Genomic DNA, 72,089 nt, shown 5'->3' with positions numbered 1-72,089 from the left:
TCTCAGGGAGATATCTGTCCACTGACTGGTGTCTCTCGGCCCCTCTCTCAGGGAGATATCTGTCCACTGACCGGGGTCTCTCGGCCCCTCTCTCTCTCGGGGAGATATCTGTCTGCTGACCAGTGTCTCTCGGCCCCTCTCTCTCTCAGGGAGATATCTGTCCACTGACCGGTGTCGCTCGGCCCCTCTCTCTCTCGGGGCGAGATCTGTCCACTGATTGGAGTCTCTCAGTCCCTCTTTCAGCAAGATATCTGTAAATTCACTCGTGTCACTCAGTCCCTCTCTCCCATCGCCCCCTGTACCCACTCTCAGAGAGAGAGAGAGAGAGAGAGCCCCCGTCGCCCCCTGTACCCACTCTGTGTGTGAGAGAGAGAGAGAGAGAGCCCCCATCGCCGCCTCTACACTGTCCCGTCAATCACGCCCAAGGCAGGTACAGCAAGGGTTAAATCTAGAGCGAAGCTCCCTCTACACTGTCCCGTCAAACACTCCCAGGGCAGGCGCAGCAAGGGTTAAAGGCAGAGTGAAGTCAATCACGCCCGGGGCAGGCGCTGCAAGGGTTAAAGGCAGAGGGAAGTCGATCGCGCCCGGGGGGCAGGCGTTGCAAGGGTTAAAGGCAGACGGAAGTCAATGGCACCCGGGGGGCAGGCGCTGCAAGGGTTAAAGGCAGAGTGAGGCTCCCTCGACGCTGTCCCGGCGCTGCAAGGGTTAAATCTAGAGGCAAGCAACTCCGTGCAGCTGAAGGCAGTTAACAAGGGCGAGTGCAGTCATCTGATGAAGCTGCTTCTCCTGCAGTCGGGCTCAGCAAGTCTGGCTTGCAGGGCCTATAAAGAGAGGCTCGCCAGTGCGTTTTGCAGGGAGTGCGGGTTCGGACAGAGTGCCGGCAGGAGTGCCGGCAGTTGGGGGAGTTAGGGGAGGCGAGGGCGAGGGGCTTCGGCGGCACAGCGGGCCTGCGAGAGGCTCCGGAGACCAGGTGAGACTGACTTTACTGGTGGGATTGAATGAATTGAATTGAAGCGGATTCCAGGGGTGGGCCGTGCCGGGAGAGCCCAGCCCCGTGACGTGCTCCTCTCGCTCTGTGTGGGAATTCGGGGATGAGGTCCTGTGGCAAGAATTGAGGGAGCTAGGTAGAAGATTAAAGAGCAGCACCTCCAAGGTTGTCATCTCTGCATTACCCCTGGTGTGCTGTCTCTCTGTAGCGATTGATGTGAGTTTTCCAGTGAATTCAGGGGTTGCAGTAAGTTGGGTCGATTCCCATTGTGCGCTGCCACCCGCTGGCTCTTTGGTACCTAGCGACTGTGGTCAAAGTGCAGTCGAGTGCTGTCGAGCGCAGTATGTGTAAGACTTCGCAATAATTGACAGTTCCGAAGATTCCTTTTTTGGATTAAAGTATCACTGGGCGATGTGCTTTTAAATTTCCAGGGATCGAATGGCAGTCGCCACGTGGCCGAGACAAAAAGGCTTGGAATGTAGCTTCCTGTGTCTGGAAGTAAGGTTCAATGAAGACAAAGGACAATGCTTTGTTTACAAAGCAACTGAATGCTATTAGCATTTGTTTAGATACACCTAAAACTGCAGAAGAGACTTTTGCACCTTGAATGGGAAGCGTTCACATTGCAATGGGTTTCCAATCACCCAGTGCTGGACAATAGAACAGCTGTATCTCCCTTTTTGTTTCAGCACAGGGAGCTCTGCAAATCGCATTCACTCAATCTAAGCACTTTGAGTTAGCCTATCGCAGCTTTCGACCCTTTTGGGTGGGGAATTTTTTCACGCAGCCCTTGCGAGGCAGAACGGCAGCGGGGGCTCGCCAGATATCAAGATAGGGCTGAGAAGCCAGCTCGCTCTCTTGACTTCCTGGGACCATAGGTGAGCTCTCTCTCTCTCTCTCTCTCTCTCTCTCAACATGTGAGCAGAGTTTCTGACTTCACACAAGGCAACCTAGCAGGAGTAAAGGGGGGATGGTGATTTAAGGGAATTGCTAAGATTGTTTAAATAACATTGTAGCCATTGTATCCCTCCTTTTTGCCGTGTGTACCCCCTTGTTATATAGTTTTACCATTTTACTGTGTTCGTGTGGGCTAGTTTGATAGTGTGATGGTAGTTTCTTTCAGTTAATGAAGCTTGATTTTTGGCTCTCGTCCATACCGCTTGTTCCGTTTTCATATCATTAATTATAAGTTCCTCCGCTCGGAACTAAAGGAGGGGTCGCGATTCCAAACCGCTGTTTTCAAAGTGGTTTTATTGGAATTGGTCTGATATGCAGGCAAAGGCTGCAAGAGCAGGACAATTACTTTAAACCGGTTTAAAGAAGCCCCCGAAATCCTTACGTCAGTGCGGTCGAGTAAACTGCAGACCTACGGCGGCACGTGCTCCGGGAAGTTGTCTGGTTCCCGTGCCCGAGTCCTGGATATTCTTTGTCTGTAAGGACTTGAGAATGTTATCGATGATTAGTGTACACTGTATGTTGCAGGAAATGTTGAGTTTGTCACTTTTTTTTCTCTGTAAGCAAACTTACACGGCTGGCCGTGAAGTGCTCGCTCTCTGTCTGGCCGGTTAACTAGTAGCTGTCTTTTGAGGCACTCTCTCCAGGGCTAATTGAAAGAGAATGCCTTCCAGTTTGCTCAATGTATCTTCGCAGTAAGCTGTGTTTGCACGTGTTTGCTCATTGACGTGCCAAATGTACTGTGTCGCTCGGGCGTGCCTCGATTTGTGTACGCATATCAGTGATGCGCTTGTATACTAATGTGTGCTTCCGTTTCTGTGTTGTCTTTTTCAGCTTTACGACGAGAGTCTTTCGGTCGAGCTTGACGAGAAAAGTCGAGCCTTGCGATTGTGATGAGAAGATATCGAGTCGCCGGCTATCTGTCTGTGGTCTACGTTAACGACTCGGATGTGAATGTCAAAGGTCCGATCGGTAAGTTCGCGGATGATGCCGAAATCGGCAGGGTGGTGTGGTGATTGTTCCTATGTTTAATAAGAAGTCTTGTGATTGGTGAATGTGGTGGTTGTTCTCTGTGTTAGTAAGAAGTCTGGTAATTGGTTGTTTGTTTCCACCTTGAGATATATGCTGTCAACTCATTGGTAGTTCATGTCAGGTGATTTGTGGTGGCCGTCTTCAATTCGGTTCTCTCCAGTCATGCTCGGAGCCTGGGTGTTGAAAGATGTGCTACTGGATTTGTTCAAGTTAATCGAGCCTAGATTAGAAAGGCCAATCTCTTCTTTATTTCGGGCGGTCGACAGCGAGGAGGGTAGCCTCGGTGTGCAGGATGAGATAGACGGGTCGTTCAGACGGGCGGAACGGTGGCAGATCGGCGGTGTGCACCGAAGGAGTTATTTGACAACTTGCCAAACAAATCTCTTCCGCTGAGAAGAAAGGGGTGTCCGAGAAAAGACAGCCATCCATGGCTAAGTCCAGAAATGAAGGCTAGTATTCGACTCAAAACAAGGGCATGTAAGTGTCTTGATTTCTTTGTGGGTTCAATAGCGACTCATTTCTGAAAGAGATGTCTTTTTAATCTAAAGTCTATTCGACTCTTTGGAACAGCCTTTACAGAACACACCGTGCTGTGATGCATCGAGAATGAAACTGAAAGTGAAACACTCTGCCTCACATGACCTCTGCCGGTCAGGCATAAGTCATCGATACCTGCAATCGTCATGCTATTGAGGCATCGTCGTCGAACAGGCAAATAACATCACTATTTGCTGATATCATTACAATAAGGTCGCCAAATCTAGTGGGAGGATCGAGGATTGGGAAGCCTTTAAAAGACAGCAAAAAAGAACTAAAAGATTGATTAAGAAAGGGAAGATAGATGATGAAAGTAAATTAGGCCAAAAGATCAAAACAGACAGTCCAAGTTTCTACAGTTATATCAAAAGACAAAAGGTGGCTCGAGTCAATGTTGGTCCGTTAGAGGATGAGACCGGGAAATTAATGGTGGGAAACATGGAGATGGCAAAAACACTGAACGATGATTTTGTCTCGGTCCTTACAGTAGAGGACACTAAGAAGATCCCAACACTGGACAAACAGGGGGCTCTAGGGGGGGAGGAACTCAATACGATGAAGATCACTGAGGAAGTGGTACTCGGTCAAATAATGGGACTCGAGGCAGATAAATCCCCAGGACCTGACGGCTTGCGTCCTAGGGTCTTGAGGGAAGTGGCGGTAGGCATTGCGGATGCGTTGGTCGTAAATGTCCCAAACTCACTGGACTGAGCAAAGGTGCCGGCAGATTGGAAAACTGCTAATGTGACACCCTTTATTTAAAAAGGGTCGTAGGCAGAAGGCTGGTAACTGTAGACCTGTTAGCCTGACATCTGCGGTCGGTCAAATGTTAGAGTCCATTATTAAGGAGACAGTAACGGGACGTTTGGATCCACGTCATTTAATAGGACAAACTCGGCACGGTTTCACGGAGGGGAAGTCGTGTTTGACAAATTTGCTGGAGGTTTTTGGAGGAAGTAACGTACAGGGTGGAGAGAGGGGAACCGGTGGACGTCGTGTCTTTAGACTTCCGAAAGGGCATTTGACGAGGTGCCGCGCCAAAGATTCTCGCTCCGGATGAAAAAAATCACGGGATTGGGGGTCATCTTCTGGCGCGGGTGGAGGATCGGCTATCTAAGAGAAGGCAGAGAGTGGGGATAAAGGCTGGGGACCCTCCTCTCTCTCTCTCTCTGCCCGACGCTACCTCTCCTGTGACTCCCTCACCTTTGGAGGCTGTAGGCTGGGGATCTGTGTCCTTAGACTGGTCCCTGGCCTTTGGCTTTTCCCTTTCTGTTAAGGGCTCTCCTGCGGCTGGGTGCATTTAAATTGACACTCGGGTGACCGTGGGAGTTTCTGCGGTGGTATGCCGGAAGACCTCTGTCGTGATCGCTAGCATGTCGTTCTATAGTGGACACTAGGTGGAGCCATAGAGCTGTATGTATAAGACTACGCTACCCAGCTGTATATTATATTAAGACTACGTTACCCATGAGGCTAGGCAACCCACAAGGCAACAGTCAAGATGGCAGCCTGCACACAGGAGCACACGTGCTGCATCTCTACAGATACTGTACCCGGAGAACGTGGACCGAATAAATGACTAGCTAGAAGCTAGCTGTGTTCATAATAAGAATGTCTCGTTATTAATGAGCATAAGAACCTCCTTAGGGCTCCGGCCACTGGGGACGTGTCCCAAGTAATTGGCGGGAGGGCCTCGCCGGTGACGCGAGCCGCCGCCCCCGCCTTTGCGGTCTGCGAGTCTGCCGCGGCCGCAGGCTGACGCTCTCTAGTTTGAACATGGTCGGCCTTTGCTGGCCATTCCCCTTTCTCGGGTTTAAACAGTTGACGCCGGACAATGTAACCGGCGGCCTGTTTTCCAGTCTCGTCCGCTGCCCCGAACAGGCCTTCTGCGGGCTCCCCGTTCTCTCTCTTTACCAGGACGGCCTTGAGGACGGAATCCTGGGCTCGGACCTGCTTTAGGTGCGGGGCCCAAGCCACCCCCTGTGTGCCTCCCTTGTCCCGGATTGCGGCTACCGCACCTGCTCTGCAGGGATCCCGGAACTCTCCTTTCCCTAGCCCTCTGCTCGGCCACCTCGTCGGTCCTTGGGCCGCCCTCCCGCGTGGTAGGGAGGGATCCTAAACCTATGGCCAACGGTTTGGACCTTTCCCCGGCCTGCTCGCTCCCTGTGACTCCCGCCAGGCTGAACGGGACCTCCTCAGACCTGGGTGAATCGGTCGGGTCTTCCGAACGGACCGCCGCGCCGGAAGCTCCGATGTCCGCCGAATATCTCCCCTGCACCGTCTCCGCTCCCGTCTTAACACGGGGGCATGCCCCCCCTCGTCGTATTCGAGGGGACGTGAGTCGACGGGCTGCGCTGGCTCTAGTCGTAGGTCTGGGTTGTACGGGGCAGATGGGGTTAAAGCACCCGTGGCTGTGGCTACCTTCCCCGGGTCAGCCGACCAAACTCGAAGCGCAGCTACGGACGAATCGACTGTGGGGGGAAGAGGTCGGTGTTTCTGTCTTTGGGCCGGGAGCTGGGGAGTTTAACCCGCACTATCCTTCCAAGGATTTCGACGGTCCCTTCTCCGATGCCCTCTTTTCCCACGCCCGAAGCAGTGACGCCTCGTGTCCGAAGGGTGATCCCCTTCCTGGTGCCGTTCCTGCTTACGCCGGCTGGGTTTTAACTCCTGAACCTTTCCTTTTGTTTGCGGTTCTTCTGCCCCTCTACCGTCGCCGTATGCCGGGGTCAGTTGTCTGACCGCTGCCTCCTCGGTGACTCGGGGGGCCCTTTGGGTCGAACCGCAGCTCGGCCTCGGCTCTGAACCGTGGCGAGCTGTCTGCCGCCGGACTCCGGAGGCGGCGAGCCGGCTCACCGGCTCGTCCTGGTTCGTGTTAACCCGGTCGAGATCCCCATTACGGGCGCTCCTGTACGCAGGCCGCAACCTGTCTGCGAAAGCCTGCGGGGTCTCCCCTGCTAACTGGGTAGTCTTCTCCACCCGGGAGAATGGACTACCGTCGTTCATGCCCATCGCCTCCAGGAGGCTGAAGGGGATGAATGATGGCGGTCCTTCCTAAGGAGGCTGAAGGGATGTAACCTGTCGCCCCTGATCCTCTCTAACTTTTACCGCTGCGCAATAGAGAGCATCCTGACGAACCGTCTCACGGTGTGGTACGGCAGCTGTAGCTACCGTGACCGGAAAGCCCCGCAGCGGGTAGTCAAAACTGCCCGACGCATTACCGGCACCCGGCTGCCGACCGCAGAGCGCATATACCAGAAACACTGTTTACGGAGGTCGCGGTCCGTCGTCAAAGACCCTGCCTGTGGTGGATGTGCCTTTAAGAGCAATTATGGTGTATGTGCCTTTAAGAGCCCCAGGTGTGCGTAATGCCGGTAATTGCCACTTGGCTATATAAGCCTGTGTATTGTGTATATTCTTTAGAAACCACCCCCCCAGACTTGCTTAGTAAATACCTATGAACCAACTCCTGTCTTCAGTGTCTTTATCTACACACGGACACTACAGTGGCGACGAAGTGGAAACGGACTTACCTGCAATTCGGCAGCACCTCAAGGACATCGATTCCTCCAGCGTCCAGAAGACTCAAGGAAGTAAGAGAAACTGTGGTTTCACCAGCTGGCCAAGCTGGTGACAGGTACTGCGCTAATCCTCCCTGGGCGTCAGGCTGGAGCTCCAGCGGCGGGCTCTACAGCTGAGACAGGCAGCGAAATCGGAGGCAAGCAATAACGGACTGGGAGGGTGCACTCGAGAGACGGCCAGCGCGGCAAGCAGGTCAGCGTTTAGACCTCCGTCGGGAACGAGTCTCCAACAGTGAATAAACGGAAACCACAGTAAAACAGCGTTGTTATCGGTAGCAGCGGCGGGAAAGCGCGGGAAGCGCCATATCGTTGCTACAGAGAGAAAACAAAAGCGCGGGAAGCGCCATATCTTTTCTGAAATGCCTAAATCTGGTAATATTGAGGCTTTTGATGGCGAAATAGAAGATTGGACCACATACGTGGAAAGAGTAGAGGTTTATTGCACTGCAAATGGAATAACAGATGAAAAAAAAGCTTCAGTACTTCTGAACTTAATTGGCGCGAAGACATACGGGCTGTTACGAAATTTAATCACTCCAGCCAAACCAAAGGACAAGACTTTTAAAGAAATTGTTGATACCCTGCAGGAGCATTTAAACCCAACACCGCTGCTGATAGTGGAACGATTCAAGTTCTTCAAGAGAAATCAACACAAGAATGAAAGTAACGCTGATTACCTAAACGAATTAAGAAAGCTATCAAAGTACTGCCAATTCGGAGCAGGACGTTCGGATTATCTTCGAGACAAATTTGTTTGCGGTCTCTTAAGTGAAGGAACACAAAAAAGACTGCTTTCTGAAAAAGATTTAACATTGGACAAAGCTTTCAGTATGGCTGTATCATACGAAGCAGCAGCAAAAGGAGCTGCAGAGATACAACAAGAGACACAGGACTTCGGCACCCATAAAATGACACAGGAGTTCGGGAGATGTTATCGCTGCGGCAGATCCACCCATAACCAGAGGGACTGCTGGTTCAAGGGCAAAGCATGCAGGCAATGTGGTAAGATTGGACACATTGCACGGGTATGCCAATCTGGACAAAATAAATCCACTGACAGAAAACAAAAAATCAATAAAGAAAAGTACAGGAAGGTACAAATGATGACGGACTAACCAAACTCCCGCCATGATGTTCTACAATAGAAACCTAAGATGCCAGCTGGATTTGGTCAAGCCCAACATCCGAAGGGACGTGGAGAACCGGCAGTTTCAGGGCATGAATGAAAGGCCAACTAGGGCCTTCCAGATAGGCCAACCGGTTTTGGCCCGGGACTACTGTACCGAGAAATGGCAGCCTGGAACTATCTGCACACGATGAGGACCACTGATGTATACCGTGGACATCGGAGACAGCATAATAAGGCGCCATGCTGACCAAATCATCAAGTCATCCGAAAAGGGACAACCTACACCACCACTCTATACATCTAACGATGAAGTAGAGATACCCATATCTACCTCCGATCCGGTGATACTGGAGCCCGATGAACCCGACCCTGGCCTTCAAGCCGACTCAGCCTTGCCAGAAGAACCTACTACGCCACCAGAAACTACTACACCCCTGAGGCGTTATCCGGACCGAGTCAGGAAGCCTCCTGAGAGACTAACTTATAATTAATTAATACAGCAATGTATATTATTTTGCATATAACATGTAATAAATATTTACTTAAAATATGATGTACTAGTTAGCTAGAAGGGGAGGAATTGTGGTGTATGTGCCTTTAAGAGCCCGAGGTGTGCGTAATGCCGGTAATTGCCACTTGGCTATATAAGCCTGTGTATTGTGTATATCCTTTAGAAACCCCCCCCCCCACCCCCAGACTTGCTTAGTAAATACCTATGAACCAACTCCTGTCTTCAGTGTCTTTATCTACACATGGACACTACGCTGCCCACCCCAGCCACGGTCTGTTCGCCCTCCTGCCGTCTGGGAGACGCTACGGATGCATTCGCACCCGTACGACCAGATTTAGGAACGGCTTCTTTCCCGGGGCTGTCGTCCTAATGAACTCCACAAATAAACTCTAAAGCCTGCACATCTGCCGATGCGCTTTATCACGGCTATGTTGACGTTAATGTATTGCAAGCCAAGTGAATGTCGAACGTTGAAATGTCTTAATCTAAATGTCCACTCTCGGGAGCCGCGAGCCTACATTTCGTTGTACTGCACTCGTGCGCTAACGATGACGATAAAAGTTGATTTGATTTGATTTCCAACGGGTTTCAGTGGATTTAGGAGAAATCATTAAAGGGTCCTGTATCCACTACCATTTGGACTGATTGGGTGATTGGGCAGAAACATGGCCAATGCACTATAACGTGGATAAATGTGAGGTTATCCACATTGGTGGCAAAAACAGGAAGGCAGATTATTATTTGAATGGCAATAGATTGGGAGAAGGGGAAGTGCAAAGAGACCTGGGTGTTCTTGTGCACCAGTTGCTGAAGGTAAGCATGCAGGTGCAGCAGGCGGTTAAGAAGGCAAATGGTATGTTGGCCTTCGTAGCAAGAGGGTTCGTGTACAGGAACAAGGATGTCTTGCTACAGTTGTGCAGGGCCTTGGTGAGACCGCACCTTGAGTATTGTGTGCAGCTTTGGTCACCTTACCTGAGGAAGAACGTTCTTGCCATGGAGGGAGTGCAGCGAAGATTCACCAGGCTGATACCTGGGATGGCAGGAATGACGTATGAGGTGAGATTGTGTCGATTGGGCTTATACTCACTGGAGTTTAGAAGATTGAGAGTGGCTCTCATCGAAACCTATAAAATTCTGTCAGGCCTGGACCGACTAGATGCAGGAAGGATGCTTATGATGGCCAGGGAGTCCAGAGCCAGGAGTCATAGTCTAAGGATAAGGGGTAAGCCATTTAGGACTGAAATGAGGAGGAATTTCTTCACCCAGAGAGTGGTGAACCTGTGGAATTCTCTGCCACAGAGGGCGGTGGAGGCCAGTTCATTAAGTGTATTCAAGAAAGAGTTGGATATATTTCTTGAGGCTAAAGGGATCAAGGGACATGGGGAGAAGGCAGGGACAGGGTACTGAATTTGGATGATCAGCCACGATCTCATTGAATGGCGGAGCAGACTCGAGGGGCCGAACGGCCTACTCCTGCTCCTGTCTTCTATGCTTCTATGCATCTATACTACCTCCCATGAATAGCGACAGTTCGAAGCAGCATTTCAGCCACAGCGACAAACCCGTCAGCGTCTCGCTGTTCCTCGTCTCCTGGAGTGAGAAGGTGGCGAAAAGCAACGGCATTCTGGCCGCCTGTTCCACCCGCTGTCGCCAATCACCCGCTGCAGCCTCAGACGCTTGGAGTTCTGTGAACAGTTCTGGTCTGTATATTATAAAAATTACATATAGGAACTGGACAAGGTGCAAGGTCGATTTATTAGTATGATACCAGAAGTGAGAGTTTCTAACTATCAAGAAAAGCTCATCAGGTTGGAGCAAAGAGAACACCGAGGGGTGAACTCATCGAGCTCTTTACGACAATGAAAGTGTTTGATAGGGAGCGACTGTAGGGCCAGAAATATAAAATAGTCCCTTATTAATACCAAATGGAATGCAGGAGCGACTTCTTAACCCAGAGAGTGGTTAGATTGTGGAAGTGGATAACACAGGGATCAGTTGGGGCGAATACCAAAGATGCATTTAAGTTTATACTAGATAAGCACATGAGTAAGAATGAATGGAAGGATGTATTCAATTCAATTCAATTCAATTCAAATCGCTTTATTGGCATGACAAGTTACATCTTATGTTGCCAAAGCATCGGAAAACATTCATGTTTGTTCACAAAAATACAGATCTATCCGTACAGCGTATAAACATATGAGTGTATAAATATACTTTCATATAATTTATATATACTCTTACCTTTAGTGGTTGTCCCTCTGTTTATGGCAAGCTGTAACATAGTGTGCCGCTAGTGTTATGCAATCTCTCTCTTCCCCTAGTAGGTATGGGAGTTTTTGGTCGTCATTCAAATGTCTGAATTCCGGGCATATTTTTGTAAATTTTGGGTAGAAATTCTCCCTTATGCCCTGATATTTTCTACAAGCTGTGAGGAAGTGCATCTCTGTCTCCACCATTTCCTGACTGCAGTGAGAGCATATCCTGTCCTCCCTTGGTAGCCGGGTCTGCCTGTGTCTACCTTTTTCGATCGCCAGGCTATGTTCACTAAGTCTGCACATAGTCAAGATTTTTCTCAGTTTGCTGTCCTTTACCATGGTCAGGTAATCAGCCATGTTGTATTGTCTGTTTAGGGCCAAGTAGCAATTGAGTTTGCTTTGGGTTTTTGTTGTTTCTGCCCAATATGTCAGATATTTTTCCTTTTGCTTAGCGACGATTGTGTTGGGTCGAATACTTTGTGTTACGCTGTCACTGTCCTGGGGCTGGTTATTGTTAGTAGTGTTAGTAGTTACTTCACTGAGTCCCAGGACTAGTTGACTGAGGGTATTCTTCTTTATGGTCATCTCTTGGCATTTCAGGGCGTCGTAGTGATAGCATTGGGGGTTGCTCATTTCTAGGTGTTTCCAAAATTTGGTGGCTCTTTTTTGGATAGTGATTATTAATGGATATTGGCCTAGTTCTGCCCTGCATGCATTGTTTACTGTTTTCCTTTGAGTCTGGAGGATACTTTTACAGAATTCTGCATGTAGGATCTCAATTGGGTGTTAAAGAGGGGTGGGAGGAGGCTCGTGTAGAGCATAAACTCCAGCACAGACCATATGGGGGTCACATTCAGTTAGTCTGCTGTAAATATTATGTACTGCTTCGTACTATTTAGACCACACGTCACACAAACATGGCCGATACATTGTACATCACACAATCATGGGTGACCCAACGCAAGGCATACAAACATGGCCGACCTGATGTCAATCAAACACGGTCGAAAATTTCAGGAAATCATGGCCGCCGCATCACACAGCACACAATCGTGGTCGACACACAGTAAGTCAGACAAACATGGCCGACCTGACTTCACACAAATATAGCCCTTATGCTCATTAATAAGTAGACATTCTTATTATGAACACAGCTAGCTTTTGCTAGACACTTTCATTGAGCACATGTGGACTAGGTACAGTATCTGTAGAGGCATCCATCTTGACTGCTGCCTTGTGGGTAGCCTAGTGCCTCATGGGTAATGTAGTCTTAATATACATACAGCTGGGTAGTGTAGTCTTATACATACAGCTATATACAGCTCTATGGCTCCACCTAGTGTCCACTATAGAATGACATGTTATTGATCATTACAATAGCCACCCGCCTTTGCCCTTTGTCCTGAAGTGGGTAGTGCCACAGTACTTGTGCACGTCTCAGTGACCGCGACTGATAGTTTCTGATGTCTTTGGCTCCATCCCCACGCTCAGCTCGTGCCGCCTGTGACCCCGAACTTGGCTTCAAATCCCATTGGGGATGTCCTGAGCTTGGAAAAAGGTACTAACTAAATAACAATGAGTTATTTATTTTAGTATAAACATTTCATTTGGAAAATTGCGATATTGGAGAAACAGTGTTGATGATACCGATCGACTGCAACAGGACATAGAAAGGCTAGCAGAATGGGAAGACGTGTAGCAGATGGAAGTTAATACAGAGAAGTGTGAGGTGATGCATTTTCGCAGAAGGAATCGGGAGAGGCAATATATACTTAATGGTCAGTTTCAAAGAGTGTGCAGGGACAGAGGGACATGTGCCTAGGTCCCTGATGGTGGCAGGACATATTGAGAGAGTAGTTAACAAAGCACATGGGATCTTGGGCTTCATAAACAGAGTAATTGATTTCACAAGTAGCGAAGTTATGCTGAACCTTTTATAAAGCTCTGGTTAGTCCACAACATCCAGTTCTGGTCACCACAATTTAGGAAAGATGTGAAGGCCATTGAGAGGGCGCAGAGCAGATTGACGAGATTGGTTCCGGGGATGGGTGATCTGAGCTACAAGGACAGGTTGGAGCAGCTGGAGTTCCTTTCTTTATAGCAAAGGACGTTGTGGGTTGATTAGATTGAGGTTTACAAGATTATGCCAGGTTTGGATAGGCTAGACGTGGAAAGGCTGTACCCACTAGTTGATGGTTTAAGGGCTAGGGTACACAGATTTCAGATTCTGTGCATGAGATAGTGAGGAAAAACATATTTACCCAGCGAGTGGTGAGGACCTGGAACTCGCTGCCCACAGAAGTGGTGGAAGCGGAGACAATCACTATTGTCAAAGGGAGATTGGAAAGGCACCCGAGGGGAATAATCTTACAGGGCTACGGGGATAGAGCGGGGGAATGGGACTGACTGGGTATCTTTACAGAGAGCCGATATGGACTCGAAGGGCCGAATGGCCTCCTTCTGTGCCGCATTGACTCTATAAACCAGTGGCACTCACAGAGGGTGGTGCCTCATCATCCATCTGGCTCCAAGTGAGAGATGAGTGCAGGAGTGACGCGACACCCTGGAAGTCCATTTCAACACTGACAGCAGAAAGTGTCCTTTCTTATTTGATCAACTTAACAATTCGAGTAAATGGATATTTTACCACCTTAAGCAACTCTTTTCTGAATTTAGTCTGAGCCAGCGCATAAATACATGTGTTTGTACAGGAGCTAAGCAGTTGAAACATTTCACCAGTGTGATCAGCGATAAAGAAAGGGTCGTTGTAATCTCTAGGGTCGTAATGCTTCAATATGATCCGGGAAACCAGGAAAAACGTAACATAAGGCATCCGCAACACGATGAAACTGCCAGAAATGGTGAAGAGTAAAATGATGGATTTTCTTCGGCTCTGGGTCTCTAGATCACTGTCATTACCACTCGAGCACTGCCCCCGAAGGGCCCGACGGATTGCATTGGCCAGCAAAACATGCCTTATGGTCAGAGCATTGAAGAATCAAATCAGAAAATACGGCAGCAGTGGGCAGAGGATTGTGTCGAGCCAGTCAAACGCCAGCCAGCCAGGTTGCTCGTGGTAGCTGGGTTTGATGTCGGCTCCCCACTCTGTGTCATCAATTATAGAGACTGGCTGAAAGGCGAAGTACAAGAGGAGGTTTTTTAAACAGAACACAACGCACAAGGTGCATATAACCACCGCCGCCGCTTTCTCAGTGCAATAATTAGGTTTCAGCTTCTGCCAACAAATGGCCACAAATCGATCAAAAGTGAAAGCGACCGTGAACCAGACAGAGCAGTCAATGGACACATAGTTGATAACCTCGTTCAAGGAACGCACGGCCGTGTAGTGCAGGAATGAAAATGGGAAATAGTAACAAAGAATATAACCGACCATTACATTAGAAACGATAACCAGCAGATCCGCTGTGGTCATGGCCAATAGGTAGAGAGTGACACCTTTAGAAAGACCGCAGTTGCCTCTGAAGAGAATGACGATCGTCAGTAAATTCGCTGTAGAGGAAAGAGAAAGATGGCAAAAATCAGGAGCAAGGTTACACTTTAATAGGATAGATAACAAAATGCCGCAATGAATTGAGAACTCGATTAGTAACAGGGCAGCGTGGTTGAAGGAGTAATACTCCATCTGTGAAGCAGTAACTAATGTTTGCAAATGGGGATCAGTTTAAGATGTTGATATTTGTGCATCACCTGGTACAGGATGTGACAGAATCGACAGCGTGGGCAGAGTGGAGCAGGTTGTGGCATGATGGGGTTAATGGGACAGGGCGGTGTGAATGGAGCAGGATGTGGAGAATGGGACAGGATGGGGGGTAGGGACAGGGTGAGGAGAATGGGACAGGGCGGTGTGAATGGAGCAGGATGGGGAGAATGGGACAGGATGGGGGCTAGGGACAGGGTGAGGAGAATGGGACAGGATGTGGAGAATGGGATCGGATGAGGAGAATGGGAATAGATGGGGTGAATGGGTCAGTATGGGATAGGTTGAGCACGACGAAACACTGACACATGCTGAGAAATATTCAATGGTAAATCTGAGCCTTTATATCTCGATTTAACATTTACAGTAAGAAATTAGGTTAATTATGAATGAATCTGAGAATGTCAATAATACGTGCTTGTTGCTAACAGTTTGTCAATCAGGTCATTAGGACTCAGTAAATACAAGATTGAAGGTGGAGTCAGTCGGCTCATTTCACACACGGGGCCATTAGAACATGGAGTGTGTAAGGGTAAGCATGTATAGATTATTCAACAGAAATAGCTAATTGACATTATGCAGAATGATATAACACAGAAGCTTTTAAACACACTAGTGAGAGACACAGAGCGATGCCAGGCAGGCTATTTATCACAGCAGGGTGTGTGTGAAGACCCCAGTGTAGATAAGAGGGTGCACTTCCTTCCATGCTGCCCGTGATGCCTCTCTCTCTGCAAAGAGATGATTGGACAAGAACTCATGGGTTTCGGAACAGTAAATAAGTGAATCTAAAGTTCATAGAGTCATAGAGTTATACAGCACGGATAGAGGCCCATCGTGTCCGCGCCAGCCATCAAGCCCTGTCTAATCTAATCCCATAGTCCAGCATTTGGTCCGTAGCCTTGTATGCTATGGCATTTCAAGTGCTCATCCAAATGCTTCTTGAATGTTGTGAGGGTTCCAGCCTCCACAACCCTTTCAGGCAGTGAGTTCCAGATTCCAACCACCCTCTGGGTGAAAGTTCTTTCTCAAATCCCCTCTAAACCTCCCGCCCTTTACCTTGAATCTATGCCCCCTAGTTATTGACCCTTGTACTAAGGGAAAAAGCTTCTTAGTGTCCATCCTATCTGTGCCCCTCATAATTTTGTACACCTCAATCATGTCCCCCCTCAGCCTCCTCTGCTCCAAGGAAAACAAACCCAATCTGCTCAGTCTATCTTCATAGCTGAAGCGCTCCAGCCCTGGTAACATCCTGGTGAATCTCCTCTGCACCCTCTCCAAAGCTATGACATCCTTCCTGTACTGTGGCGACCAGAACTGCACACAGTATTCCAGCTGTGGGCTAACCAGTGTTTTATACAGCTCCATCATAACCTCCCTGCTCTTATATTCTATGCCTCGGCTAATGAAGGCAAGTATCACATATGCCTTTTTTACCACCTTATCCACCTGTTCCGCCGCCTTCAGGGATCTGTGTACTTGCACACCCAGATCCCTCTGACCCTCCGTCTTGCCTCGGGTCTTACCATTCATTGTATATTCCCTTGCCTTGTTAGTCCCCCCAAAGTGCATCACCTCGCACTTTTCCGGGTTAAATTCCATTTGCCACTGTTCCGCCCATCTGACCAACCCATCTATATCGTCCTGCAGACTGAGACTACCCTCCTCGCTATTTACCACCCTACCAATTTTTGTATCATCCGCGAACTTACTGATCATACCTTTTACATTCATATCCAAGTCATTAATGCAGACCACAAACAGCAAGGGACCCAGCACCGATCCCTGTGGTACCCCACTGGCCACAGGCTTCCAGTCACAAAAACAACCTTCGACCATCACCCTCTGGATACAAAACTGGCTTAGTGGCAGAAGGCAATGTGCCAAGGCACCCTGGATTCCATGGGCTCTTACCTTCTTGACCAGTCTCCTGTGCGGGACTTTATCGAAGGCCTTACTGAAATCCATGTATACCACATCCACTGCGTTACCCTCATCAACACATATTTGAACAGACAGCATAATTTAACAAAGCTTAGGTAACTTTCCTCCAGTCATACACAGATAAAAACCTTGAGCAATGCGCTGCCTTTATCAACTCGAAGCACTTTTGGAAGTTCACGTATTGAAAGCTCACGGCAGTCTGCTTCCCTGGCCAAACTGGTACTAGCCTTCAAACCAAAGAGACTTTTAACTCTTGGCACGTTGACTGATCTCACTGAATGACTGAGTCCAGCCTGTCTCTTGGTGGCCAACAACACTCTGTGTGCGAGGAAGTCCCAGCCCAGCAAAGACTGAGGTACCGCTCTCGGAGGGGGGCGACTAAATGCTCCGTCAGTCAGGAGTGGAGGCTGATGGGAAATATTTCACTATTCAAGAGGGGACGGTCAGTAAAAAGGCCGAGGGAAGAAGCCTGGGGATGGGAGTGAGAGATGGCCAATCATGTGGATGGATCAAGTGAGGAGGAGAGGCCTATCATCAACCATTTTTTGATAGAATCTTGGGTCTCTACAGCAACAAACATGATTTGGACCATTTAAGGGGGCAGTCACTCTGTGCAGTGAGCGACCATTCATTGTTTCAGTTAACTGATCCTGTGAGACAAGCAAAGCCATGGCAACTCATAAGGAGGGATTGGTTAGGAAAATAGGGGCAGGAGTAGCTTCTCAGCCCCTCGCGGCTGTTCCACAATTCAATTGGGTCATGGCGGATTTGTACCTCATTGTCGGTCCATGATGACATGGTGAAGCTGGGAGAGTTTGAATCAGCACAACAATCCTGCTGAAGTGTCACTGGGAAGCAACGGTCTATTATTTGGCGTTCAGATTCCTCCTTTCTTCTGTTGAAGGAGTTAACTCCACAAGCGTACCATTCACTGTCCGGTACCTCGCCCACGTAAACGCCGTCTACGGAGGTCACGGACCATCGTCAAAGACCCTACCCACCCCAGCCACAGTCTGTTCGCCCTCCTGCCATCTGGGAGACGCTACAGATGCATTCGCAACCGAACGACCAGATTTAGGAACAGCTTCTTTCCCAGGGCTGTCATCCTACTGAACTCCACAAATAACCTCTAAAGCCTGCACATCTGTCAATGTACTTTATTATGGTTATGTTGATGTTAATGTATTACAAGCCAAATGTATGTTGAATGTTTAAATGTCTTAATCTAAATGTACACTCTCGGGAGCCGCAAGCCTACATTTCGTTGTACTGCACTCGTGCACTAACAATGACAATACAGTGAGCATTGAGGACCCTATAGCTTCAGTATATATTCTACATTCACAACTTTACTGCCCTGTTGTAGTGCCCAAGAATAGCGATCATCGAACAGATCAGCAATCGGAGCTACCACCTTGAATTCTGCGGGGTCCTGAATCAGGAGGAATATATTCAGAATAAAATGATTTCCTCGGAGCTCAGAACATAATCTAGATGCAAAAAGGACATCATAAACCATAAATATGATCAATGGAGCCACTCTCCTTATTAGAATAATAAAAGGAATCATGAACTGCACCAGAGGAGAAAAGAACCCACGTTACAATATCAGGCAGACAAAAAGAACAACCCGGCAGTCAAACAGAAAACAACACATCTGGTTTGAAATCTCACCAGGAAGTCCAAAGAACGCAAGGACGTGATAGTAGCTGAAGACTATCTGCAGGATGACTGGTATTTCCATTTTCTGGGAGCAGGGAGCAATGACAAGTGGGCAGTCCCGTTTGTGGCAGTGACACGGACAATATTCACCCAGAGCCGCCGTTATTTGTACCAAAAAGGGAATCTCCCGGGATGCAGCTAATGTGCTGTGGGAGTGGAATTTGTTACAGTCCTTTAAACAAACAAATTAAGGTCAAGCGTGTCTAAACCTGTCGTGTTTTACGCAACTTATTTCAATAAACTAAACCGCTTGAATTGTGGAATATTACATTAGTTCCAGGGGTGAGTGTCGGCCTGTTTGCTGCATCGCCTGCTGCACATGTGCCCTGTGACTGCTGTAACTCCGGTCTACAGGAAGTTCTGCAGTAACTGGACCAAAGTTATTGGCCCGCGGCTCCAACCCCTGCCCCCCACTTCACCGAGAACGACAAGAGCAGCAATGTCGTGGTCGCACATTTATCTCCAACTCACCAACCGTCCTGACCTGAACATGCACACGGTCGTCCCGTCACCCTCACTGATGCACCAACAACGATGAGTCAGCCTACAGAGAGGAGGTCCAGCATCTCGTGAAGTGGTGCGCCGATAACAACCTGGCCCTTAACATCAAGAAAACCAAAGGAATCATTGTGGACTTCAGGAAGTCTAAAGGCGGAAGTCACACCCCCATCCACATCCATGGGGCTGTGGTGGAAAGGGTGGACAGCTTTAAGTTCCTCGGAGTCCACATCACGGAAGACCTCTCCTGGTCCCTCAATACCTCCTCTCTTGTGAAGAAGGCCCAGCAGCGCCTATATTTCCTAAGGAGGCTGAAGGGATGTAACCTGTCACCCCTGATCCTCTCTAACTGTTACCGCTGCACAATAGAGAGCATCCTGACGAATTGTATCACAGTGTGGTATGGCAGCTGTAGCTACTATGACCGGAAAGCCCTGCAGCGGGTAGTCAAAACTGCCCAACGCATTACCGGCACCCGGCTACCGAGCACATATACCAGAAACGCTGTTTACGGAGGTCACGGACCATCATCAAAGACCCTACCCACCCCAGCCACAGTCTGTTCGCCCCCCTGTCATCTGGGAGACGCTACAGATGCATTCGCACCCGTACGACCAGATTTCGGAACAGCTTCTTTCCCAGGGCTGTCATCCTACTGAACTCCACAAATAAACTCTAATGCCTGCACATCTGTCAATGCACTTTATTATGTTTATGTTAATGTATTACAAGCCAAATGAATGTTGAATGTTTAAATGCCTTAACCTAAATGTACACTCTCGGGAGCCGCAAGCCTACATTTTGTTGTACTGCACTTGTGCACTAACAATGACAATAAAGATGATTATGATTATGATTATGAATTCCCGACCTTGTGGGATCCTGTGAGCACCATCCGTACAGGAACGGCAATGGTCCGAGGCCAATGGTCAACAGCCCATTCCCAGGAAACTAGGGATCGGCGTCAGCCACATCCACAGAACTATGAGAACAGTACCGACATTAACAAGCTGACTGGATTTTCGATCTGTTTAGAAAATAAACGGTGCTCATTATTACATGGAACCTCGAAAGGACATTGAGCTTCCTCACTCTATTGCCCTCTTAATCATGTGAACTCGAGCAGCAAGGAGTTGACCTATTTATTAGATTCTTTATTGAGGTAAATAATATTGAAGTAGCACAGATTACAAATGATGAAACTCACAGCTGATTTAAAATCCATTAATATCCTTTTTAGGGACAAACACAAGATGTGAGTAGATTCTTGGATGGATGAAAGGGAACAGGGTAATGATGTTAGCTGCAGACTGTAACTTGGCACTGGAACTGTGGAAAGACATAGATTAACAAAGTAAAGAATTGTCTTTATACAGTAGCTATTTATTAGGTGAATTAATATAGACTTGTGCTTAAGGCATAGACAGGATGAGCCGAATTAGCACCTTCTAAGAACATAAGAAATAGGAGCAGGAGTAGGCCAATCGGCCCCTCGAGCCTGCTCCGCCATTCAATAAGATCACGGCTGATCTGATCCTAAACGCCAATCTACTATCACAGAAACATCTCCTGAATCTAACAGAATTAGACACACGAAATAGGAGCAGGATCAGGCTACACGGCCCCTGGGCCTGCTCTGCTACCCACAGGTCCATGACCGATCCGAACCTAGACTCATGTCCAAATTCCTGCCCGCTCCCCGTAACCCTTAATTCCCTTTACTTCTAGGAAACTGTCTATTTCTGTTTTAAATTTTTGTAATGATGTAGATTCTACAGCTTTTTGGGGCAGCATCTTCCATGGACCTACCACCCTCTGAGTGAAGTAGTTCCTCCTCATCTCAGTTTTGAAAGAGCAGCCCCTTATTCTAAGACTATGCCCCCTAGTTCTAGTTTCACCCATCATCGGGATCATCCTCCCCGCATCCACCCAATCCAACCCCTTCACAATCTTATATGTTTCAATAAGATCGCCTCTCATCCTTCTGAACTCCAATGAGTAGAGTCCCAATCTACTCAACCTCTCCTCATATGTCCATCCCCTCATCCCCGGGATTAACCGAGTGAACCTTCTTTGTACTGACTCGAGAGCAAGTATGTCTTTTCTTAAGTATGGACACCAAAACTGTACGCAGTATTCCAGGTGCAGTCTCACCAAGACCTTGTACAACTGAAGCAATACCTCCCTGTTTTTATATTCTATCCCCCTAGCAATGAAAGCCAACATTCCATTGGCCTTCTTAATCACTTGCTGCACCTGCATACTAACCTTTTGAGTTTCGTGCACCAGGACCCCCAGATCCCTTTGTACTTCAGCACTTTCCAGTTTCTTGCCATTAAGATAATAACTTGCTCTGTGTGGTATCATTCTATGATTCTGTGATATATAATAAATGTATAATTGTGAAACATGTGAGAGAGCATAGGAAAGGCCAACACTTGGCATTGATGGGTTCTGCTATGGAAACTTTCTTTTCATGGGTGGATTAAAGGGAGGTTATAACCTTTAAGATACAACAGGAGAGGAATGAGCAACATAAATGGCACTGACAAACCATTCTATGAAGTGTATAAACAGTAGAAAATTAGCCACAATGGGAGTACGACTGCTAAGAGATGGAGGAGCAATGGTCGGGGAGATTGCGGGTCTGGATAAGCTGGTAATGTGGCGGAGTTTACCAAGAGGAGGTGGATATTGGGATTGTAGAATCGCCATACTGTTCAATACACCTCCAACAACTGCTCATCCTCCAGCACTCACCTGATCTTCTGTGGAATTTCATGAGGATATACCCTCAGTCCCTGCTCTTTCGAATCTGTACACTGCCACATGGTGACATGATGTGTGGACACGATCAACTCCCAGTGGATTGTCTATGACACCGTTTAGCTCCATTAAAGGCCCAATATAAATGTAGGTTGTTGTTGTTGTTGTTTTGCCTGCCCCATTACCACTGCGCCACGGCTGTGCTCCCAGACTGCGAGTAACGTTCAATCGCAGACGACCCAGAATTTCCTCCCATTGACAAAGGCATAGACCCATCCCATCCCATCATTTTCTGGGTCTGGAGGAACCCTCCATAATCAGCCCCGGACTCACTTCTTTCCCGCGGCTACTGGCTCAGTTTTAATCTGACTGTACACAACCTCAGCATGCTGTTCAACTGAGATCTGTGCCTCAGCCATCAGACCCCCTCTGCCGCCTTCACCACCACTAGACTGTACTTCCCCAGTCTCCTATTTCCTGGAACCCAGTCCTCCACTTTCCATGAAATATATGGGCAAATGTTCCGCTTCGTACCCCGCTCGCCAATGGCCCCTGTCCTTGATAATTTATATAAATGAAATAGTTGTGTTTTTGAATTATTTTTACAGGACAATACAGAACTGATAATGTATTAAATACTGTGGTGTATGTGCCTTTAAGAGCCCCTGTGTACTGTAATGCAGGTAGTGGCCACTCGGGTATATAAGCCTGTATAGTGTCTTGTATCTGTTAGTTCACCTCCAGACTTTGTCCAGTAAACACCTGTTAAACCAACTCCTGCATTCCGTGTCTCCATTAACACACGGATACAACAAATACTGTTAAAGTTCATGAGCATTTTAAAATTGGTTTGACCTGTACACGTGTAGGTAATCAAGAACAGTCAGCATGGTGTTGTGAAGGGAAGGCCGTGTCTGACTTACTTGATTGAATTCTTTCATGAGGTAACATGGAAGGTCGATGAGGGCAGTGCGTTTGATGTAATCTACATGGATTTAAGCAAGGCTTTTGTCGAGGTCCCACATTGCAGGCTCATCAAAAATGTAAATAGAGAGTTTCAAATTGGATCCATAATTGGCTCAGTGTCAGGAAGCAAAGGGTATTAGAAACATAGAAACAAAGAAGTTAGGAGCAGGAGTAGGCCATTCGGCCCCTCGAGCCCAATCCGCCATTTAATGAGATCATGGCTGATCATCCAAATTCAGTACCCTGTCCCTGCCTTCTCCCCATATCCCTTTAGCCTTAAGAACTATATCTAGCTCCTTCTTGAATATATTTAATGAATTGGCCTCAACTGCCTTCTGTGGTAGAGAATTCCACAGGTTCACCACTCTCTGGGTGAAGAAATTCCTCCTCATCTCAGTCCTAAATGGCTTACCCCTTATCCTTAGTGTGTGACCCCTGGTGCTGGACTCCCCCGCCATCGTCAACATCCTTCCTTCATCTAGTGTGTCTTGTCCTGTTAGAATGTTATAGGTTTCAATAAGATGTCCTCTCATTCTTCTGAACTCCAGCGAATATAAGCCTAATCGACTCAATCTCTCTTCATACCTAATTCCTGCCATCCTAGGTATCCGTCTGGTGAATCTTCGCTGCAACCACTCCATGGCAAGAACATCCTTCCTCGGATAAGGTGACCAAAACTGCACACAATACTCGAGGGGTGGTCTCACCAAGGCCCTGTACAACTGCAACAAGACATCCTTGTTCCTGTACTCGAATCCTCTCACTACGAAGGCCAACATACCATCTGCCTTCTTAACCGCCTGCTGCACTTGCATGCTTACCATCAGCAACTGGTGCACAAGGGCGCCCAGGTCTCGTTGCACTTCCCCTTTTCGCAATCTATTGCCATTCAGATATTAATCTGTCTTCCTGTTTTTGCCAACAAAGTGGATAGCCTCACATTTATCCACATTGTACTGCATCTGCCTTGCATCTGCCCAGTCGCCCAACCTGTCCAAATCATAATGGAGTTCCTCGGCATCCTCCTCACCACATACACACCCACCCAGCTGTGTGTCATCTGCACATTTGGAGATATTACATCTAGTTCCCTCGTCTAGATCAATAATATATATTGTGAATATCTGGGGTCCTAGCACTGATCCCTGCGGTACCCCACTAGTCACTGCCTGCCACTCAGAAAAAGACACTTTTATTCCAATTATTTGCTTCCTATCTGCCAACCAGTAACCTATCCAAGTCAGTACCTTACCCCCAATCCCATGTGCTTTAACTTTACAGTCCAATCTCTTATGCGGGATCTTATCGAATGCCTTCTGAAAGTCCAAATACACCACATCTACTGGTTCTCCCTTATCTATTCTACCAGTTACATCATCAAAAAATTCCAGTAGATTAGTCAAGCATGCTTTACCTTTTGTAAATCCATGTTGATTTTGTCCGATCTTGTCACTGTTTTCCAAGTGCTCTGCTATTACATCTTTTATAATGTCTCTAGCATTTACCCCAATACCAAGGTGAGGCTTACCGGTCTATAATTGCCCCTTTTCTCTTGACCACCTTTTTTGAATAGTGGGGTAACATTAGCTACCCTCCAATCCATGGGTACTATTCTAGAGTCTATCGAATTTTGGAAGATGGCCAGCAATGCATCTACCATTTCTGGGCCAATTCCTTAAGTACCCTAGGATGTAGATTATCAGGCCCTGGGGATTTATCGGCCTTCAATCCCGTGAATTTCCCTAACACCATTTCCCTACAAATAATGATTTCATTCAATTCCTCCCTCTAATTAGACCCGATGTTCCCCGAAATCTCTGGAAGGTTATTTGTGTCCTCCTTTGTGAAGGCAGATCCAAAGTATGTATTTAATTGGCCTGCCATTTCTTTGTTCCCCTTTATAAAGTCTCCTGATTCTGACTGCAAGGGACCTACGCTTGACTTCACCAATCTTTTACCCTCCACATATATATAGAAGCTTTTACAGTCAGTTTTTCTGTTCCCTGCAAGCTTAGTCTCATATTTTATTTCCCCCCTCTTAATTAATCCCATTGTCCTCCTTTGCTGAATCTCTAACTCATCCCAATCCTCGATTCTGCTGCTTTTTCTGTCCAATTTATATGCCCTCTACTTGGATGTTATGCTATCCCTAATTTCCCTTGTTAGCCACGGTTGAGTCACATTTTTGTTTTATTTTCATGCCAAACAGGGATGAAGAAATTCTGTGGTTTATCCATGCGATCTTTAAATGATTGCCATTGCCAATCGACCGTCAACCCTTTATGTAACGTTACCCAATCCATCCTAGCCAACTTGGGCCTCATACCATCGTACATTCCTTTATTTAAATTCAGGACCCTAGCCTCTGATTCAACTACTTCACTCTCCATCTTAATGACGAATTATTTCATGTTATGATCTCTCCGACCCAAGGGGCTTCGCACAAAAACATTGCTAATTAATCCTTTCTCATTACATAATACCCAGTCTAAGATGGCCTGATCTCCAGTTGGTTCCTCGACATATTGGTCCCGGGAGCCATCTATACTCTAGAAATTCCTCCTCCACAGTATTGTTACTTATTTGGTTAGCCCAATCTATATGTACATTAAAGTCACCCATGATAACTGCTTTGCCCTTATTGTACATCTCTAATTTCCCATTTAATGCCATCCCCAAACTCAGCATTACTGTTTGGAGGTCTGTATGCATCTCCCACTAGCGTTTTCTGCCCCTTGGTACTTCTCAGCTCTACCCATACAGATTCCACATCATCAGAGCTAACATCCTTCCTTACTATTGTGTTATACTGCTCTTTAACCAGCAATGCTACCCCACCTACTTTAGATTTTTGCCTGTCCTTCCTGAATATTGAATAACCCTAGATGTTGCATTTCCAGCCTGTGTAACCCTGGAGCCATGTCTCCGTAATTCCAATTACATCATATCCGTTTACATCTATTTGCGCAGCTAAATCATCCACCTTATTAGGAACGCTCCTCGCATTAAGACACACCTTCAGGCTTGATTTTATAACACTCTTAATCCTTTTAGAATTATTATTTACTGTAGCCCTGTTTGATTTACACCCTTGATTTCTCTGCCTTCCACTTTTGCTTTGCTCCTTGCTGCATTTTGTTTCTATCCTTGCTTCACTTCCTTCTGTCTCCCTGCAGATGTTCCCACACACCTGCTCTCTTAGTTTAAACCCTCCCCAACGGCACTAGCAAACACTCCCCCTATAACATTGGTCCCATTACCGCCCAGGTGCAAACTTTCCAGTTTGTACTGGTCCCAAGTCCCCCAGAACCGGTTCCAATGTCCCAGGAAATTGAATCACTCCCCCTTGCTCCATTCCTCTAGCCACGTATTCATCTGAAATATCCTTCTATTCCTGCTCTGACTAGCTCATGGCACTAGTAGCAATCCTGAGATTACTACCTTTGAGGTTCTATTTTTTAATTTACCTCCTTACTCACTATTTTCAGCTTTAATAACTCATCCCGTTTGTTACCTATTTCTTTGGTACCTATATGCACCACGACAACTGGCCGTTCACCCTCCCCCTCCAGAATGCCCTGCAGCCGCCCCAAGACATCATTGACCATTGCACCAGGGAGGCAACATAACATGCTGGAGTCTCCTTGGTGGCCGCAGACAATCCTATCTATTACACTTAAAATAGTTCCCCTATCACTATCGCTCTCCCAGTGGTATATCTGTTTGAGAGGGGGATGGCCACAGGGGTCCCCTGCACTACCCACCTGCACCTACTACTCTGACTGGTGGTCACGCATTCCGTTTCTTGCCTGTGAAAACTTTACCTGCAGTGTGTCCAAATCCCTAAACCAGCTATCCATGATGTCCTCAGCATTGCGAAATCTCCAGTATGTATCCAACGGCAGCTCCACCGCCGCAATGCGGTCTGTCCGTAGCTGCAGCTGGATACACTTCCCGCACACATGGTCGTCAGGAACACAGGAAGTGTCCCTGACTTCCCACATAGCGCAGGAAGAGCATGCCACGGCACCGAGCTGTCCTGCCATGAATTACCCTTTAATTAATTCAAATTAATTTAAATCAATTCAATACCACTAATTACACTACAATTAAATGATATACTCATAGTTGAGGGAAGCTTTTGTGACTGGAAGTCTGTTTCCAGTGGTGCTCCAAAGGGCTCACTACATGGTCCCATTCTTTTGTATTATATATTAATATTTGTAGGGAAATGGTGTTCGGGAAATTGATGGGATTGAAGGCCGATAAATCCCCAGAGCCTGATAATCTACCTCCTAGGGTACTTAAGGAAGTGCCCCTAGAAATAGTAGATGCATTGCTGATCATCTTCCAACATTCGATGGAATCTGGAAAAGTACCCATGGATTGCGGGGTAGCTAATGTTACCCCACTATTCAAAAAAGGTGGTAGAGACAAAACAGGGAATTACAGACCGGTAAGCCTGACATCGGTAGTGGGGAAAATGCTAGAGTCCATTATAAAAGATATAATAGCAGAGCACTTGGAAAACAGTGACAGGATCGGACAAAGTCAACATGGATTTACAAAAGGTAAATCGTGCTTGACTAATCTACTGGAGTTTTTGGAGGATATAACTCGTAAAATAGGTAAGGGAGAACCAGTGGATGTGGTGTATTTGGACTTTCAGAAGGCTTTCGATAAGGTCCCGCATAAGAGATTAGCGTGCAAAATTAATGCACATGGGATTGGGGGCAAGGTATTGACTTGGATAGAGAACTGGTTGGCAGATAGAAAGCAAAGAGTTGGAATAAATGGGTCATTTTCCGAGTGGCAGGCAGTGACTAGTGGGTTACCGCAGGGATCAGTCCTTGGACCCCAGCTATTCACAATATATATTAATGATCTATACAAGGGAACTAGATGTAATATCTCCAAATTTGCAGACGGCACAAAGCTGGGTGGGCTTGTGTGCTGTGAGGAGGATGCTGAGAAAATATAGGGTGATTTGGACAGGTTGGGTGATTGAGCAGAAGCATAGCAGATGCAATATAACGTGGATAAATATGAGGTTATCCACTTTGGTTTCAAAAACAGGAAAGCAGATTATTATCTGAATGGCAATAGATTGGGAGAAGGGGAAGTGCAACGAGACCTGGGTGTCCTTGTGCACCAGTCGCTGAAGGTAAGCATGCAGGTGCAGCAGGCGGTTAAGAAGGCAAATGGTATGTTGGCCTTTGTAGCGAGAGGGTTTGAGTACAGGAACAAGGATGCCTTGCTGCAGTTGTACAGGGCCTTAGTGAGGCCACATCTTGAGTATTGTGTGCAGTTTTGGCCGCCCTATCTGAGGAAGGATACTCTTTCCATGGAAGGAGTTCAGTGAAGATTCACCAGGCTGATACCTGGGATGGCAGGAATGATGTATGAGGAGAGATTGTGTCGATTGGGTTTGTACTCACTGGAGTTTAGAAGATTGAGAGGGGATCTCATTGAAACTTATAAAATACTGGCAGGACTGGACAGACTAGATGCAGGGAGGATGTTCCCGATGGTCGGGGAATCCAGAACCAAGTGTCACAGTCTAAGGATAAGGGGTAGGCCTTTTAGGACAGAAATGAGGAGGAATTTCTTCACCCAGAGAGTGGTGAACCTGTGGAATTCTCTACCACAGAAGGCAGTAGAGGCCAATTCATTAAATATATTCAAGAAGGAGTTGGATATATTTCTTGAGGCTAAAGAGATCAAGGGGTATGGGGAGAAATCAGGGACCGGGTACTGAACTTGGATGATCAGCCATGATTGCATTGAATGGCGGAGCAGGCTAGAGGGGACGAATGGCCTACTCCTGCTCCTATTTTCTATGTTTGTATATAGAGTTAAATGCAGATGGGATAATAAAGAAATTTGCAGATGATACAATAATTGGCCGTCTGGTTGACAGTGAGGAGGAAGGCTTTAGACTGCAGGGAGATATCGATGAACTGGTCAGTTGGGCAGAAAAGTGGCAAATGGAATTCAATCCGGAAAAGTGTGAGGTAATGCATTTGGGGAGGGGCAACGAGGCAAGGGAATTCACAATTAATGGGAGGATACTGAGACGTGAAGAGGAACAGGCGGACCTTGGAATGTATGTCCACAGATCCTTAAAGGTACGTTGATATGTCAATAAAGTAGTTAAAAAGTTGTACAGAATATTTCCTTCATTAGCGGAGGCATAGAATATAAGAGCAGGCATGTTATGCTAAAACTGCATACAACAATGTTTAGGCCACAGCTTGAATACTACGTGCAGTTCTGGTCACCATATTACAGGAAGGATGTGGTTGCACTGGAGAGGGTGCAGAGGAGATTTACGAGGGTCTTGCCAGGAATGGAAAAACTTAGCTATGTGGAAGGATTGGATAGGCTTGGGTATTTTTCCTCGGAACAGTGAAGGCTGAGGAAAAATTTAATTGAGGTGTATAAAATTATGAGGGGCCTAGTGAGAGTAGTTAGGAAGGATCTATTTCCCTTAGCAGAGGTAAGAAGTCACACAACACCAGGTTATAGTCCAACAGTTTTATTTGAAATCACAAGCTTTCAGAGCGCTGCTCCTTCGTCAGGTGAAGTGGAGATATGCATAAAGACACAACTTATATAGTCAGAGAATAATGTCAGATGTTTACAGGTAATCTTTCTAACTGCCATTTATCACACCTCGGCAGAGAGAAAATCACAGCAATCAAGGTGTGAATGGTGTCCAAACAGGTTAGTCAGGAAAACATTACATCAAAGAAACCCCGCTGTTCCCCCCCCGCTGTTTCCCCCCCCGCTGTTTCCCCCCCCCGCTGTTTTCCCCCCCGCACCATTAAAACCCCCAACCCCCCTAAATAACCCTGCCTACTAAACCTTCATGAAGCTCCCCCACCTTGAAACTCTCCTGCCCCCACCTGCTGTATAATCCACCCGTACGCCACTCCTGTACAATAACTCCCCCCTGTATAATTCACCCATCTCCCTGTATACTCCCCCCTGTATCTCTCTCCCTCTGTGGAACTCCTTCCCTCCTCCCCCTTGTTGAAGCTCCACAGCCCCCCCTGTATAAGAACCCCATATATCTCCATCCCTGCATAACCCCCCCGCCCCGCCCTGTCGATCTCCCTCCCCACTGCTGGTGAAACTCTATTTTGCCCCTTGTGTGACTAACTTACCTGGTGTGGATCCAAATTATGACCCAAAATGGCTGCCCTATCAGCACCATGCACAAAATGGCTGCCCCCCTGCACAGAGCCCAAAATGGCTGCCCCTCACAACAAGCCCAAAATGGCTGCCCCTCACACCAAGCCCAAAATGGCTGTCGCCGCTCACGCACCAAACGTTTGTTTCTTCCTAACTCCAGCCCTGTCAACTGCCCTTTTTCTTGCCCCTGTTAATTCCTCCCCTCCACTGTCTAATTCCCCACCCCTCCCCATGTCCTCCAGCCTGTATATAATACCCCCGTGAAACTCTCCTCCCCCCGCCACTGTATAATAGCCCTGGTGAAGCTGCCCTCTGTGGAAGCCCCCACCCCCGCTCTATACTGTAGCCCTGCGAATCTTCCACCCCTGCCCTGGTATACCCCACCCCGTTAAACCCACCCCCGTATAGTACCTCTGCATACTACAGCCCCTCGTGAAGCTCCCCCGCCCCGCTATGAAATGCCCCTTTTAATCCCCCTGTGAATTCCACCCCATTTAATTCCACTCTGCTTATCTCCTGCACCCACGTATAACTTCCCCCGTCAACGCCCCTGTATAATCGCCCCGCCACTCCCACTGTATAATCCACCCGTACGCCACTCCTGTACAGTAATTCCCCCCTGTATAATTCACCCATCTCCCTGTACACTCCCCCCTGTATCTCTCTCCCTCTGTGAAACTCCTTCCCTCCTCCCCTTGGTGAAACTCCACAGCGCCCCCCCTGTATAAGACACCCATATATCTCCATCCCTGTATAATCCCCCCGCCCCACCCGGTCAATCTCCCTCCCCACTGCTGGTGAAACTTTATTTTGCCCCTCGTGTGGCTCACTTACCTGGTGTGGATCCAACTCATGACACTCTTTAATTTAGTTTAATTCATGTCCAGACAAACACAAACTCTGTAACACTCCACACCACCCCGCACCGAGCACAAAATGGCTGCCGCCGCTCACTGTATAATGAGTGTCTGGAACCTAATTGGAGAGAGATTGAGAAGCCTGGGGATACAGGATGGTGAGTGAGATGGGTGACATTAGAGATCAGAGGGTCAGACATGGAGACATGCAGAGGTTGACTGACATTCCCAACCTTTACGCACAGTACGATCCCAGCTCCAGCCGTATTCCTCACTGCAGGAAGATGTTCCCCCCGCCCCCCTCCAACCCCCATCAGTGTACTGGGAAACAAAACCTGAGCTGGGTGTCCCTGAACCCTGAACAGAGAAAAGAGACAAACATTGGTTGACATAGGAGGCCATTCAGCCCATCGAGCCTGTCCCAACAATATGGATTGTGGCTGATCTGCACCTCGACTCCATTTACCCACAGGACAGAGGCAGAGACATAGAGGGAAATAACACTGGTGTAGGTTTTGACTTGGCGCTATAGAACAAACCGGGTGATTGTGAATCAGCCTCCCATTTCACAGCTCTCCCTATTTTAACATTGATGGATATAAACCTCAGGAGAGAGGTGTCCATACTTAAGAAAGGACATACTTGCTCTCGAGTCAGTACAAAGAAGGTTCACTCGGTTAATCCCGGGGATGAGGGGATGGACATATGAGGAGAGGTTGAGTAGATTGGGACTCTACTCATTGGAGTTCAGAAGAATGAGAGGCGATCTTATTGAAACATATAAGATTGTGAAGGGGTTGGATTGGGTGGATGCGGGGAGGATGTTCTTGATGATGGGTGAAACTAGAACTAGAGGGCATAGTCTTAGAATAAGGGGCTGCTCTTTCAAAACTGAGATGAGGAGGAATTACTTCACTCAGAGGGTGGTAGGTCCATGGAATATGCTGCCCCAAAAAGCTGTAGAAGCTACATCATTACATAAATTTAAAACAGAAATAGACAGTTTCCTAGAAGAAAAGGGAATAAAGGGTTACAGGGAGCGGGCAGGAATTTGGACATGAGTCTAGGTTCGGATCGGTCATGGCCCTGTGGGTAGCGGAGCGGGCCCAGGGGCCGTGTAGCCTGATCCTGCTCCTATTTCATGTGTCTAATTCTGTTAGATTCAGGAGATGGTTCTGTGATAGTGGATTGGCGGTTACGATCAGATCAGCCATGATATTATTGAATGGCGGAGCAGGCTCGAGGGGCCGATTGGCTGGCTCTGGCTGATACAGGGATACCCTGGCTGCCCTGTACCTGTCCTGGGAGTGTTTGATGGAACAGTGTAGAGGGAGCTTTACTCTGTATCTAACCCCGTGCTGTAGCTGCCCTGGGAGTGTTTGATGGGACAGTGTAGAGGGAGCTTTACTCTGTATCTAACCCGTGCTGCACCTGCCCTGGGAGTGTTTAATGGGACAGTGTAGAGGGATCTTTACTCTGTATCTAACCCGTGCTGTACCTGCCCTGGGAGTGTTTGATGGGACAGTGTAGAGGGATCTTTACTCTGTATCTAACCCGTGCGGTACCTGCCTTGGGAGTGTTTGATGGGACAGTGTAGAGGGAGCTTTACTCTGTATCTAACCCATGCTGTACCTGCCCTGGGAGTGTTTGATGGGACAGTGTAGAGGGAGCTTTACTCTGTATCTAACCCCGTGCTGTAGCTGCCCTGGGAGTGTTTGATGGGACAGTGTAGAGGGAGCTTTACTCTGTATCTAACCCGTGCTGTACCTGCCCTGGGAGTGTTTGATGGGACAGTGTAGAGGGATCTTTACTCTGTATCTAACCCGTGCTGTACCTGCCCTGGGAGTGTTTGATGGGACAGTGTAGAGGGATCTTTACTTTGTATCTAACCCGTGCGGTACCTGCGTTGGGAGTGTTTGATGGGACAGTATAGAGGGAGCTTTACTCTGTATCTAACCCATGCTGTACCTGCCCTGGGAGTGTTTGATGGGACAGTGTAGAGGGAGCTTTACTCTGTATCTAACCCCATGCTGTACCTGCCCTGGGAGTGTTTGATGGGACAGTGTCGAGGGAGCTTTACTCTGTATCTTACCCGTACTGTACCTGCCCTGGGAGTGTTTGATGGGACAGTGTAGAGGGAGCTTTACTCTGTATCTAACCCGTGCGGTACCTGCCTTGGGAGTGTTTGATGGGACAGTGTCGAGGGAGCATTACTCTATATCTAACCCGTGCGGTACCTGCCTTGGGAGTGTTTGATGGGACAGTGTAGAAGGAGCATTACTCTATATCTAACCCGTGCTGTACCTGCCCTGGGAGTGTTTGATGGGACAGCGTAGAGGGAGCTTTACTCTGTACCTAACCAGTGCAGTACCTGCCCTGGGAGTGTTTGATGGGACAGTGTAGAGGGATCTTCACTCTGTATCTAACCCGTGTTGTTCCTGCCCTGTGAGTTTTCGATGGGCTGGTTTAAAGAGAGCTTTACTCTATCGATTCTGCTGCAAACCTTGACAGATTGGAAGTCCGGGGATTCAGCGCATACACAGCGCAGACGGAAACACGGAACTTGCGGGGCCTCTACCAAGGCCTAATTCGTCGTTACGGAGACCATGATTTCAGGGCCATTATCTTTGTTTGATGTAATCCTTCACTCCTGTGTATAAGACAGTGAGTCTCACGGCCTAAAATTCATTCAAATCTCAGTAAGAATGCCCAGAACAGACTTTAATTGTCTTTTATTTGCTTCATTTTTCTAAGGTGAACCCAGATGTCTGCAGACCAACATTCGTCCACATGTTAATCACTCCACTGCATTTAAATCAAATCACGGTAACACTTTTATTTAATCTACCGCAGTTCAGTATTGAAATATACCAGGAGATCCAGGCACGTTCTGATAAAGCAGATTAACAATGAGTTTCGTAGGGAAATTTAACAAACAACAGGCCGCTTTTAATATGATAAGGCAGGATCTGTCCAAAGTGGACTGGGAACAGCTACTTGACAACCCTCTGTCTCAGTCCCAAACTAATCCCACTGCCCTGCTCTCTCCTGTTAGCCCTTTATCAATCACCAACCTAATCCCACTGCCTCGCTCTCTCCCCATAGCCCTGTATCAGTCTCCAACATAATCCCACTGCCGCGCTCTCTCCCCATAGCCCTGTATCAGTCCCCAACCTAATGCCACTGCCCTGCTCTCTTCTGTTAGCCCTCCATCAATCCCAAACTATTCCTAATGCCTCGCGCTCTCCCCAAAGCCCTGTATCAATCCCAAACTAATCCCACTGCCCCGCTCTCTCCCCATAGCCCTGCATCAATCCCAAACTTTTCCCAATGCCTCGCTCTCTCCCGATTAGCCCTGTATCAATCCCAAACTAATTCCACTGCCCCGCTCTCTCCCCTTCGAGAGGGGAAATCAGCCAGGGTTCCTGCTGCTGATCACTGCCCAGTGACCCCTGGGTTAGAGAGAGAGGAAATCAGCCAGGGTTCCTGCTCCTGATCTCTGCCCAGCGACCCCTGGGTTAGAGAGAGAGAGGGGAAATCAGCCAGGGTTCCTGCTCCTGATCACTGCCCAGTGACCCCTGGGTTAGAGAGAGAGGAAATCAGCCAGGGTTCCTGCTCCTGATCACTGCCCAGTGAGACCTGGGTTAGAGAGAGAGGGGAAATCAGCCAGGGTTCCTGCTCCTGATCAGTGCCCAGTGACCCCTGTGTTAGAGAGAGAGGGGAAATCAGCCAGGGTTCCTGCTCCGGATCACTGTCCAGTGACCCCTGTGTTAGAGAGAGAGGGGAAATCAGCCAGGGTTCCTGCTCCGGATCACTGTCCAGGGACCCCCTGGGTTAAAGAGAGAGGGAAATCAGCCAGGGTTATTTTAATCATGTTGCGAGGAAGGGAAATAGTTTGTCCCCCCGTTTGTACCTCAGAGTCTGAGAGACGGAGGGAACGGCAACAGAAAAAGAGGAAACAACATCTCCAAAAACTGACCCCAACTCATCGCCAAGGCTGGGGATAGATAACATCGCCGCCTTCTTAGGAAGTTTAACCACTTTATTCACTTTCTGATTGGAGCTCCGTTTGGAATTAGACTTTATTCTGTCGTATGTTTAACGACAGCATTGAAGGGGGAAGGAGAAACTTGGAGCAACTTCTTCTGTCAAAGCTGCAGTGAGACTTGAAAGAATTTAAAGATTTTTAATGAACCTTTCGCCAAAACTGAGCGTGAAAAACACTTTTTCCCCCTAAGTTTCGAACATGATTGTGGAAGAGGCTGAAGCAGAAGCCAATCTTCCCCTCACCTAAACAATTTCAACCAAACACTTTTAAAGAGCTCTGAACTGGTTAAAATGTTTTAAAATTGAAATATCTCAAGATTTGATTTTGAGTGATTGACTGAAGTGAGCAGCTTTACACAAACATGCAACCATGGTGTTGAGGAGGGGGAAGGTAGGGGAGGATTTGTCGGAGTTACATATTACTTTTTAATGACTTTTAAAAAATACACGATTAAGACATTTAGGAAGAGAACCACGAAAGGGGAAAAACACAAACCATTTTATAATGTCTGTCGTTCGATAGTCCTAACAAGTCGCAGGAATAACGTAAATATAGATTTCCTCTTAAACATTTAGTGGAGTGTTAATTGAAGCAAGAGTTATGTAATGTATAAAAATTGCAGGAAGCTACTTTAGAAGAAACCACTCTTTGTTTATTGAGAGAGACACAGAAAATACTTTGATTAAAGTGATAACGTGCAATTCGATTTGGTTTGAATGTTTGAAATAGGAGATTAAAAATTGTGAGTATAATGAAGTTTGTTTCCTGCTTTTAATTGCGAAGTACCTCAAATAATTCAACACTCCTTGTGACAAGAGCAGGGATTAATATTGTGGAGAATATTTGAGAGAAGAACATTAGAAGCAAAATTGGTAAATTATAAATCTTTACGTCAACATATCAGTAAACATTTGCAAGTCAGTCTGACTGGTTTTGCTGTCCAGGAAGAAAAACAAATGTTTATTTCTGTTAAGTCATAGCTTTGCCTGCTTTTTGTTTATAATTCAGTGACACAAATTGTGTGTATATTTGTAAATTGTAAAATAACAGCAATAAATCACATTTCTGTGACATTCTTTATGTCTTAAACGATTCAATTTTTGGCTCGGAATCTAGCAGTTTCTTTACCTGAAAGATTTGAATGTTTAAAGTTGATCTCAGCTTATGGGATCAAAGACTGTTTGCGACATTCCTGCATTGTGGAACAGTATGATGTCTTTGCAGAGGCATTGCTGAATGGAGCTTTTTCTGATCTGTTGCATCCTGTGTTGATCAGAAACAGGTAAAGGTTGATGTGCCTCAATGAATCCGAGACTACACGATAACGGAGCAAAGCAAGGCTTTTATTAACTCAGAAAGTAATACACATTGGAGAAGTGTCTCTCATCCAGAGATCTGCTGTACTGCTGTGAGACACGCTGGGGCTTGCTTAAGTAGGGGCCAAGTATGGGCGGAGCCCTACACACAATACAATACAGGTAAGGAAATGAAACTGAAACTAAACTAAACACAGGGAATACAGTGCCTGATGAATGGCACATTTCATCACAAAGGTGTTCATAGTAAACAGCCCAAGACAATGAAATGATTAAACAATGTCTGGCCAATGACAGAGACTTCAAGCACAGGACATGTGGAATATACAAAACCCCATAGCCCTGTATCAATCCCAAACTAATCCCACTGCCCCACTCTCTCCCCATAGTCCTGTATCAATCCCAAACTAATCACAATTCCCCGCGCTCTCCCCATAGCCCTGTATCAATCCCAAACTAATCACACTGCCCTGCTCAATCCCCATAGCCCTGTATCAATCCCAAACTAATCGCACTGCCCCGCTCTCAAACCATAGCCCTGTATCAATCCCAAACTAATCCCCCTTACCCGCTCTTTCCCCATAGCCCTGTTTCAATCCCAATCTAATTACACTGCCCCGCTCAATCCCCATAGCCCTGTATCAATCCCAAACTAATCACACTGCCCCGCTCTCAACCCATAGCACTGTATCAATCCCGAAACTAATCTCACTGCCCCGCTCTCTCCCCATAGCTCTGCATCAATCTCAAACTAATCCCACTGCCCCAATCTCCTCCCGATAGCCCTGTATCTAACCCAAACTAATCACACTGCCTCGCTCTCTCCCGATAGCCCTGTATCAATCCCAAACTAATCCCACTGCCCCGCTCTCTCCCCGTTGTCCTGCATCAGTCCCAAACTAATCCCACTGCCCCGCTGTCACCCCAAAGCCCTGTATCAATCCCCAAACTAATCCCACTGCCGAGCTCACTCCCCATAGCCCTGTATCAATCCCAAACTAGTCCCCCTGCCCCGCTCTCTCACCATAGCCCTGTATCAATCCCAAACTAATCCCACTGCCATGCTCTCTCCGCATAGTCCTGTATCAATCCCAAACTAGTCCCACTGCCCCGCTCTCTCCCCATAGCCCTGCATCAATCCCAAACTAATTCCAGTGCCCCGCTCTCTCCTCATATTCCTGCATCAATCCTAAACTAATCTCACTGCCCCACTCTCACCCCATAGCACTGCATCAATACCAAACTAATCCCAATGCCCCCTTCTCTCCCCATAGCCCTGTATCAATCCCGAACTAATCACACTGCCCCACTCTCTCTCCCCATAACCCTGTATCAATCTCAAACTATTCCCAATGCCTCGCTCTCTCCCGATAGACCTGCATCAATCTCAAACTAATCCCACTGCCCTGATCTCTCCTGATAGCCCTGTATCAATACCAAACTATTCCCAATGCCTCTCTCACTCCCGATAGCCCTGTATCAATCTCAAACTAATCCCACTGCCCCTATCTCTCCTGATAGCCCTGTATCAATCCCAAACTAATCTTACTGCCCCGCTCCCTCCCCATAGGTCTGTCTTAATCCCAAACTAATCCCACTGCCCTGCTCCCACCCCATAGGTCTGTCTGAATCCCAAACTAATCCCACTGCCCCGCTCAATCCCCATAGCCCTGTATCAATCCCAAACTAATCACACTGCCCCGCTCTCTCCCCATAGCCCTGCATCAATCCCAAACTAACCACACTGCCCCGCTCACTCCCGATAGTCCTGTATCAATCCCAAACTATTCCCAATGCCTCACTCTCTCCCAATAGCCCTGTATCAATCCCAATCTAATCCCACTCCCCCGCTCTCACCCCATAGCCCTGCATCAATCCCAAACTTTTCCCAATGCCTCGCTCTCTCCCGATAGCCTTTATCAATCCCAAATTAATTCCACTGCCCCGCTCTCTCCCCTTAGAGAGGGGAAATCAGCCTGGGTCCCTGCTCCTGATCACTGCCCAGGGACCCCTGTGTTAAAGAGAGAGGGAAATCAGCCAGGGTTTCTGCTCCTGATCACTGTCCAGTGACCCCTGGGTTGGAGAGAGGGGAAATCAGCCAGGGTTCCTGCTCCTGATCACTGCCCAGTGACCCCTGGTTTAGAGAGAGGGGAAATCAGCCAGGGTTCCTGCTCCTGATCACTGCCCAGTGACCCCTGGGTTAGAGAGAGGGAAAATCAGCCAGGGTTCCTGCTCCTGATCACTCTCCAGTGACTCCTGGGTTAGGGAGAGGGGAAATCAGCCAGGGTTCCTGCTCCTGATCACTGCCCAGTGACCCCTGGGTTAGAGAGAGAGGGAAATCAGCCAGGGTTATTTTAATCATGTTGCGAGGAAGGGAAATACTTTATGCCCCCGTTTGTACCTCAGAGTCTGAGAGACGGAGGGAACGCCAACAGAAAAAGAGGAAACAACATCTCCAAAAACTGATCCCAACTCATAGATAACCTCGCCGCCTTCTTAGGAAGTTTAACCACTTTATTCTCTTTCTGATTGGAGCTCCATTTGGAATTAGACTTTATTTTGTCGGATGTTTAACGAGAGCATTGAAGGGGGAAGGAGAAACTTGGAGCAACTTCTTCTGTCAAAGCTGCAGTGAGACTTAACGAATTTAAAGATTTTTAATGAAACTTTGACCAAAAATGAGCGTGAAAAACTCTTTTTCCCCCAAAGTTTCGAACATGATTTTGGAAGAGACTGAAGCAAAAGCCAATTTTCCCCTCACCTCAACAATTTCAACCAGTTCTTGAAGTCCAAACGCTTTTAAAGAGCTCTGAACTGGTTAAAATGTTTTAAAATTGAAATATCTCAAGATTTGATTTTGAGTGATTGACTGAAGTGAGCAGCTTTGCACAAACATGCAACCATGGTGTTGAGGAGTGGGAAGGTCGGGGAGGATTTGTAGGAGTTACATATTACTTTTTAATTACTTTAAAAAAATATAACATTAAGACATTTAGGAAGAGAACCACGAACGGGGAAAAACACAAACCATTTTATAATGTCTGTCGTTCGATAGTCCTAACAAGTCGCAGGAATAACGTAAATATAGATTTCCTCTTAAACATTTAGTGGAGTGTTAATTGAAGCAAGAGTTATGTAATGATGTATAAAAATTGCAGGAAGCTACTTTAGAAGAAACCACTCTTTGTTTTTTGAGAGAGACACAGAAAATACTTTGATTAAAGTGATAACGTACAATTCGATTTGGTTTGAATGTTTGAAAGAGGAGGTTAAAAATTGTGAGTATAATGAAGTTTGTTTCCTGCTTTTAATTGCGAAGTACCTGAAATAATTCAACACTCCTTGTGACAAGAGCAGGGAATAATATTGTGGAGAATGTTTGAGAGAAAAACATTAGAAGCGAAATTGGTAAATTATATATCTTTACGTCAACATATCAGTAAACATTTGCAAGTCAGTCTGACTGATTTTGCTGTCCAGGAAGAAAAACAAGTGTTTATTTCTGTTAAGTCACAGGAAAAAATAGGGACATTGGCAAAGGAGGAACTGACGCAAATCAATATCTCTAAGGATATGGTGTTAAGGAAGCTAAAGGGATTGAAGGTGGACAAATCCCCAGGGCCTGATAACATGCATCCTAGGGTACTGAAGGAGGTGGCCCTAGAGATAGCGGATGCACTAAGGATGATTTTTCAGAATTCATTAGACTCGGGAACAGTGCCGATGGATTGGAGGGTAGCTAACGTTACCCCACTATTCAAAAAGGGGGGTAGGGAAAAAGCAGGTAATTACAGACCTGTAAGCCTTACATCAGTTGTGGGCAAAATGCTGGAGTCCATCATTAAGGATGAAATAGCGGAGCACTTAGCAAATGGGGACAGGATAGGACAGAGTCAACATGGATTTACAAAGGGTAAATCGTGCTTGACTAATCTATTGGAATTTTTTGAGGGAGTAACTGGTAGAATAGATGGGGAGAGCCAGTAGATGTGGTGTACCTGGACTTCCAAAAGGCCTTCGATAAGGTCCCACATAAAAGATTAGCATGGAAAATTGAGGCTCATGGGATAAAGGGGAAAGTTTTGGCGTGGATAGGGAACTGGCTGTCAGATAGAAAACAGAGAGTTGGAATAAACGGCTCATTTTCTGAATGGCAGGCAGTAACAAGTGGGGTACCACAGGGATCTGTCCTGGGCCCCCAGCTGTTCACAATTTACATTAATGACCTGGATCAGGGAGTCGGATGCAGCATTTCCAAATTTGCAGACGACACTAAACTAGGAGGGGGGGTGGGCTCAGAGGAAGAGACCAGGAAGCTCCAGAGCGATTTGGACAGACTGGGCGATTGGGCGGATAAATGGCAGATGCACTATAATGTGGACAAGTGCGAAGTTATCCACCTTGGGTGCAGGAACGGGAGGGCAAATTATTATTTAAATGGCAATAGATTGGGAGAGGGGGAAGTACAGAGAGACCTGGGTGTTCTTGTACACCAGTCACTGAAGGCGAGCATGCAGGTGCAACAGGCGGTCAAGAAGGCAAACGGTATGCTGGCCTTCATAGCAAAAGGGTTAGAATACAGGAACAGGGATACCTTGCTGCAGCTGTACAGGGCACTGGTGAGACCACACCTCGAGTACAGTGTACAGTTTTGGTCGCCTCATCTGAGGAAGGATGTTCTTGCCATGGAGGGGGTGCAGCGGCGATTCACCAGGCTGATACCAGGAATGGCGGGAATGACCTATGAGGAGAGACTATGTAGTTTAGGGATGTACACACTGGAGTTTAGAAGATTGAGAGGGGACCTCATAGAAGTGTATAAAATTCTGACAGGTCTAGACAGACTGGATGCAGAAGGAATGTTTCCCTTGGCGGGTGAGAACAGAACTAGAGGACATAATTTAAGGATAAGGGCTAAACCATTTAGGACAGAGATGAGGGGGAATTTCTTCACTCAGAGAGTGGTGAACCTGTGGAACTCATTGCCACAGAGGGCAGTGTACGCCAGCTCATTAAATATATTTAAGAGGGAATTAGATATATTTCTACGGGCAAAAGGGGTTAAGGGTTACGGAGAGAAGGCGGGGACGGGATACTGAATTAAAGGATCAGCCATGATCTCATCGAATGGCGGAGCAGGCACGAAGGGCCGAATGGCCTACTCCTGCTCCTATCTTCTATGTATCTATGTATAATTCAATGACACAAATTGTGTGTATATTTGTAAATTGTAAAATAACAGCAATAAATCACATTTCTGTGACATTTTTTGTCTTAAACGATTCAATTTGTGGCTCGGAATCTAGAATTTCCTTTACCTGAAAGATTTGAATGTTTAAAGTTAATCTCAGCTTATGGGATCAAAGACTGTTTGTGACATTCCTGCATTGTGGAACAGTATGATGTCTTTGCAGAGGCATTGCTGAATGGAGCTTTTTCTGATCTGTTGCATCCTGTGTAGATCAGAAACAGGTAAAGGTTGATGTGCCTCAATGAATCCGAGACTACACGATAACGGAGCAAAGCAAGTTAATACTCAAAGTAATACACATTGGAGAAGTGTCTCTCATCCAGAGATCTGCTTTACTTCTGTGAGACACGCTGTGGCTTGCTTAAGTATGGGCGGAGCCCTACACACAATACAATACAGGTAAGGAAATGAAACTGAAACTAAACTAAACACAGGGAATATAGTGCCTGATGAATGGCACATTTCATCAAAGGTGTTCATAGTAAACAGCCCAAGACAATGAAATGATTAAACAATGTCTGGCCAATGACAGAGACTTCAAGCACAGGACATGTGGAATATACAAAACCCCATAGCCCTGTATCAATCCCAAACTAATCCCACTGCCCCGCTCTCTCCCCATAGTCCTGTATCAATCCCAAACTAATCACAATTCCCTGCGCTCTCCCCATAGCGCTGTATCAATCCCAAACTAATCACACTGCCCTGCTCAAACCCCAATAGCCCTGTATCAATCCCAAACTAATCATACTGCCCCGCTCTCAAACCATAGCCCTGTATCAATCCCCAAACTAATCCCACTGACCCGCTCTCTCCCGACAGCCCTGTATCAATCCCAAACGAATGACATGCCCCACTCTCTCCCCATAGTCCTGCATCAATCCCAAACTAATCCCCCTGCCCCACTCTCACCCCAAAGCCCTGTATCAATCCCCAAACTAATCGCACTGCCCCGCTCACTCCCCATAGCCCTGTATCAATCCCAAACTAATCCCCCTTACCCGCTCATTCCCCATAGCCCTGTTTCAATTCCAATCTTATCGCACTGCCCCGCTCAATCCCCATAGCCCTGTATCAATCCCAAACTAATCACACTGCCCCGCTCTCAACCCATAGCCCTGTATCAATCCCCAAACTAATCGCACTGCCCCGCTCACTCCCCATAGCCCTGTATCAATCCCAAACTAATCCCCCTGACCCGCTTTTTCCCCATAGCCCTGTTTCAATCCCAATCTAATCACACTGCCCCGCTCTCTCCCCATAGCCCTATATCAATCTCAAACTAATCCCACTGCCCCGATCTCTCCCGATAGCCCTGTATCTATCACAAACTAATCACACTGCCTCGCTCTGTCCCGATAGCCCTGTATCAATCCCAAACTAATCCCACTGTCCTGCTCTCTCCCCATAGCCCTGTATCAATCCCAAACTAATCACCATGCCCCGCTCTCTCCCCATAGCCCTGTATCAATCCCAAACTAATCACACTGCCCCATCTCTCCCGATAGCCCTGTATCATTCCCAAACTAATCACACTGCCCCGCTCTCTTCCCATAGCCCTGTATCAATCCCAAACTAATTACTCTGCCTCACTCTCTCCCGATAGCCCTGTATCAATCTCAAACTAATCCCACTGCCCCGCTCTCCCCCGATAGCACTGCATCAATCCCAAACTATTCACACTGCCCCGCGCTCTCCCCATAGCCCTGTATCAATCCCAAACTGATCACACTGCCCTGATCTCTCCCCATAGTCCTGCATCAATCCCAAACTAATCACACTGCCCCGCTCTCACCCCAAAGCCCTGTACTAATCCCCAAACTAATCACACTGCCCCGCTCTCTCCCCATAGCCTGTATCAATCCCAAATTAATCCCCCTGACCCGCTCTTTCCCCATAGCCCTGTATCAATCCCAAACTAATCCCATTGTCCCGCTCTCTCCCGATAGCCCTTTACCAATCCCAAACTAACCCCACAGGCCCTGATCTCTCCCCATAGTCCTGCATCAATCCCAAACTAATCACACTGCCCCGCTCTCACCCCAAAGCCCTGTACTAATCCCCAAACTAATCACACTGCCCCGCTCTCTCCCCATAGCCTGTATCAATCCCAAACTAATCCTCCTGACCCACACTTTCCCCATAGCCCTGTATCAATCCCAAACTAATCCAATTGTCCCGCTCTATCCCGATAGCCCTTTACCAATCCCAAACTAACCCCACAGGCCCGCTCTCTCCCCATAGCCCTGAATCAATCCCAAACAATCCCACTGCACCCGTCTCACCCCATAGTCCTGCATCAATCCCAAAATAATCACACTTCCCCGCTCTCACCCCATAGCCCTGCATCAATCCCAAACTAATCCCACTGCCCCGCTCTCTCCCCATAGTCCTGTATCAATCCCAAACTATTCCCACTGCCCCGGTGTCTCCCCAAAGCCCTGTATCAATCCCAAACTAATCACACTGCTCTGCTCTATCCCGATAGCCCTGTATCAATCCCAAACTAATCCGACTGCCCCGCTCACTCCCCATAGCCCTGTATCAATCCCAAACGAATCCCACTGCCCCACTCTCTCTCCATAGTCCTGCATCAATCCCAAACTAATCACACTGCCCCGCTCTCCCCCCATAGCCCTGCATCAATCCCCAAACTAATCCCCCTGCCCCGCTCTCTCCCCATAGCCCTGAATCAATCTCAAACTAATCCCACTGCCCCGCTCACTCCCGATAGCCCTGCATCAATCCCAAACTAATCACACTGCCCCAATCTCTCCCCATAGCCCTGTATCACTCCCAAACTAATCACACTGGCCCACTCTGAACCCATTGCCCTGTATTAGTCCCCAAACTAATCCCACTGACCCGCTCTCTCCTCATAGTCCTGCATCAATCCCAAACTAATCCCAATGCCCCCGTCTCTCCCCATAGCCCTGTATCAATCCCAAACTAATCACACTGCCCCGCTCTCTCCCCATAGCCCTGCATCAATCCCAAACTAATCCCACTGCCCCTACCTCTCCTGATAGCCCTGTATCAATCCCAAACTAATCCCACTGCCTTGCTCTCCCCCCATAGGTCTGTCTTAATCCCAAACTAATCCCATTGCCCCGCTCACTCCCAATAACCCTGTATCAATCCCAAAATATTCCCAATGCCTCACTCTCTCCCAATAGCCCTGTATCAATCCCAATCTAATCCCACTCCCCCGCTCTCACCCCATAGCCCTGCATCAATCCCAAACTTTTCCCAATGCCTCGCTCTCTCCCGATAGCCCTGTATCAATCCCAAACTAATCCCACTGCCCCTATCTCTCCTGATAGCCCTGTATCAATCCCAAACTAATCCCACTGCCTTGCTCTCCCCCCATAGGTCTGTCTTAATCCCAAACTAATCCCATTGCCCCGCTCACTCCCAATAACCCTGTATCAATCCCAAAATATTCCCAATGCCTCACTCTCTCCCAATAGCCCTGTATCAATCACAATCTAATCCCACTGCCCCGCTCTCTCCCCTTCGAGAGGGGAAATCAGCCAGGGTTCCTGCTCCTGATCACGGCCCAGTGACACCTGGGTTAGAGAGAGAGGGAAATCAGCCAGGTGCATGAGATAGTGAGGAAAAACATATTTACCCAGCGAGTGGTGAGGACCTGGAACTCGCTGCCCACAGAAGTGGTGGAAGCGGAGACAATCACTATTGTCAAAGGGAGATTGGAAAGGCACCCGAGGGGAATAATCTTACAGGGCTACGGGGATAGAGCGGGGGAATGGGACTGACTGGGTATCTTTACAGAGAGCCGACATGGACTCGAAGGGCCGAATGGCCTCCTTCTGTGCCGCATTGACTCTATAAACCAGTGGCACTCACAGAGGGTGGTGCCTCATCATCCATCTGGCTCCAAGTGAGAGATGAGTGCAGGAGTGACGCGACACCCTGGAAGTCCATTTCAACACTGACAGCAGAAAGTGTCCTTTCTTATTTGATCAACTTAACAATTAGAGTAAATGGATATTTTACCACCTTAAGCAACTCTTTTCTGAATTTAGTCTGAGCCAGCGCATAAATACATGTGTTTGTACAGGAGCTAAGCAGTTGAAACATTTCACCAGTGTGTTCAGCGATAAAGAAAGGGTCGTTGTAATCTCTAGGGTTGTAATGCTTCAATATGATCCGGGAAACCAGGAAAAACGTAACATAAGGCATCCACAACACGATGAAGCTGCCAGAAATGGTGAAGAGTAAAATGATGGATTTTCTTCGGCTCTGGGTCTCTAGATCACTGTCATTACCACTCGAGCACTGCCCCCGAAGGGCCCGACGGATTGCATTGGCCAGCAAAACATGCCTTATGGTCAGAGCATTGAAGAATAAAATCAGAAAATACGGCAGCAGTGGGCAGAGGATTGTGTCGAGCCAGTCAAACGCCAGCCAGCCAGGTTGCTCGTGGTAGCTGGGTTTGAAGCCAGCTCCCCACTCTGTGTCATCAATTATAGAGACTGGCTGAAAGGCAAAGTACAAGGGGAGGTTTTTTAAACAGAACACAACGCACAAGGTGCATATAACCACCGCCGCCGCTTTCTCAGTGCAATAATTAGGTTTCAGCTTCTGCCAACAAATGGCCACAAATCGATCAAAAGTGAAAGCGACCGTGAACCAGACAGAGCAGTCAATGGACACATAGTTGATAACCTCGTTCAAGGAACGCACGGCTGTGTAGTGCAGGAATGAAAATGGGAAATAGTAACAAAGAATAAAACCGACCATTACATTAGAAACGATAACCAGCAGATCCGCTGTGGTCATGGCCAATAGGTAGAGAGTGACACCTTTAGAAAGACCACAGTTGCCTCTGAAGAGAACGACGATCGTCAGTAAATTCGCTGTAGAGGAAAGTTAAAGATGGCAAAAATCAGGAGCAAGGTTACACTTTAATAGGATAGATAACAAAATGCCGCAATGAATTGAGAACTCGATTAGTAACAGGGCAGCGTGGTTGAAGGAGTAATACTCCATCTGTGAAGCAGTAACTAATGTTTGCAAATGGGGATCAGTTTAAGATGTTGATATTTGTGCATCACCTGGTACAGGATGTGACAGAATCGACAGAGTGGAGCAGGTTGTGGCATGATGGGGTTAATGGGACAGGGCGGTGTGAATGGAGCAGGATGGGGAGAATGGGACAGGATGGGGAGAATGGGACAGGGTGAGGAGAAAGGGGCAGGATGGGGAGAATGGGACAGGATGGGGAGAATGGGACAGGATGGGGAGAATGGGACAGGATGGGGAGAATGGGATAGGATGTGGAGAATGGGACAGGATGGGGAGAATGGGACAGGATGGGGGCTAGGAACAGGATGGGGAGAATGGGACAGGATGGGGAGAATGGGACAGGATGGGGAGAATGGGACAGGATGGGGAGAATGGGACAGGATGGGGAGAATGGGATAGGATGGGGGCTAGGGACAGGGTGAGGAGAATGGGGCAGGATGGGGAGAATGGGACAGGGTGAGGAGAATGGGGCAGGATGTGGAGAATGGGATAGGATGAGGAGAATGGGAATAGATGGGGTGAATGGGTCAGTATGGGATAGGTTGAGCACGACGAAACACTGACACATGCTGAGAAATATTCAATGGTAAATCTGAGCCTTTATATCTCGATTTAACATTTACAGTAAGAAATTAGGTTAATTATGAATGAATCTGAGAATTTCAATAATACGTGCTTGTTGCTCACAGTTTGTCAATCAGGTCATTAGGACTCAGTAAATACAAGATTGAAGGTGGAGTCAGTCGGCTCATTTCACACACGGGACCATTAGAACATGGAGTGTGTAAGGGTAAGCATGTATAGATTATTCAACAGAAATAGCTCATTGACATTATGCAGAATGATCTAATACAGAAGCTTTTAAACACACTAGTGAGAGACAAGAGTGATGCCAGGCAGGCTATTTATCACAGCAGGGTGTGTGTGAAGACCCCAGTGTAGATAAGAGGGTGCACTTCCTTCCATGCTGTCCGTGATACCTCTCTCTCTCTGCAAAGAGATCATTGGACAAGAACTCATGGGTTTCGGAACAGTAAATAAGTGAATCTAAAGTTCATAGAGTCATAGAGTTATACAGCACGGATAGAGGCCCATCGTGTCTGCGCCGTCCATCAAGCCCTGTCTAATCTAATCCCATAGTCCAGCATTTGGTCCATAGCCTTGTATGCTATGGCATTTCAAGTGCTCATCCAAATGCTTCTTGAATGTTGTGAGGGTTCCAGCCTCCACAACCCTTTCAGGCAGTGAGTTCCAGATTCCAACCACCCTCTGGGTGAAAAAGCTCTTTCTCAAATCCCCTCGAAACCTCCCGCCTTTTTACCTTGAATCTATGCCCCCTAGTTATTGACCCTTCTACTAAGGGAAAAAGCTCCTTAGTGTCCATCCTATCTATGCCCCTCATAATTTTGTACACCTCAATCATGTCCCTCACTCAGCCTCCTCTGCTCCAAGGAAAACAATCTGCCCAGTCTCTCTTCATAGCTGAAGCGCTCCAGCCCTGGTAACATCCTGGTGAACCTCCTCTGCACCCTCTCCAAAGCTATCACATCCTTCCTGTAGTGTGGCGACCAGAACTGCACACAGTATTCCAGCTGTGGCCTAACCAGTGTTTTATACAGCTCCATCATAACCTCCTTGCTCTTATATTCTATGCCTCGGCTAATGAAGGCCAGTATCCCATATGCCTTTTTTACCACCTTATCCACCTGTTCCGCCGCCTTCAGGGATCTGTGTACTTGCACACCTAGATCCCTCTGACCCTCCGTCTTGCCTAGGGTCTTACCATTCATTGTGTATTCCCTTGCCTTGTTAGTCCCCCCAAAGTGCATCACCTCGCACTTTTCCGGGTTAATTCCATTTGCCACTGTTCCGCCCATCTGACCAACCCATCTATATCGTCCTGCAGACTGAGACTACCCTCCTCGCTATTTAGCACCCTACCAATTTTTGTATCATCCGCGAACTTACTGATCATACCTTTTACATTCATATCCAAGTCATTAATGTAGACCACAAACAGCAAGGGACCCAGCACCGATCCCTGTGGTACCCCACTGGCCACAGGCTTCCAGTCACAAAAGCAACCTTCGACCATCACCCTCTGGATACAAAACTGGCTTAGTGGCAGAAGGCAATGTGCCAAGGCACCCTGGATTCCATGGGCTCTTACCTTCTTGACCAGTCTCCTGTGCGGGACTTTATCGAAGGCCTTACTGAAATCCATGTATACCACATCCACTGCGTTACCCTCATCCACACATATTTGAACAGACAGCATAATTTAACAAAGCTTAGGTAAATTTCCTCCAATCATACACATATAAAAACCTTGAGCAATGCGCTGCCTTTATCAACTCGAAGCACTTTTGGAAGTTCACGTATTGAAAGCTCACGGCAGTCTGCTTCCCTGGCCAAACTGGTACTAGCCTTCAAACCAAAGAGACTTTTAACTCTTGGCACGTTGACTGATCTCACTGAATGACTGAGTCCAGCCTGTCTCTTGGTGGCCAACAACACTCTGTGTGCGAGGAAGTCCCAGCCCAGCAAAGACTGAGGTACCGCTCTCGGAGGGGGCGACTAAATGCTCCGTCAGTCAGGAGTGGAGGCTGATCGGAAATATTTCACTAAAAATGTCTTACTCTAAATGTACACTCTCGGGAGCCGCAAGCCTACATTTCGTTGTACTGCACTCGTGCACTAACAATGACAATACAGTGAGCATTGAGGACCCTATAGCTTCAGTATATATTCTACATTCACAACTTTACTGCCCTGTTGTCGTGCCCAAGAATAGCGATCATCGAACAGATCAGCAATCGGAGCTACCACCTTGAATTCTGCGGGGTCCTGAATCAGGAGGAATATATTCAGAATAAAATGATTCCCTCGGAGCTCAGAACATAATCTAGATGCAAAAAGGACATCATAAACCATAAATATGATCAATGGAGCCACTCTCCTTATTAGAATAATAAAAGGAATCATGAACTGCACCAGAGGAGAAAAGAACCCACGTTACAATATCAGGCAGACAAAAAGAACAACCCGGCAGTCAAACAGAAAACAACACATCTGGTTTGAAATCTCACCAGGAAGTCCAAAGAACGCAAGGACGTGATAGTAGCTGAAGACTATCTGCAGGATGACTGGTATTTCCATTTTCTGGGAGCAGGGAGCAATGGCAAGTGGGCAGTCCCGATTGTGGTAGTGAGACAGACAATATTCACCCAGAGCCGCCGTTATTTGTACCAAAAAGGGAATCTCCCGGGATGCAGCTAATGTGCTGTGGGAGTGGAATTTGTTACAGTCCTTTAAACAAACAAATTAAGGTCAAGCGTGTCTAAACTTGTCGTGTTTTATGCAACTTATTTCAATAAACTAAACCGCTGGAATTGTCGAATATTACATTAGTTCCAGTGGTGAGTGTCGGCCTGTTTGCTGCATCGCCTGCTGCACATGTGCCCTGTGACTGCTGTAACTCCGGTCTACAGGAAGTTCTGCAGTAACTGGACCAAAGTTATTGGCCCGCGGCTCCAACCCCTGCCCCCCACTTCACCGAGAACGACAAGAGCAGCAATGTCGTGGTCGCACATTTATCTCCAACTCACCAACCGTCCTGACCTGAACATGCACACGGTCGTCCCGTCACCCTCACTGATGCACCGACAACGATGAGTCAGCCTACAGAGAGGAGGTCCAGCATCTCGTGAAGTGGTGTGCCGATAACAACCTGGCCCTTAACATCAAGAAAACCAAAGAAATCATTGTGGACTTCAGGAAGTCTAAAGGCGGAAGTCACACCCCCATCCACATCCATGGGGCTGTGGTGGAAAGGGTGGACAGCTTTAAGTTCCTCGGAGTCCACATCACGGAAGACCTCTCCTGGTCCCTCAATACCTCCTCTCTGCTGAAGAAGGCCCAGCAGCCCCTATATTTCCTAAGGAGGCTGAAGGGATGTAACCTGTCACCCCTGATCCTCTCTAACTGTTACCGCTGCACTATAGAGAGCATCCTGACGAATTGTATCACAGTGTGGTATGGCAGCTGTAGCTACTATGACCGGAAAGCCCTGCAGCGGGTAGTCAAAACTGCCCAACGCATTACCGGCACCCGGTTACCGAGCACATATACCAGAAACGCTGTTTACGGAGGTCACGGACCATCATCAAAGACCCTACCCACCCCAGCCACAGTCTGTTCGCCCCCCTGTCATCTGGGAGACGCTACAGATGCATTCGCACCCGTACGACCAGATTTAGGAACAGCTTCTTTCCCAGGGCTGTCATCCTACTGAACTCCACAAATAAACTCTAATGCCTGCACATCTGTCAATGCACTTTATTATGTTTATGTTAATGTATTACAAGCCAAATGAATGTTGAATGTTTAAATGTCTTAATCTAAATGTACACTCTCGGGAGCCACAAGCCTACATTTTCTTGTACTGCACTTGTGCACTAACAATGACAATAAAGATGATTATGATTATGATTATGAATTCCCGACCTTGCGGGATCCTGTGAGCACCATCCGTACAGGAACGGCAATGGTCCGAGGCCAATGGTCAACAGCCCATTCCCAGGAAACTAGGGATCGGCGTCAGCCACATCCACAGAACTATGAGAACAGTACCGACATTAACAAGCTGACTGGATTATCGATCTGTTTAGAAAATAAACGGTGCTCATTATTACATGGAACCTCGAAAGGACATTGAGCTTCCTCACTCTATTGCCCTCTTAATCATGTGAACTCGAGCAGCAAGGAGTTGACCTATTTATTAGATTCTTTATTGAGGTAAATAATATTGAAGTAGCACAGATTACAAATGATGAAACTCACAGCTGATTTAAAATCCATTAATATCCTTTTTAGGGACAAAGACAGGATGTGAGTAGATTCTTGGATGGATGAAAGGGAACAGGGTAATGATGTTAGCTGCAGACTGTAACTTGGCACTGGAACTGTGGAAAGACATAGATTAACAAAGTAAAGAGTTGTCTTTATACAGTAGCTATTTATTAGGTGAATTAATATAGACTTGTGCTTAAGGCATAGACAGGATGAGCCGAATTAGCACCTTCTAAGAACATAAGAAATAGGAGCAGGAGTAGGCCAATCGGCCCCTCGAGCCTGCTCCGCCATTCAATAAGATCATGGCTGATCTGATCCTAACCGCCAATCTACTATCACAGAAACATCTCCTGAATCTAACAGAATTAGACACACGAAATAGGAGCAGGATCAGGCTACACGGCCCCTGGGCCCGTTCCGCTACCCACAGGGCAATGACCGATCCGAACCTAGACTCATGTCCAAATTCCTGCCCGCTCCCCGTCACCCTTAATTCCCTTTACTTCTAGGAAACTGTCTATTTCTGTTTTAAATTTATGTAATGATGTAGCTTCTACAGCTTTTTGGGGCAGCATCTTCCATGGAGCTTCCACCCTCTGAGTGAAGTAGATCTTCCTCATCTCAGTTTTGAAAGAGCTAAGACTATGCCCCCTAGTTCTAGTTTCACCCATCATCGGGAACATCCTCCCCGCATCCACCCAATCCAACCCCTTCACAATCTTACATGTTTCAATAAGATCGCCTCTCATTCTTCTGAACTCCAATGAGTAGAGTCCCAATCTACTCAACCTCTCCTCATATGTCCATCCCCTCATCCCCGGGATTAACCGAGTGAACCTTCTTTGTACTGACTCGAGAGCAAGTATGTCCTTTCTTAAGCATGGACACCAAAACTGTACGCAATATTCCAGGTGCGGTCTCACCAAGACCTTGTACAACTGAAGCAATACCTCCCTGTTTTTATATTCTATCCCCCTAGCAATGAAAGCCAACATTCCATTGGCCTTCTTAATCACTTGCTGCACCTGCATACTAACCTTTTGTGTTTCGTGCACCAGGACCCCCAGATCCCTTTGTACTTCAGTACTTTCCAGTTTCTTGCCATTAAGATAATAACTTGCTCTGTGTGGTATCATTCTATGATTCTGTGATATATAATAAATGTATAATTGTGAAACATGTGAGAGAGCATAGGAAAGGCCAACACTTGGCATTGATGGGTTCTGCTATGGAAACTTTCTTTTCATGGGTGGATTAAAGGGAGGTTATAACCTTTAAGATACAACAGGGGAGGAATGAGCAACATAAATGGCACTGACAAACCATTCTATGAAGTATATAAACAGTAGAAAATTAGCCACAATGGGAGTACGACTGCTAAGAGATGGAGGAGCAATGGTCGGGGAGATTGCGGGTCTGGATAAGCTGGTAATGTGGCGGAGTTTACCAAGAGGAGGTGGATATTGGGATTGTAGAATCGCCATACTGTTCAATGCACCTCCAACAGTTGCTCATCCTCCAGCACTCACCTGATCTTCTGTGGAATTTCATGAGGATATACCCTCAGTCCCTGCTCTTTCGAATCTGTACACTGCCACTCGGTGACATGATGTGTGGACACGATCAACTCCCAGTGGATTGTCTATGACACCGTTTAGCTCCATTAAAGGCCCTGTATAAATGTAGGTTTTTGTTGTTGTTGTTTTGCCTGCCCCATTACCACTGCGCCACGGCTGTGCTCCCAGACTGCGAGTAACGTTCAATCGCAGACGATCCAGAATTTCCTCCCATTGACAAAGGCATAGACCCATCCCATCCCATCATTTTCTGGGTCTGGAGGAACTCTCCATAATCAGCCCTGGACTCCCTTCTGTCCTGTGGCTGCTGGCTCAGTTTTAATGTGACTGTACACAACCTCAGCATGCTGTTCAACTGAGATCTGTGCCTCAGCCATCAGATCCTCTCTGCCGCCTTCACCACCACTAGACTGTACTTCCCCAGTCTCCTATTTCCTGGAACCCAGTCCTCCACTTTCCATGAAATATATGGACAAATGTTCCGCTTCGTACCCCGCTCGCCAATGGCCCCTGTCCTTGATAATTTATATAAGTGAAATAGTTGTGTTTTTGAATTATTTTTACAGGACAATACAGAACTGATAATGTATTAAATACTGTGGTGTATGTGCCTTTAAGAGCCCCTGTGTACTGTAATGCCGGTAGTGGCCACTCGGGTATATAAGCCTGTATAGTGTCTTGTATCTGTTAGTTCACCTCCAGACTTTGTCCAGTAAACACCTGTTAAACCAACTCCTGCATTCCGTGTCTCCATTAACACACGGACACAACAAATACTGTTAAAGTTCATGAGCAATTTAAAATTGGTTTGACCTGTACACGTGTAGGTAATCAAGAACAGTCAGCATGGTGTTGTGAAGGGAAGGCCGTGTCTGACTTACTTGATTGAATTCTTTCATGAGGTAACATGGAAGGTCGATGAGGGCAGTGCGTTTGATGTAATCTACATGGATTTAAGCAAGGCTTTTGTCGAGGTCCCACATTGCAGGCTCATCAAAAATGTAAATAGAGAGTGTCAAATTGGATCCATAATTGGCTCAGTGTCAGGAAGCAAAGGGTATTAGAAACATAGAAACAAAGAAGTTAGGAGCAGGAGTAGGCCATTCGGCCCCTCGAGCCCAATCCGCCATTTAATGAGATCATGGCTGATCATCCAAATTCAGTACCCTGTCCCTGCCTTCTCCCCATATCCCTTGATCCCTTTAGCCTTAGGAAATATATCCAATCCTTCTTGAATATATTTAATGAATTGGCCTCAACTGCCTTCTGTGGTAGAGAGTTCCACAGGTTCACCGCTCTATGGGTGAAGAAATTCCTCCTCATCTCAGTCGTAAATGGCTTACCCCTTATCCTTAGTGTGTGACCCCTGGTGCTGGACTCCCCCTCCATCGTGAACATCCTTCCTTCATGTAGTGTGTTTAGTCCTGTTAGAATGTTATAGGTTACAATAAGATCCCCTCTCATTCTTCTGAACTCCAGCGAATATAAGCCTAATCGACTCAATCTCTCTTCATACCTAATTCCTGCCATCCCAGGTATCCGTCTGGTGAATCTTCGCTGCACCCACCCCATGGCAAGAACATCCTTCCCCGGATAAGGTGACCAAAACTGCACACAATACTCAAGGTGTGGTCTCACCAAGGCCCTGTACAACTGCAACAAGACATCCTTGCTCCTGTACTCGAACCCTCTCGCTACGAAGGCCAACATTCCATTTGCCTTCTTAACCAACTGCTGCACCTGCATGCTTACCATCAGCAACTGGTGCACAAGGGCGCCCAGGTCTCGTTGCACTTCCCCTTTTCGCAATCTATTGCCATTCAGATATTAATCTGTCTTCCTGTTTTTGCCAACAAAGTGGATAACCTCACATTGATCCACATTATACTGCATCTGCCTTGCACCTGCCCAGTCGCCCAACCTGTCCAAATCATAATGGAGTTTCTCGGCATCCTCCTCACCACATACACACCCACCCAGCTGTGTGTCATCTGCACATTTGGAGATATTACATCTAGTTCCCTCGTCTAGATCAATAATATATATTGTGAATATCTGGGGTCCTAGCACTGATCCCTGCGGTACCCCACTAGTCACTGCCTGCCACTCGGGAAAAAGACACTTTTATTCCAATTATTTGCTTCCTATCTGCCAACCAGTAATCTATCCAAGTCAGTACCTTACCCCCAATCCCATGTGCTTTAACTTTACAGGCCAATCCCTTACGCGGGATCTTATCGAATGTCTTCTGAAGGTCCAAATACACCACATCTACTGGTTCTCCCTTATCTATTCTACCAGTTACATCATCAAAAAATTCCAGTAGATTAGTCAAGCATGCTTTACTTTTGAAAATCCATGTTGACTTTGTCCGATCTTGTCACTGTTTTCCAAGTGCTCTGCTATTACATCTTTTATAATGGCTCTAGCATTTACCCCAATACCAATGTGAGGCTTACTGGTCTATAATTGCCCCTTTTCTCTTGACCACCTTTTTTGAACAGTGGGGTAACATTAGCTACCCTCCAATCCATGGGTACTATTCTAGAGTCTATCGAATTCTGGAAGATGACCAGCAATGCATCTACCATTTCTGGGCCAATTCCTTAAGTACCCTAGGATGTAGATTATCAGGCCCTGGGGATTTATCGGCCTTCAATCCCATGAATTTCCCTAACACCATTACCTTACAAATAATGATTTCATTCAATTCCTCCCTCTAATTAGACCCGATGTTCCCCGAAATCTCTGGAAGGTTATTTGTGTCCTCCTTTGTGAAGACAGATCCAAAGTATGTATTTAATTGGCCTGCCATTTCTTTGTTCCCCTTTATAAAGTCTCCTGATTCTGACTGCAAGGGACCTACGCTTGACTTCACCAATCTTTTACCCTCCACATATATATAGAAGCTTTTACAGTCAGTTTTGCTGTTCACTGCAAGCTTAGTCTCATATTTTATTTCCCCCCTCTTAATTAATCCCATTGTACTCCTTTGCTGATTCCCTAACTCTTCCCAATCCTCGATTCTGCTGCTTTTTCTGTCCAATTTATATGTCCTCTACTTGGATGTTATGCTATCCCTAATTTCCCTTGTTAGCCACGGTTGAGTCACATTTTTGTTTTATTTTCATGCCAAACAGGGATGAACAAATTCTGTAGTTAATCCATGCAATCTTTAAATGATTGCCATTGCCAATCGACCGTCAACCCTTTACATAATGTTCCCCAATCCATCCTAGCCAACTTGCACCTCATACCATCGTACATTCCTTTATTTAAATTCAGGACCCTAGTCTCTGATTCAACTACTTCACTCTCCATCTTAATGAAGAATTCTTTCATGTTATGATCTCTCCGACCCAAGGGGCTTCACACAAAAACATTGCTAATTAATCCTTTCTCATTACATAATACCCAGTCTAAGATGGCCTGATCTCCAGTTGGTTCCTCGACATATTGGTCCCGGGAGCCATCTATACTCTAGAAATTCCTCCTCCACAGTATTGTTACTTATTTGGTTAGCCCAATCTATATGTACATTAAAGTCACCCATGATAACTGCTTTGCCCTTATTGTACATCTCTAATTTCCCATTTAATGCCATCCCCAAACTCAGCATTACTGTTTGGAGGTCTGTATGCATCTCCCACGAGCGTTTTCTGCCCCTTGGTACTTCTCAGCTCTACCCATACAGATTCCACATCATCAGAGCTAACATCCTTCCTTACTATTGTGTTATACTGCTCTTTAACCAGCAATGCTACCCCACCTACTTTAGATTTTTGCCTGTCCTTCCTGAATATTGAATAACCCTAGATGTTGCATTTCCAGCCTGTGTAACCCTGGAGCCATGTCTCCGTAATTCCAATTACATCATATCCGTTTGCATCTATTTGCACAGCTAAATCATCCACCTTATTAGGAACGCTCCTTGCATTAAGACACACCTTCAGGCTTGATTTTATAACACTCTTAATCCTTTTAGAATTATTATTTACTGTAGCCCTGTTTGATTTACACCCTTGATTTCTCTGCCTTCCACTTTTGCTTTGCTCCTTGCTGCATTTTGTTTCTATCCTTGCTTCACTTCCCTCTGTCTCCCTGCAGATGTTCCCACACACCTGCTCTCTTAGTTTAAACCCTCCCCAACGGCACTAGCAAACACTCCCCCTATAACATTGGTCCCGTTACCGCACAGGTGCAAACTTTCCAGTTTGTACTGGTCCCAAGTCCCCCAGAACCGGTTCCAATGTCCCAGGAAATTGAATCACTCCCCCTTGCTCCATTCCTCTAGCCACGTATTCATCTGAAATATCCTTCTATTTCTGCTCTGACTAGCAAATGGCACTAGGAGCAATCCTGAGATTACTACCTTTGAGGTTCTATTTTTTAATTTACCTCCTTACTCACTATTTTCAGCTTTAATAACTCATCCCGTTTGTTACCTATTTCTTTGGTACCTATATGCACCACGACAACTGGCTGTTCACCCTCCCCCTCCAGAATGCCCTGCAGCCGCCCCGAGACATCATTGACCATTGCACCAGGGAGGCAACATAACATGCTGGAGTCTCCTTGGTGGCCGCAGAAAATCCTATCTATTACACTTACAATAGTTCCCCTATCACTATCGCTCTCCCAGTGGTATATCTGTTTGAGAGGGGGATGGCCACAGTGGTCCCCTGCTCTACCCACCTGCACCTACTACTCTGACTGGTGGTCACGCATTCCGTTCTTGCCTGTGAAAACTTTACCTGCAGTGTGTCCAAATCCCTAAACCAGCTATCCATGATGTCCTCAGCATTGTGAAATCTCCAGTATGTATCCAACGGCAGCTCCAGCGCCGCAATGCGGTCTGTCCGTAGCTGCAGCTGGATACACTTCCCGCACACATGGTCGTCAGGGACACAGGAAGTGCCCCTGACTTCCCACATAGCGCAGGAAGAGCATGCCACGGCGCCGAGCTGTCCTGCCATGAATTACCCTTTAATTAATTCAAATTAATTTAAATCAATTCAATACCACTAATTACACTACAATTAAATGATATACTCATAGTTGAGGGAAGCTTTTGTGACTGGAAGGCTATTTCCAGTGGTGCTCCAAAGGGTTCACTACATGGTCCCATTCTTTTGTATTATATATTAATATTTCTGGGAAATGGTGTTAGGGAAATTGATGGGATTGAAGGCCGATAAATCCCCAGAGCCTGATAATCTAACTCCTAGGGTACTTAAGGAAGTGCCCCTAGAAATAATAGATGCATTGCTGATCATCTTCCAACATTCGATAGATTCTGGAACAGTACCCATGGATTGGAGGGTAGCTAATGTTACCCCACTATTCAAAAAAGGTGGTAGAGACAAAACAGGGAATTTCAGACCGGTAAGCCTGACATCGGTAGTGGGGAAAATGCTAGAGTCCATTATAAAAGATATAATAGCAGAGCTCTTGGAAAACAGTGACAGGATCGGACAAAGTCAACATGGATTTACAAAAGGTAAATCGTGCTTGACTAATCTACTGGAATTTTTTGAGGATATAACTAGTAAAATAGATAAGGGAGAACCAGTGGATGTGGTGTATTTGGACTTTCAGAAGGCTTTCGATAAGGTCCCGCATAAGAGATTAGCGTGCAAAATTAATGCACATGGGATTGGGGGCAAGGTACTGACTTGGATAGAGAACTGGTTGGCAGATAGAAAGCAAAGAGTTGGAATAAATGGGTCATTTTCCGAGTGGCAGGCAGTGACTAGTGGGTTACCGCAGGGATCAGTCTTTGGACCCCAGCTATTCACAATATATATTAATGATCTATACAAGGGAACTAGATGTAATATCTCCAAATTTGCAGACGGCACAAAGCTGGGTGGGCGTGTTTGCTGTGAGGAGGATGCTGAGAAAATATAGGGCGATTTGGACAGGTTGGGTGATTGGGCAGAAGCATGGCAGATGCAATATAACGTGGATAAATGTGAGGTTATCCACTTTGGTTTCAAAAACAGGAAAGCAGATTATTATCTGAATGGCAATAGATTGGGAGAAGGGGAAGTGCAACGAGACCTGGGTGTCCTTGTGCACCAGTCGCTGAAGGTAAGCATGCAGGTGCAGCAGGCGGTTAAGAAGGCAAATGGTATGTTGGCCTTTGTAGCGAGAGGGTTTGAGTACAGGAACAAGGATGCCTTGCTGCAATTGTACAGGGCCTTGGTGAGACCACATCTTGAGTATTGTGTGTAGTTTTGGCCGCCCTATCTGAGGAAGGATACTCTTTCCATGGAAGGAGTTCAGTGAAGATTCACCAGGCTGATACCTGGGATGGCAGGAATGACATATGAGGAGAGATTGTGTCGATTGGGCTTGCACTCGCTGGAGTTTAGAAGATTGAGAGGGGATCTCGTTGAAACTTATAAAATACTGGCAGGACTGGACAGACTAGATGCAGGGAGGATGTTCCCGATGGTCGGAGAATCCAGAACCAAGTGTCACAGTCTAAGGATAAGGGTTAGGCCTTTTAGGACAGAAATGAGGAGGAATTTCTTCACCCAGAGAGTGGTGAACCTGTGGAATTCTCTACCACAGAAGGCAGTAGAGGCCAATTCATTAAATATATTCAAGAAGGAGTTGGATATATTTCTTGAGGCTAAAGAGATCAAGGGGTATGGGGAGAAATCAGGGACCGGGTACTGAACTTGGATGATCAGCCATGATCGCATTGAATGGCGGAGTAGGCTAGAGGGGCCGAATGGCCTACTCCTGCTCCTATCTTCTATGTTTCTATTTAAAGTTAAATGCAGATGGGATAAGAAAGAAATTTGCAGATGATACAATGATTGGCCGTCTGGTTGACAGTGAGGAGGAAGGCTTTAGACTGCAGGGAGATATCGATGAACTGGTCAGCTGGGCAGAAAAGTGGCAAATGGAATTCAATCCGGAAAAGTGTGAGGTAATGCATTTGGAGAGGGGCAACGAGGCAAGGGAATACACAATTAATGGGAGGATACTGAGACGTGTGGAGGAAGAGACGGACCTTGGAATGTATGTCCACAGATCCTTAAAGGTACGTTGATATGTCGATAAAGTAGTTAAAAAGGTGTACAGAATATTTCCTTCATTAGCGGAGGCATAGAATATAAGAGCAGGCATGTTATGCTAAAACTGCATACAACAATGTTCAGGCCACAGCTTGAATACTGCGTGCAGTTCTGGTCACCATATTACAGGAAGGATGTGGTTGCACTGGAGAGGGTGCAGAGGAGATTTACGAGGATCTTGCCAGGAATGGAAAAACTTAGCTATGTGGAAGGATTGGGTAGGCTGGGGTAGTTTTCCTCGGAACAGTGAAGGCTGAGGAAAAATTTAATTGAGGTGTATAAAATTATGAGGGGCCTAGTGAGAGTAGTTAGGAAGGATCTATTTCCCTTAGCAGAGGTAAGAAGTCACACAACACCAGGTTATAGTCCAACAGTTTTATTTGAAATCACAAGCTTTCAGAGCGCTGCTCCTTCGTCAGGTGAAGTGGAGATATGCATAAAAACACAGCTTATATAGTCAGAGAATAATGTCAGATGTTTACAGGTAATCTTTTGAACTGCCATTTATCACACCTCAGCAGAGAGATAATCACAGCAATCAAGGTGTGAATGGTGTCCAAACAGGTTAGTCAGGAAAACATTACATCAAAGAAACCCCGCTGTTTCCCCCCCCCGCTGTTTCCACCCCCCGCTGTTCCCCCCCCGCTGTTTCACCCCCCCCCGCTGTTTCCCCCCCCCGCTGTTTCCCCCCCGCTGTTTCCCCCCCGCACCATTAAAATCCCCCAACCCCCCTAAATAACCCTGCCTACTAAACCTTCATAAAGCTCCCCCACCTTGAAACTCTCCTGCCCCCACCTGCTGTATAATCCACCCGTACGCCACTCCTGTACAATAACTCCCCCCTGTATAATTCACCCATCTCCCTGTACACTCCCCCCTGTATCTCCCTCCTCTGTGAAACTCCTTCCTCCTCCCCTTGGTGAAACTCCACAGCCCCCCCTGTATAAGACCCCCATATATCTCCATCCCTGTATAATCCCCCCGCCCCACCCGGTCAATCTCCCTCCCCACTGCTGGTGAAACTTTATTTTGCCCCTCGTGTGGCTCACTTACCTGGTGTGGATCCAACTCATGACACTCTTTAATTTAGTTTAATTCATGTCCAGACAAACACAAACTCTGTAACACTCCACACCACCCCGCACCGAGCACAAAATGGCTGCCGCCGCTCACTGTATAATGAGTGTCTGGAACCTAATTGGAGAGAGATTGAGAAGCCTGGGGATACAGGATGGTGAGTGAGATGGGTGACATTAGAGATCAGAGGGTCAGACATGGAGACATGCAGAGGTTGACTGACATTCCCAACCTTTACGCACAGTACAATCCCAGCTCCAGCCGTATTCCTCACTGCAGGAAGATGTTCCCCCCGCCTCCCCTCCAACCCCCATCAGTGTACTGGGAAACAAAACCTGAGCTGGGTGTCCCTGAACCCTGAACAGAGAAAAGAGACAAACATTGGTTGACATAGGAGGCCATTCAGCCCATCGAGCCTGTCCCAACAATGTTGGATTGTGGCTGATCTGCACCTCGACTCCATTTACCCACAGGACAGAGGCAGAGACATAGAGGGAAATAACACTGGTGTAGGTTTTGACTTGGTGCTGTCGAACAAACCGGGTGATTGTGAATCAGCCTCCTGTTTCACAGCTCTCCCTATTTTAACATTGAAGGATATAAACCTCAGGAGAGTGGTGTCCATACTTAAGAAAGGACATACTTGCTCTCGAGTCAGTACAAAGAAGGTTCACTCGGTTAATCCCGGGGATGAGGGGATGGACATATGAGGAGAGGTTGAGTAGATTGGGACTCTACTCATTGAAGTTCAGAAGAATGAGAGGCGATCTTATTGAAACATATAAGATTGTGAAGGGGTTGGATCGGGTGGATGCGGTGAGGATGTTCCCGATGATGGGTGAAACTAGAACTAGGGGGCATAGTCTTAGAATAAGGGGCTGCTCTTTCAAAACTGAGATGAGGAGGAACTACTTCACTCAGAGGGTGGTAGGTGTTGTGTATGTAACCGTTTACCTTTAAGGGAACTATAGAATGTAACCGTTCGCCTTTAAGAGCACTACTTTAGGGTGGCACTATTTATTGGCTCATGTATACTGTAATACCGATAGTGACCACACCAGTATATAAGGGTTGGAATACGTTAACTAGGGCAGAAATCGCCCAGACCTCTGAATAGTAAAGACCTGTTTTGTTTGTACTTCTAAAGTCTCTGAAGTTATTTACTGCACAACCTACAGACTTTACAGTGGCGACGAGTCCGATCGTACCCTGCGGCAAGACTAACCAGTAGCAGAGAGCTTCAAAAAAAAAAAAAAAAGAAAACACGAGGCTCCGTCTACTAAAAGTATAGTACTTACTGGAAGCTGGAAGATTAACAGCAAAGCTGCGGCAGCAACAGGCACAGATTACCCTGCTACCACATCTTGAGCGAGCCAATCAGCCTAAAACAAGGCGGCCGAAGAGACTGTGAGTAGGAAAAAAAAATGAAGACAAATAAAATTTAAAAAAACGGGGTAGAAGTATTTGGAGGAGAAGGGCAAAGCATTCGGGTCCAACGGCGTCGGGTGACAGCCGGACCGCGGGCAGTGTGAGAAGCCGTGCAGCAACCGCTGCCATGAAGCGCTGAGCCTGCGAGTAGGCGCGGGAGTGTCAGAGCCGAGAACCGCGCGAGCGGGGGAGCCAGAGCCGAGCGGGAGGCGTTGCAAGCCAGCGATCGCATCTCCAGATAAGGGCCGAGAGCCGGAGAGCGATCGCATCTGCAGATAAGGGCCGGCAGCCGCTTCACGATCCAGCGATCGCATTATAGATAAGGGCCGCACTCGGGCTGACAGACGGCGTCGGGGGACCGGGTGAAGACCGCCAAGCGCGGGAAAACCGCCATTGAAGTGGGCGGGGAGAGCGAGAAGCGCGGGAAAGCCGCCATTTTCGCGGGGAAACCGCTGAAGAAGAAGAAGACGGAAGCGGGAAACCGCCATCTTGGAAATTATTAAGAATTTTCAAAAATTAATAATAAGTAAAGAAATACTTGTGTTGTTCTCGAGAAGAGAAGAAGATGCCTAAACGAGGTAATATCACCAAATGCTATCGTTGTGGGAAGTCAACACACGACCAAAAGCAATGCTGGGGTAAAAACCAGGAATGCTGGAAATGTGGCAAGATCGGGCACATAGCTAAAGTGTGCCAGTCAGGAACGACGTGCAACAATAATGAGTCCTCACAAAAATGGGACAGAAAGGTACATGACGCAAATAGGAAGAGTCTGAAGGAACAGAAGTCGGACACACACGCCAAAGGCAGAGGACTGGACGGTCTAAGAATTCACAACGTGAGCAATGAAGCCGACCGTCAAACTATTTGGATAACGCTACCGATTGAAAAGGTCCCAGTAAAAATGGAAGTGGACACCGGATCGGCGTTGACGGTCATGAATAAGCATGACTATCAAAAGTTTTTCAAGCATATTCCACTACGGGATGCGGATCTGATACTGAAGACATACACGGGGCAAAAAGTATTCCCCATCGGGAAGATAGAGGTCAAGGTGAAATACAAAGATAAAGTTCACCACCGGTTGGAGCTGTATGTGTTGTCTGAGGGAGGCCCACCACTTCTGGGACGGGAGTGGATCCGGAAAATAAAGATGGATTGGCATGCACTAAACACCATGACGGTGGAGCCCGAAAAAGAGGACGTCAAACCTGAACGGTTGGCCAGAATATTAGACGAAGCTAAAGAGGTATTCCAGCAAGGACTGGGAAAGCTACGAGGTATTAAAGCAAAGGTCAAGATTGCAGAACATGCAAGCCCAAAGTTTTGTAAGGCCAGGTCGGTACCGTATGCAATACGACCAGCAGTGGAGGCAGAACTAGAAGAACTTGAACGATCAGGGGTTCTGTCAAAAGTAGACCACAGTGAGTGGGCCACGGCCATTGTACCCGTCATGAAATCCTCACCAAGTAGTAAGCCAGGGGGACCGGGGAAGGTCCGTATCTGCGGGGATTTCAAGATCACAGTGAACCCGATGCTTCAGTCGGTACAATACCCGCTGCCAAGGATTGAAGATATTTTCGCTTCGTTGGCTGGAGGAAAACACTTCACGAAGATAGACCTAGCTCAGGCATATTTACAGATGGAGGTTGAGGAAGAGTCACGCCAATACCTAACTATCAATACCCACAGAGGGTTGTACCATTATAACAGACTGGTCTTTGGAGTGGCTTCGGCACCAGCAATTTGGCAGAGGGCCATGGAACAGGTGTTACAAGGAATTCCAAGCACGCAGTGCTGTTTGGATGATATCCTAATCACGGGAATGGATGAAGAGGAACACCTCACGAATTTGAAACTGGTACTCACCAGGTTAAAGGAGTATGGCCTTAGGGTTAACCGCAATAAGTGTGAGTTTTTCCAAAAACGAATCTCATACTGCGGTCATATCATTGACCGCGAGGGACTACATAAATCACCGGAGAAGATAGAAGCAGTCGTGAAGGCTCCCGCTCCAGGGAACGTGTCACAGTTAAGATCATTCTTGGGGTTAATCAATTACTACCACAAGTTCCTACCAAATTTGTCCACGGTGCTGCATCCACTGAATGAGCTGTTGCGAAAGGAGACACCATGGAAGTGGAGTGAGGAGTGCAAAAAGGCTTTTCGCAGAAGCAAGGAGTTGATTACCTCTGAAGAAGTGGTGGCTCATTTCAACCCAGCATTACCCCTTCGGCTGGCGTGTGATGCTTCACCGTACGGAATTGGAGCAGTACTTTCGCACAGGCTACCAAATGGCTCGGAAAGGCCAGTGGCTTTTGCGTCCCGATCTTTGACAGCCGCGGAGCGAAATTACACCCAGATAGACAGGGAGGCCCTCAGTCTTGTGTGGGGCGTGAAGAAATTCAACCATTACTTGCAATGTAAGAGGTTCACATTGCTGACAGACCACCAGCCGTTGGTGTCCATATTTAACCCGAACAAGGCCGTGTCCAACATGACAGCACAAAGGCTACAAAGATGGTCAGTCTTACTTGGGGCACACCAGTATGATATTGAATACAAACGGTCCAAGCAACATGGAAACGCTGATGGGCTATCACGCTTGCCATTGCCAATGGTAGAAGAAGCGAGGACAGTAGACCCAGAAGAGTTGTTCCACTCATCAATAGTGGAGTGTTTGCCGATCACGAACTCAATGATCGAAAATGAGACAAGGAATGACCCGACCCTTTCACGAGTCTATGACTTAACGGTGGAGGGATGGCCAGCGCAGTGCGAACCAACACTGCAAGCATTCGCACAGAGGAAAGAACAACTGTCTGTGTGTCGAGGAACCCTGATGTGTGGGTCTAGAGTGGTGATTCCACCCAAACTCCAAAAGAAAATACTCAAGGAGCTGCACGAAGGACACCTGGGGGGCGTAAAGATGAAGAACCTAGCTAGGGCGTTTGTGTGGTGGCCAGGCATCGATGGGGACATAGAGGAGATAACGAAGAATTGCCTAGGATGTCAGAGGGTTCAGAACGCGCCACCACAGGCTCCTCTGCACCCATGGGAGTGGCCCTCATCTCCCTGGCAAAGAGTACACATCGACTTTGCGGGCCCTTTCATGGACTCGATGTTCTTAATAGCGGTAGATGCCCACTCCAAGTGGCCGGAAGTAATTAAGATGACCACCACCACGACGGAAAAAACCATTACGGTGCTAAGGACAATGTTTGCACGGAATGGTCTGCCAGAACAGGTCTGTTCCGATAATGGGCCGCAATTTGTGTCTGAGGAATTTAAGAAATTTCTAAAAAGCAATGGGGTTAAACATTACACATCAGCCCCATACCATCCCGCCTCCAATGGACTGGCTGAAAGATTTGTCCAGACCTTCAAGAAGGCCATAAAGGCCATGAGTAATGAAGACATAAGTTTACAGCATAAGGTGGATAGCTTTTTGTTGGCCTATCGAAATGCAACACATGCGGTCACGAATCAAACTCCCGCAATGATGTTTTGCAATAGATGCCTAAGATGCCGGCTGGATTTGCTCAAACCAAATGTAAGAAGGGACGTAGAGAACTGGCAATTCCAGGGCATGAATGAAAGGGCCACCAGATCTTTCCAGATGGGGCAACAAGTTTTGGCCCGGGACTACCGTACGGAGAAATGGCAGCCTGGAACTATTAAAAAAAGGCTAGGACCGTTGATGTACACGGTGGACATTGGGGACAAGGTAATAAGGCGCCATGTTGACCAGATCATAGGGTCCGCCACAAATGAGCAGCCGACTTCACCACCTTACCCGAGTAATGTTGAAACTGAAGTACCCAGAACACCTACTTCTGATCTAGTAATACTAGAATCAGATAAACCTGACACTGTTGTTCCAGCTGAATCGACTTTACCAGAGACACCTACTGGACCGCTGGGAATGACGACACCACTGCGGCGTTATCCGGACAGAATCCGGAAAACTCCACAGAGACTGAACCTGTAAACTGTTTCCACTAAGAGTATGTTGCAACTGTTCCTACGGAGACTGAATCTGTGATCTGTTTTGACATGAAGTTATATATGTTATTATGTTATGTTAAACATGAAGTTATATGACGTTGACTCCATCGAGAGTATATCTGTAAATTGTTATATGACGTTGACTCCATCGAGAGTATATCTGCAACTGTCTATATAAGTTGAAGATTGTATGTTTAACGGGATTCTGTAAGTAATAAGCTAGAAAGGGAGGAGTGTTGTGTATGTAACCGTTTACCTTTAAGGGAACTATAGAATGTAACCGTTCGCCTTTAAGAGCACTACTTTAGGGTGGCACTATTTATTGGCTCATGTATACTGTAATACCGATAGTGACCACACCAGTATATAAGGGTTGGAATACGTTAACTAGGGCAGAAATCGCCCAGACCTCTGAATAGTAAAGACCTGTTTTGTTTGTACTTCTAAAGTCTCTGAAGTTATTTACTGCACAACCTACAGACTTTACAGTAGGTCCATGGAATATGCTGCCCCAAAAAGCTGTAGAAGCTACATCATTACATAAATTTAAAACAGAAATAGACAGTTTCCTAGAAGTAAAGGGAATTAAGGGTTACGGGGAGCGGGCAGGAATTTGGACATGAGTCTAGGTTCGGATCGGTCATGGCCCTGTGGGTAGCGGAGCGGGCCCAGGGGCCGTGTAGCCTGATCCTGCTCCTATTTCGTGTGTCTAATTCTGTTAGATTCAGGAGATGGTTCTGGCGGTTAGGATCAGATCAGCCATGATCTTATTGAATGGCGGAGCAGGCTCGAGGGGCCGATTGGCCGAATCTGGCTGACAAAGGGATACCCTGGCTGCCCTGTACCTGCCCTGGGAGTGTTTGATGGGACAGTGTAGAGGGAGCTTTACTCTGTATCTAACCCGTGCGGTACCTGCCTTGGGAGTGTTTGATGGGACAGTGTAGAGGGAGCTTTACTCTGTATCTAACCCGTGCTGTACCTGCCCTGGGAGTGTTTGATGGGACAGTGTAGAGGGAGCTTTACTCTGTATCTAACCCGTGTTTTTCCTACCCTGTGAGTTTTCGATGGGCTGGTTTAAAGAGAGCTTTACTCTATCGATTCTGCAGCAAACCTTGACAGATTGGAAGTCCGGGGATTCAGCGCATACACAGCGCAGTCGGAAACACGGAACTTGCGGGGCCTCTACCAAGGCCTAAGTCGTTGGTACGGAGACCATGATTTCAGGGCCATTATCTTTGTTTGATGTAATCCTTCACTCCTGTGTATAAGACAGTGAGTCTCACGGCCTAAAATTCATTCAAATCTCAGTAAGAATGCCCAGAACAGACTTTAATTGTCTTTTATTTGCTTCATTTTTCTAAGGTGTACCCAGATATCTGCAGACCAACATTCGTCCACATGTGAATCCCTCCTCTGCATTTAAATCAAATCATGGTAACACTTTTATTTAATCTACCGAGGTTCAGTATTGAAATATACCAGGAGATCCAAGCACGTTCTGATAAAGCAGATTAACAATGAGTTTAGTGGGGAAATTTAGCAAACAACAGGCCGCTTTTAACATGATAAGGCAGGATCTGTCCAAAGTGGACTGGGAACAGTTACTTGACAACCCTCTGTCTCAGTCCCAAACTAATCCCACTGCCTCGCTCTCTCCCCATACCCCTGTATCAGTCCCCAACCTAATCCCACTGCCTCGCTCTCCCCCATAGCCCTGCATCAATCCCAAACTTTGCCCAATGCCTCGCTCTCTCCCGATAGCCCTGTATGAATCTCAAACTAAATCCACTGCCCCGCTCTCTCCCCAAAGCCCTGTATCAATCCCAAACTAATCCCACTGCCCCGCTCTCTCCCCATAGCCCTGCATCAATCCCAAACTTTTCCCAATGCCTCGCTCTCTCCCGATAGCCCTGTATCAATCCCAAACTAATTGCACTGCCCCGCTCTCTCCCCTTCGAGAGGGGAAATCAGCCAGGGTTCCTGCTCCTGATCACTGCCCAGTGACCCCTGGGTTAGAGAGAGGGGAAATCAGCCAGGGTTCCTGCTCCTGATCACTGCCCAGCGACCCCTGGGTTAGAGAGAGAGGGGAAATCAGATAGGGTTCCTGCTCCTGATCACTGTCCAGTGACCCCTGGGTGAGAGAGAGGGGAAATCAGATAGGGTTTCTGCTCCTGATCACTGCCCAGCGACCCCTGGGTTAGAGAGAGAGGGGAAATCAGATAGGGTTCCTGCTCCTGATCACTGTCCAGTGACCCCTGGGTTAGAGAGAGAGGGGAAATCAGCCAGGGTTCCTGCTCCTGATCAGTGCCCAGTGACCCCTGGGTTAGAGAGAGGGGAAATCAGCCAGGGTTCCTGCTCCTGATCACTGCCCAGTGACCCCTGGGTTAGAGAGAGGGGAAATCAGCCAGGGTTCCTGCTCCTGATCACTGTCCAGTGACCCCTGGGTTAGAGAGAGGGGAAATCAGCCAGGGTTCCTGCTCCTGATCACTGCCCAGTGACCCCTGGGTTAGAGAGAGAGGGGAAATCAGCCAGGGTTCCTGCTCCTGATCACTGTCCAGTGACCCCTGGGTTAGAGAGAGAGGTGAAATCAGCCAGCGTTCCTGCTCCTGATTACAGTCCAGTGACCCCTGGGTTAGAGAGACAGGGGAAATCAGCCAGGGTTATTTTAATCATGTTGCGAGAAAGGGAGTTAGTTTGTGCCTCCGTTTGTACCTCAGAGTCTGAGAGACGGAGGGAACGCCAACAGAAAACGAGGAAACAACATCTCCAAAAACTGATCCCAACTCATCGCCAAGGCTGGGAATAGATAACCTCGCCGCCTTCTTAGAAAGTTTAACCACTTTATTCACTTTCTGATTGGAGCTCCGTTTGGAATTAGACTTCATTTTGTCGGAAGTTTGACGACAGCATTGAAGGGGGAAGGAGAAACTTGGAGCTACTTCTTCTGTCAAAGCTGCAGTGAGACCTGAAAGAATTTAAAGGTTTTTAATGAACCTTTCACCAAAAATGAGCGTAAAAAACACTTTTTCCCCCTATGTTTCGAACATGATTTTGGAAGAGACTGAAGCAAAAGCCAATTTTCCCCTCACCTAAACAATTTCAACCAGGTCTTGAAGTCCAAATGCTTTTAAAGAGCTCTGAAATGGTTAAAATGTTTTAAAATTGAAATATCTCAAGATTTGATTTTGAGTGATTGACTGAAGTGAGCAGCTTTGCACAAACACGCAACCATGGTGTAGAGGAGGGGGAAGGTAGGGGAGGATTTGTAGGAGTTACATATTACTTTTTAATTACTTTAAAAAATACACCATTAAGACATTTTGGAAGAGAACCACGAAAGGGGAAAAATACAAACCATTTTATAATGTCTGTCGTTCGATAGTCCTAACAAGTCGCAGGAATAACGTAAATATAGATTTCCTCTTAAACATTTAGTGGAGTGTTAATTGAAGCAAGAGTTATGTAATGATGTATAAAAATTGCAGGAAGCTGCTTTAGAAGAAACCACTCTTTGTTTATTGAGAGAGACAAAGAAAATACTTTGATTAAAGTGATAACGTACAATTCGATTTGGTTTGAATGTTTGAAATAGGAGATTAAAAATTGTGAGTATAATGAAGTTTGTTTCCTGCTTTTAATTGCGAAGTACCTAAAATAATTCAACACTCCTTGTGACAAGAGCAGGGATTAATATTGTCGAGAATGTTTGAGAGAAAAACATTAGAAGCGAAATTGGTAAATTATAAATCTTTACGTCAACATATCAGTAAACATTTGCAAGTCAGTCTGACTGATTTTGCTGTCCAGGAAGAAAAACAAGTGTTTATTTCTGTTAAGTCATAGCTTTCCCTGCTTTTTGTTTATAATTCAGTGACACAAATTGTGTGCATACTTGTAAATTGTAAAATAACAGCAATAAATCACATTTCTGTGACATTCTTTCTGTCTTAAACGATGCAATTTGTGGCTCGGAATCTAGAAGTTTCTTTACCTGAAAGATTTGAATGTTTAAAGTTGATCTCAGCTTATGGGATCAAAGACTGTTTGCGACATTCCTGCATTGTGGAACAGTATGATGTCTTTGCAGAGGCATTGCTGAATGGAGCTTTTTCTGATCTGTTGCATCCTGTGTTGATCAGAAACAGGTGAAGGTGTTCATAGTAAACAGACCAAGACAATGAAATTCTGAAACAATGTCTGGCCAATGTCAGAGACTTCAAGCACAGGACATGTGGAATATACAAAACCCCATAGCCCTGCATCAATCCCAAACTAATCCCACTGCCCCGTCTCTCCCGTTAGCCCTGTATCAATCCCCAACCTAATCCCACTGGCCCACTCTCTCCCCATAACCCTGTATCAGTCCCCAACCTAATTCCACTGCCCCACTCTCTCCCCATAGCCCTGTATCAATCCCCAAACTAATCCCACTGCCAGGCTCTCTCCCCATAACCCTGTATCAATCCCCAAACTAATCCCACTGCCCCGCTTTCTCCCCATAGCCCTGTATCAATCACAAACTATTTCTACTGCCCTGCTCTCTCCCATAGCCCTGTATCAATCCCCAAACTAATCCCACTGCCCCGCTTTCCCCCCATTGCCCTGTATCAATCCCAAACAAATCCCACTACCCCGCTCTCTCCTTCTCGCCCTGTATCAATCCCAAACTAACCCCCTTCCCCGCTCTCTGCCCATAGCCCTGTATCAATCCCAAACTAATCACACTGCCCCACTCTCTCCCCATAGCCCTGTATCAATCCCAAACTATTCCCAATGCCTTGCTCTCTCCTGATAGCCCTGTATCAATCTCAATCTAATCCCACTGCCCCGATCTCTCAATAGCCCTGTATCAATCGCAAATTAATCCCACTGCCCTGCTCTCTTCCCATAGTCCTGCATCAATCCCAAACTAATCCCACTGCCTCGCTCTCCCCAGAGTCCTGCATCAATCCCAAACTAATCCCAATGCCCCCGTGTCTCCCCATAACCCTGTATCAATCCCAAACGAATCACACTGCCCCGCTCTCTCCCCATAGCCCTGTATTAATCCCCAAACTAATCCCATTGCCCCGCTCTCACCCCAAAGCGCTGTATCAATCCCCAAACTATTCCCAATGCCTCGCTCACTCCCGATAGCCCTGTATCTATCCCAAATTAATCCCACTGTCCCGCTCTCTCGTGATAGCCCTGTATCAATCCCAAACTAAACGCAAATGCCCGCTTTCTCCCGATAGCCCTGTATCAATCTCAAACTAATCCTACCGCCCCGATCTCTCCCCATAGCCCTGTATCAATCCCAAACTAATCACACTGCTCCGATCTCTCCCCATAGCCCTGTATCAATCCCAAACTACTCACACTGCCCCAATCTCTCCCGATAGCCCTGTATCAATCCCAAACTATTCCCAATGCCTCGCTCTCTCCCGATAGCCCTGTATCAATCTCAAACATAATCTCAATGCCCCGATCTATCCTGATTGCCCTGTATCAATCCCAAACTAATCTTACTGCACCGCTCTCTCCCCATAGCCCTGTATCAATACCAAATTAAACCCACTGCCCCGCTCTCTCCCCATAGCCCTGCATCAATTCCAAACTAATCCCACTGCCCTGCTCTCTTCCCATAGTCCTGCATCAATCCCAAACTAATACCACTGCCTCGCTCTCCCCATAGTCCTGCATCAATCCCAAACTAATCCCACTGCCCCGTGTCTCCCCATAGCCCTGTATCAATC

Source organism: Somniosus microcephalus, unplaced genomic scaffold (assembly GCF_052327205.1).
Source record: "Somniosus microcephalus isolate GS21.2 unplaced genomic scaffold, FLI_Smic_1.0 unresolved_chr6, whole genome shotgun sequence".
NCBI lineage: Eukaryota > Metazoa > Chordata > Chondrichthyes > Squaliformes > Somniosidae > Somniosus > Somniosus microcephalus.
Note: the sequence above shows the minus strand (reverse complement) of the source record.